This window comes from Chelmon rostratus, chromosome 12, assembly GCF_017976325.1.
Source record: "Chelmon rostratus isolate fCheRos1 chromosome 12, fCheRos1.pri, whole genome shotgun sequence".
Taxonomy (NCBI): domain Eukaryota; kingdom Metazoa; phylum Chordata; class Actinopteri; order Chaetodontiformes; family Chaetodontidae; genus Chelmon; species Chelmon rostratus.
Genome location: NC_055669.1, coordinates 27074782 through 27146870, shown reverse-complemented (window position 1 = coordinate 27146870; position 72089 = coordinate 27074782). Strand labels below are relative to the sequence as shown.

The 72089-nt window shown below is 44.5% G+C and overlaps 2 protein-coding genes and 5 gene segments (V, D, J or C); 5 read left to right on the top strand and 2 right to left on the bottom strand.

Annotated features, from left to right (window-relative positions):
* The window catches only part of LOC121614841 (cytochrome P450 7B1), a 13125-nt gene extending 6448 nt beyond the window's left edge, over positions 1–6677 (bottom strand). The window contains exons 1-3 of one of the 2 annotated variants that reach the window (XM_041948927.1): positions 6575–6677; positions 3400–3536; positions 2337–2948 (exon numbers count right to left, since the gene is read on the bottom strand). In XM_041948927.1, coding sequence (XP_041804861.1) covers positions 2337–2948; positions 3400–3536; positions 6575–6645 — 820 coding nt within the window. In that variant the 5' untranslated portion in view covers positions 6646–6677. Of the gene's footprint in view, positions 1–2336; positions 2949–3399; positions 3537–6416; positions 6434–6574 lie in introns of those variants that run through there. The other variant, XM_041948929.1, reaches the window with a different exon arrangement.
* A 7492-nt stretch (positions 6678–14169) lies between these two features.
* Positions 14170–21226, bottom strand: LOC121614668 (armadillo repeat-containing protein 1-like). The gene is made up of 7 exons (XM_041948658.1): positions 20979–21226; positions 19158–19351; positions 18901–18992; positions 17856–18045; positions 16749–16865; positions 16155–16229; positions 14170–15123 (listed from the first exon to the last, which is right to left on the bottom strand). Exons 2-7 carry the CDS (start codon positions 19317–19319, stop codon positions 14932–14934), a joined length of 828 nt encoding a protein of 275 aa, XP_041804592.1. The 5' UTR covers positions 19320–19351; positions 20979–21226; the 3' UTR covers positions 14170–14931.
* Positions 21227–29889: 8663 nt separating this feature from the next.
* Positions 29890–32231, top strand: LOC121615608. The segment is given in 3 exon segments: positions 29890–30097; positions 30376–30738; positions 32152–32231. Coding segments are annotated over 3 exon segments (486 nt in total).
* Positions 32232–48845: 16614 nt separating this feature from the next.
* LOC121614560 lies at positions 48846–49712 on the top strand (the record flags this gene model as incomplete). The annotated part of the segment is given in 2 exon segments: positions 48846–49087; positions 49366–49712. Coding segments are annotated over 2 exon segments (390 nt in total), but the record flags the coding sequence as incomplete, so codon positions are not given.
* Positions 49713–51309: 1597 nt separating this feature from the next.
* LOC121614559 lies at positions 51310–52505 on the top strand. The segment is given in 2 exon segments: positions 51310–51473; positions 51720–52505. Coding segments are annotated over 2 exon segments (411 nt in total).
* A 14827-nt stretch (positions 52506–67332) lies between these two features.
* The window catches only part of LOC121615607, a gene marked incomplete at its 3' end in the record, with an annotated part of 9463 nt that continues 4706 nt past the window's right edge, over positions 67333–72089 (top strand). Inside the window, 2 exon segments of the V gene segment in view lie at positions 67333–67446; positions 71737–71916. Of these exon segments, the coding sequence occupies positions 71877–71916 (40 nt within the window).
* LOC121615063 lies at positions 67485–68473 on the top strand. The segment is given in 2 exon segments: positions 67485–67626; positions 67873–68473. Coding segments are annotated over 2 exon segments (411 nt in total).

Genomic DNA, 72089 nt, shown 5'->3' with positions numbered 1-72089 from the left:
CAGGAGAACAAAGATACAGCAATGGAGGAAAAACAGCAGGAGCACGCCATGCAGACCATGCTGTAGGCCTGGGGACAAACTGGTAACCTTAGGGCCACGATCAGGTTCCAGAAGGACTTATGTGACTGCGACGTCCTATGCCTGTCAGAGACATTGCTCGCTGGACCACACCGTACAGCTGCCTGGATTCTCCATTCACTGCAAGGGCAGGACGGACGTCTCAGGGAAAACCAGAGGTGGTGGAGTGGGCACTATGGCGAATACTGGGTGGTGCAGTGAGGGCAATGTCACAGGCTGTCGGACTTATGCTCGCCCAGCCAGGAATACCTGGCTCTCGAGTGTAAGACGTTTTATGTTCCAAGAGAATTCAGCTCTTCTATAATTGTCAACGTTTATATCCCACCACAGGCATTTAAAATGACTCATAGTGCCACCTGCTGCTGTGGAGGGTGAACCTCTGAGCATAGTCATGGCGGACAGATTGAGCCAAATGTCACAGATATTTTTTGTCTTTGTAGGACAGATTTTTAGGTCTTGTAAGATGTGCTGTATTTGTTTCTGAAGCATGATTTATTACAAATATGTTGTGTATTTGTTTGATACATTCTGATTTTGCAAACAAAATGCAACAGTTTGTTAATGGTGTGTATTTGCAAACCACTTTGTGTCAGTGAATTGTAGAGTGTTTGTAAAACATCTTTTGCTTATTAAATTTTGGCAGGAAATTAGCTCCATGTTGTTCCCTCTAAGCTCAGTGCAAAGCTCTGGGACCTGGAGCTGCACTCCTCCATCTGCAGCTGGGTTAAAGACCTCCTGACAGGGTGACTTCAGGTGGTGAGAACAGGAAACACGTCAACCTCCTCAAACCTGTGTCCTCAGAACCCTGTTGAACTCTACACCAGTGACTGGGGGGCCACCAGCAGCACCAGCAGGCTGGTGAAGTTTGGCGATAACATGGTGGTGATGGGCCTGATGGGAGGTGGACAGTCTGACCTCATGGTGTCGGGCCAACAACCTCCCACTGAATGCTGGAAAAACAAAAGTGCGGTCCACTGTGCAGGACTGCAAAGCACTGTCCAGGGTGGTGCTGAGGGATCATTACATGCCCTCCACCTGCCCTGCAGGACGTTTACACATGACGATGTAGAACCAGAGCAGGGAGGATCGTTAGGGGCCCTGCAGCCTGAGGACCAACACCGAGAAGCCCAGAAGGAGCTTCTTTCCTCGGGCGGTCTGAACAAGATGCTGCTCAGGGGCTGCAACCCCCCAAACACCCGGTAGACAAACACACTACTGTTCATTCAGCACAAGGTATATTTGGGATGTGTTTATCGTGCTTATTATGTCTGTTATGTTTGTATGCTGTAGATGTACGTTTATCTCACATGTCTCTCTTCATATGTGCCTCTTTGCACAGTGGGAACACATTTCACTGTCTTTGACCTGATAATGTGTATCTGATGAATAAAGGTTGAACTTGAACCGATGACCAGATTACAAACTGTGAAGCTCAACAGAAAAAAATGTCATTTTTATCAAGAGACAACCATTGAGGTGAGAATAAACTTAACTGTAGGCTGTTTTATCAGGTTGCTCTAGAGGTTTTCCTGAGAAACAACCTCATCTGAATATTACAAGTCAGAGCAGTCCGGAGGTATCAGGGCAGATCAGGACAATTTTGAGACAAAGTGAAAGTGAGAACTTTAGTGAGTCCACATCTGGAAAATTCAGCTTTTACAGTCTGCTGTTGTTATTCATTCATTCTGGATGTGCATTAGCTCTAAGAGTTGTTGGAGGCCTCCAAGCCATAAGGCCAGTTAGTGGTCAGTTAACACCTCAGCAGCGCCCGTACTGTGGTCCAAGCTGGACTTGAACCGGCCACCCCAGTTCCCGGCCAGTCAGAGACTAAGCTGCTGTCGCCCAAATGGATGAGTATCAGCTAAAATGAAGCCAATCAAGAATGTTTCCGTAGTTCCAACAAATTCAGCAGAGTGAGACGTCTGTGTAGTGGATTGCGACCCATCTATTACAGGATTGGGATTGAGTCCAAACAAACTGACATCCCTACTCTGAATACTTTGACAATCAGTGTGTTTCTTTTAACCATAAATAACATCCTTCCTGAACCTTAACCAAGTAGTTTTGGTTGCCTTACCTACCAGACCTGCACCACAGAGGAGGCAGATCAGAAACGCTCACCTGAGCTGTTCAGGAGGAATTCACCAAAGATCTACTTCAGTATGCCAACTGTCAGGGAGCAGCACAGTCACCTGCTAACGATTAGCAACCATTAACTGGAAACTCCTGGAGGACAAAATCACACTCGTCTCGTTTACCTGCTTTATCGACGTCCCTCAGTGTGTCGTACTGGTCCAGCAGCTCCAGTCGTCTTTTGATGAACATTGACGTGTTGGACCAACATAACATCCTGTGTGGCAGGAAGTAGTTGATCATCTTGTCACGGCTCGCCTTGGCCTGCCTCAGGAACCGGATGGGGACCTTAGCGATGAGCAGTGGAAACATGGTGTCAAACCTCAGAAAGTCCTCCCTCAGCGTGCCCATGCCGCTGTGGCGGCTGGCCAGCGGCGGCTTGCCGTAGATGGTGAGGAAGGTGGCCTCGAACATGACCGAGCTGCAGAACTCGTACATACCGCCGCTCTTCCAGACGCCCTCCTCCCCCAGCCTCTCACCCATGTGGTCCTGACGAAACACCAGCATGAGGTTACCCATCATGCTCTCTGTCAGGGGCGTGAGGTTGTCTCCCTGGAGTAACTGGAAGGAGCGGATGATCTCATCATGGAGGCCGGGCGAGTTCCGGTTCATGACGGGGGGGTAACCGAAGGCGAGGGGCGCCAACGTGTCTGACAACTTGTGGAAGTCCAGCTGCCGTCCATGTTTGATGATGCTTGGATACATGAAAGGGTCCATGATGAAGGTCATGTATTTACCTTCAGAGGAGAGAAACCTGAGTGAGGATGGCGTCGGACAACAACTGTCACGATTCATTCATGAAGCGTAGAACGAGTGTGAAGCACAGGGGGTCTCCACACCCTGCAAACCCAAACGATTTCAGTGGAGACAACGTGAATGTTCACGGAGCGATGAGCTACTCTCTCTTTATCCCACAGAGAGAAACAACAGCACAAACTGGGAACTGAATGTGTTTTAATTATCTTCTTCTAACCAGGGAATGATTCCAAAAACAGACTTTCAAAGACTTGACTTTCAGAAAACGACTCTGACCTGCACAAACTCAACAAAACACAAAGTAACTGGTACCTTGAGTAGTTGATTGACCAGTACTTTTCTGTTTCTACGTGAGTAAATATTTCCCGTGCCTGCCCACCACTGCCGTTAGGCCACCTCGCCTCTTCATCAGAGAAGGACTGAAATAGCTACCTGCTATGTGAACTGTGAAGATGTCTCCAAACTTCTTCTTCTGCTCTTCAAGAAATGTGTGGGCATCTCGTCCAAACTCCAGAGCCTTTCCAATGAAAGGAATCCAGCCTTTAATCAGCGGGGGCTCGTCGTCTCTTCTGCAGAAGACAGAGAAGATAAATCAGTGTTTCGTTTCAGCCTGTTCGTTTCCTCAAGTCATAACTCTCATATTTAAAAAACGTGGGGGTGACCTCTGTTCCTGCCTGTTCATTTTTTTACCAAACCTTCAACACGTGTTCCGTCGACTGGCTTTAATGAATCACATCGTAAAAGAACGTTAAAGGGCTGACGATGACCTCTGACCCCTCCCACCACTGAACCGACTGACAGTCCAGAGCTTCCAGTGAACCAAACTTTATTTACAGACAGTGTTACAGGGTGTGTGTGTGTGTGTGTGTGTGTGTGTGTGAGTGTGTGTGTGTGTGTGCGAGTGTGTGTGTGCGAGTGTGTATGTGTGTGTGTGTGACTGTGTGTGTGTGTGCGTGCATGTGTGTGAGTGTGTGTGAGTGTGTGTGTGTGTGTGTGTGTGAGTGTGTGTGAGTGTGTGTGTGTGTGGGTGTGAGAGTGTGCGAGTGTGTGTGTGTGTGTGTGAGTGTGTGTGTGTGTGTGTGAGAGTGTGCGAGTGTGTGTGTGTGTGTGTGTGAGTGTGTGTGTGTGCGAGTGTGTGTGTGCGAGTGTGTATGTGTGTGTGTGTGACTGTGTGTGACTGTGTGTGTGTGTGTGCGTGCATGTGTGTAAGTGTGTGCGAGTGTGTGTGTGTGTGTGTGTGAGTGTGTGTGAGTGTGTGTGTGTGTGGGTGGTAGCGGCAGTTCTCAGTACAGGATTCCTTGCTGTGTTCAGCATCAACACAAAGTGGAATCAGGAAACAATGATGTCAGATAAAACATCTAATTTACCAAATGAGGCAACATTCAACCATAAATTCTCTCTGACACAACATGAAATATTTGGCTAATCTAGAGATGCAGCCACAAACAACATGTAATCTGTTCAGATTAACGTAGCACAACAATCATCCGAGTATGAAATGATTGAAAGGGCACACTGACTTTAATTAATTACAGGCCAACATCACAAACACTGAGCTGCCCTTAACTGGACTCAATTATCATAACGAACAGCAGTGAATGAGAAAGGGGGGGGGGTCGTCATCACACAAGAGGAGGGAACCTGGACTCTGTTCATCAACAGTTCAGTGGACGCACACAGAGCAAAGACAAAGGCAGGACACTCCGATTATGACTCGACCAGTTCCTGGACGTGTTCAGTCTTCATGCACTGTATCCTGGAGATGGAACATACCACTCTGGGAGGGGTGGGGAGAATAGTCCGAGTAATACCGGCCTGTTTAACACATCGTGGACTCTGGACTTCAGCTGACCCAGTTCTGTGACCCAAACCCTAACAAACAGGAGTAAAGTTCAGACTCCTCTGCTCTGAGTTACACCCACTCTGCTGCTGCTCAATAGAAACTGAACATGAAACCCTCAGAGGGGGGGGGCAGGAGCTTCGTCTTAGATGTCAGGTTACTGTTCACGCTGACTGATCAGATGGTTTCGAGTCTTTCTGACCTGTCTGTTCTGAAGGAAAGTCTGTATCGGTGCTTTGAGACTCGGTAACTGCGTCACATTCTTCTTCAGCTCTGCGATAAACAAGATGGGACACGACTCGGACGTGTCTCAAGTCGTTCGAAGGCGTTTGTTTCTCTGGATGGAGTTAAAGAAAGATTAAGATGAGTATCAGCTGATATGATGATCAACCCGCCGCTCACTGCAGCTCTGAAGGTGTGATTCACTTTGGACCAGACCATGTGGACTGTCGGGACGATCAGCTGTTTGAAGTTTTTCAACTCGTGTTTCTTTTTAACACTCATTCGTACATTGTTCTTATAAAAATATCTGTGGCAGCTGTTTGACGTTGTCTGTTCTTCCTCTTTCTGTGTGTTCATGTTCATCATCATCATCACTGTGAGTCCAAGAAGAAACTCAGTGAAGTCAAACAGAAACTAAACTGGATGTTTCTGAAAGTTCAGCTCAGACGAACAGCTGGAACACATTAAGAGTGGAAAAACCCACCAGGACACAGGGGGGTTCAGCAGCCCCCCTGAGCCGATGATACACAAACTGCTGAAGAGGAGGAGGAGAAAGTTCTCCTCTGACAGTAACTCACATGTTATCACCGTGGGACAACAGGAAGCAGTCAGACAACACCAGAGGAAGGTTTGTGTTCAGGGTGGATGATGGTAATCAGTGTGTAGGTGTGTGATGATGCTAATAACGGCACACAGAATCCGAGATCAGTCACAGGCAGGGGTGGAAGAAGTACTACTTCAGTGAAGTACTAATACCACACTGTGGAAATAAAACAGCTAGCTGCTAGCTGCTAGCTGCTAACTCCTCTTCCATCACTCAACCTTTCAAACTGATCTGTGGCCTAAAAATGACCTTTGTCTTTCTGATGAGCAGCAGCAGCCGATGCTAAGCTCGCTGACAAACACATCACACTTCCTGTGACCACTTCACAATAAAAGTCATCTTGTGCCTCGCCAGTGAAATGCCTTTAAAGTGAAGGTGCAGCAGCAGGAAATGTTCCGGTTGTATTAGCAGTAACTTTATACAGCATTTTTCCTGGGAATGTGGCCACAGGTACACAGTTCACACTACTGCAAATACAAAAATACTGTAGTACTTCAGCAGTGTGACCTCAGTCAGACAGACATTAATTTAAATGATTAGAAGTTACAGAAGGAGGAGAAATATTTCTGAACGAAATCTTCATCCTGCAGCTCATCACAAACAGTCAACATCAGCGCGTGGAGATACAAGGTTTCCACTGGACAGGAAGAGCATGAAAATCACTGGAACCCGAAAAGTAACTGTGACTGAAGCTGTCCGACAAATGTAGTGGAGTAAAAAGTACAAAGTCTACCTCTGAGGTGTGGTGCAGCAGTACAGGTACACCTGGACCGCAGGACTTACCTTGTAATGCAGTATTTTTACTCTGCTGTACTGCTACTTAAACTTCTCCCACCACAGCTGCAGTGACACATGATGACTGATGCACAGCTGGAGTCGGACAGTTTTCACACTCCTGACACTCGGTCCTGAAGGTGGACTCGGACTCGGACGGAACTTACCTGTTCCGGCCGCGGAGGACGCACAGGAGCAGGGACAGCAGGCCGAGCAGGACCAGCAGTAGCGGGGACATGTTCCTGTTTGAGTCCGGACCCACGGACCTGATCGGACGAGATGCTGCTGTACAGTCAGCCACACGGTGCTTCCGGTCATCTCCTCCAAAATAAAGTGACCCTGGTTTTTCCGTTTCAGGAGGCTCGCGTGGTTTGTCGTCGGTTCGTCCTTGAATGTCTGAATCGTGACATTTTATGATCCTTATTGATGACAAATAACATTAATGGTCTCCTGCAGGAGCTGGTTTATTCATCTTTTACTAACACAGAACCAGAAACCACCCTCATAGAAGCTTGGTCGTCCCGATTTCGATGCTTTTATTGTGAAGGCAAAGCACTTCAGTTCCGTTCATTCCCTCTGCAGACTGCCATAAATCTGATCAATACACGAAACCAGACAGCTGATTGATTTAATTCAGCCCGAGAGAAAAAGCATCAAACTCTTCATGTACAGAAACTGTAATCGATTACATTTTCTGATTTTGGAAAAGTTCTCTATAAATAAATATGATAAAACTTTCTCACTGTTCCCATGAAGTTATGAGAACATTCTTTTAAATGTTCTATTCATGTTTTTAAATTCAGTCTTCAGTTTGAGCTACATGCTAACATCACACTGGTATCATGCTAATGTTTACCAGGTATAATGTTTAGCAGGTGCACTCTCTAAGTTTAGCATGTTAGCACGTTAGTCACTGTTTCACACCTTCATGAGTTCTTTGTGATGTTTTAGTGGGCAACTGGAAAAACCACAACATCACATCATTTTGCAATGCACTGTGGGTAATCAAAGCGGTGCGGTCTGCACTCTGAGTGGACCCCGGAGGTGTGCAGAAAGTCAGCTCAGGGTGCCTTGTTGACTGGATGGATGGTGGGTTTGGATTCAGCCTGAAGTCTGTCTGTGGCATTACTGTCTGACTTGAGACGCACCTGTCCACTGGCTCCACCCACCTCATTTGCATACATCGATCTGATCATAAGTTATTCGTATGAACACGTAATGATACGAGGTGTAAATGCAAAGAGCCGCAGATCAGATGTCATCATCCAGAACACAGCTTAACACCAGAGCCTGCTGACATCACAATGACATCATCAGACCACAGGAGACACCTTTCCCGCTCTCAGCAGAACATCTGTTGCTGAAGGCCGTCAGGACTCGTCAGATCGTTGTGTAACAGAAACATTCCGTGTTTGTCTGAACATGAACGCAGATCCTCCCACGGCTGGAGAACAGAGCATCGTCACGGTTACAGCAAGCAGCAGATCTTTGGGGGGTTCCTGCTGAGACCTGCAGGTCTTCACTCAGCTGCAGATTCATCAGTCAGAAGCTGCTCGCTCACAAAGAACTGCAGACAAAAACCTGTTTCCATGAGTTCAGTTCAGCGTTACAGCTCTCATCACTTTCTCTCATTATTCAGTGTGAAAAGTCACCGACTGGGAACCAGGAGGACTCCGGGGGGGGGGGGGGGGGGGGGGGGGGGGGGGTCCAGGGTCTCTGTCACTGAATCTGTTTCTGTGATGACGCCCTCGAGAAAGATCTGCTGCTTCCACAACAACAAACTGTGATGAATAAAGAGAACTTTCAGTTTCTGAAGAGCAGATCTCTTACTTCAGTAAAAGTCTGTCAGTAAACAGTAAATGTACTTCAAGTATTACAGTAAAAGTATTGAGTGCAGTGACACGTCCCTGTGACTGTTCCCCTGTTCTCTCTGTTCCCCTGTTCTCTCTGTTCTCCTGTTCTACTGTTCTACTGTTCTCCTGTTCCACTGTTCTACTGTTCTCCTGTTCTATCTGTTCTCCTGTTCTCTCTGATCTCATCAGATTACTGTGACTCAGTCGTTCATGTCAAAGCAGGATTTTACTGTTGGAGCTGGTTGAGCTTCATTTGAACTAATGATTCTTTTCATTCTGGATCAATCGGCTGATTATTTCCTCCATTAATCGATCGATCGATCGGTTTGGAAACATTGTGAAAATAGTGAGAAATGTGGTGACGATGAGGCCAAAGTGACGCCTTCACAGTGTTTGTTTAGTCCAAAGCTCCACATTATTACAAACACATTCAGATCATTCAGATCATTGAGAGGAAAAGCAGCAAATCAAACAACTGAAGATCAAACATCAAATGATTTTACAGCTAAAATCACTGAAACTTCATCAATAGATGATCAGTCATTGATTCATGGACTGGTCTGGAGTTTCACGTGTAAGAAAACATCAGATTTTCTGAACGTGATGTGTTTTGCTGTCAGGTAAATGTAGCGGAGCAGAAGCAGAACGCAGCAGGAAACATTAGCAACTGTCTGAGCAGCTGACGTCTCCAGCAGCTACCTGTCAGAGCTACACACACCTGCCGCACACAACAAGAGCTGTGATTGGCCGACGTTTGAGATGTTGGCAGAGACAGAGGAAAGGTTGCAGGTAACATCACCTGCTCTTCAGAAACAAACATCGATCAAAGACTGAAGCGATGTGGACGTGACTGTGGACCGACCACCAGGACGCTGAGCCCGTCGCCTCACAGGACCCGCCCCCTGCTTTCTGGTCTTCCTGTGTGGACTTCACATGTTCTCTGTGCTCATGACTGAGACTCCGGCCTAGAGCTGGAGCTGGTCCCAGTGCACGGAGGCTGCCCACAAACACTTGGATGGGTTCATGCAGAGAATGAATCCCTCAGTCCAGTGTTGTGGTGCAGTGTGGGTGCCTACAGAGGGACTCCTGTTGACCACCAACAGCTGGAGTTCACGGTGACAACCAGGCCTACAAAACTCTGTGCACCATCTGAAGGATGCACCGGACCAGGTCCGATCCATGGAGGTCCCATCTCACAAACCGCAAGGACCCAAAGCATCCACAGCAAACGACAGCCCAGGACCCAGATGACCTGCATCCAGGTCCACAGGTCAGATCTGCCCTGGCGGCACATGGCGCACTGTCCAATCAAAACGTGTTTTCACAGACTGACAGACCAGGTCAGGTCTCTCATGACAAAAGGACTGAAGTGATCATAACTTCAATCTAAAATGAAATCAACAGAGATGTGATTGTGGTCTTTGAAGAGCCTCTTTGTGTGCTGGATGAGGCGTTCACAGCCTCCTCGTTTTCCTGTCGTCTGAATGAACTGCAGTAACCTCTCAGTGACGAGCTGCATTCAAACAACAGGGCAGCTTTTCTCCGTCGAGCTCAACTCTTTCTCTGTGCGAAATAAAACAGCCGGCTCGGCTTTCAGCCCCGAACAAAAACCTCCGTTCAACTTCTGTTTCGTCCGGGAGTCACGGCGGACGCTCGCTGCTCAAAGACCTCATTCACTCCCCCCAACGCTCAGCGCCTGATACCACTGAAGAGCATGGATGCATTTACTGCTCTCATCCTTTCTTTCTGAACTGAATCAGGCTGAATAAGATTCAGCTCCTGCAGATCTGACAGCAGATCAGCCCAAACTGGCTCCTTCTGTCGAGTCTGGCAGGAAACAAACGAACTCTTTTCTGGAACAGACTCAGATATTTCCTAAGAGCCGAGTGAGTAATGAAAGTCAACAGATTTGTGTTATTAACTCACAAAGTTCACAAAGTTCCTGATCTGACTTGTTTTTCTGTTTCACTCTGTTCTGGATGACGTCCCTGCATGGCAGCTTCAGCTTCAGCTTCAGCTGCTGGTTTATTTCCTCACAGTGGTTCTGTTTGGAGTGATGCTCCTCACACACAGTGATTCAGCTGTTTTTGACTCGAATGAATGAATGAATGTATCTGTAAGGGATCCCTTTATATTTATTCTGCTCGTCTTTGTTTCCTTTAAAGGTTATGTCATATTTATCTCCACCTGTATCAGAGGTCAGATTCGTATTGATTGATGTTGTATTGGTGCTGAGCTCCACTCATGTCCTCTTGTGTCTTCACATGTTGTTCCTGCTGTTGGACTCTGTCTGTCCATCCAGATTCAGGTTGCACTACTGTAGTTGCCATAGTGGACTGAGGTCTGTAGAACCGGAAAGAACACGCAGTCCAGCTCAGCCATCAGCTCCTGAACGAACGAACGAATCGCTGGAAATGATCAGTGAGCAGCGACGCCGTCAACATTCATGACAGTTTTTATTCTCTGAACAAACTTTGAGGAATCATCATTACAGAACAGACTGTTTGTACAGCAGCACACTCGTGATGAGGATGAGGATGAAGAACACTCCTGTTGGCAGGTTTCAGGGAAAAACTCCAAAATCAGGATTTCAATACAAATCACATTAATTAAAAAAAAAAAGAAAACAGTAATTTGGAGCTGCTTAATAAAACAGCTGTATTATTCCACTTGAATATAACCTGAGCAGAAGGAAGGAATTCAGTTCATGCAGGTACGAGAGTCACTGAAATGACGGATACCTGCAGAAAACACGCTTCTCATATTAGCACGAACACAAGACGACGGTGGTGAATCTGAGCCGGTTTTATCTTTGGAGACGTTTAAGAACAACTGAGCAGCTGTTCTAGTGTTACATAATGTAGCTGCAGCTCAGACCATGTGAAACACCTGGACACCTGCTGCGTTGGTCTGTCACCTCAAGACATTTGTGCATTATGGGTTGTTTGTAGCTTTATGTTGCTAGGCTAGTTAGTTTCTACCTGCAGTGTGTGTGTCACTTTCAGCTCATCTTCACATTAGCTCTAGGTGGCTAACGTACTCGGTCCAGGTACTGAACGTCCCTCCCTCCCTCAGCACGTGAGTCACCAGCAGGCTGCACGTTGTCAGGATCATTCAGGATTATTTTCTGGCTTATCACTGGTTTTGGTTTAGTTTCTACTGATTGAGCGTATGAGACGTTAAAGACAATCTTTGGAGGTTTGGTTTGGATCTGCTTCATGTTGTCCCACAGACGCACCAGCACAAAGCAGGAAGACTGAAAACAATGCAGAAAGAAAAGAAACATTCAACATGGTAACAAGAAAAATGGCTGAAATCTGCCTTCCTCGTTTTATTCTATAAATCGGCTGTGGGGGGCATGAGCATTGACACTATATTTAAGTCCAAGCGTCATGACAACGAGCTTCTCAGAATGTGATTGGACTGCGTGGGGGGGGGGCAGAGCTATGAAGACAAACAGCATCATATCCGGACAGTATGAATCTGTACAGGGTCATCAAAGGTCATTAAAGGTCATCAAAGGTCATTAAAGGTCATGTCACCCCAGAGGAGAGGGGAGTCACATGACTGAAGAATCGCTGCTGGAATAGAAATAAAATTAAGAAGAAGAATTAGTGAATGAAAGAAGAATCAGTCAGTTTCTTCTCATGGTCAGTTCTGACTCACACTCACTGATTCACGGCGAATCCTGTGAAAATGAGCAGTTTTCTGCTGTGTCCTGTGATTAACACTGAATCAACTGAACTCAACTGAATTTCCAAAGCTTGTTCCCCCAAACAGCTGAGTTCTGTCTGACATGGTCCAATGACTGAAATGCACATTTCTTTCTTAAAACATCCACCTCACATCAAACTGATTCCCTGTCAACCTTCTGATTGTTGGACTTCAAACGAGAAGGAAAACAAACAGAACCTCGGGTAACGTTGCTCCATGAAACACTGTGATGGCTGAAGGTGAAGCAGGAGTTCAGTGTCTGACCTTCAGGAAGACTGAACTAAAAGGCATCATAGCACAAGCAGGAGTTTGTCTTCAGGCTTTCTGTCAGAAAGCTTCTAACACGAGGTTAACGGTGGGAAACGGTCGCAGTTTGGGATGAAAGACTGAGAGTCCTGAAGACCTGTTCGACCCACACACCCACCCTGACAGACATGACTTCCTGAAGGCTTTCTGGCAGAAAGGCCTGAAGACAAACTCTTTGTACCATGTGGGGATGCGGGTGTAAACACAATAACTGGGCCCTGAAACCTCACGACCTCTGACCTCTGGAACAGGAAGTAAAGCACCGTTCACTCGTCGATCAGCCTGTTCTCAGAGTGAAGAGGAATCAAACCTGCGAACTTTCAGTCACGAGTCTCTGACCTCTGATCTGGTCATGGTGCTTTAAAGGTGGGCTGAGTCCTTCTGGATCTGGATCTGGATCTTGATTTCATCATCTCTCGTTCTACACAATGCGATTCCTGTTAGCGTTGCAGATGTACCGCCCCCACCCCTCGTCCTGAGCACGAACGCCGCCTCTCTGATTGGCTGGAACAGCGGCGTTTCTCTGTCCGAGACATTTTGTCTTTCACATTAACAGACCATGAAGAGAAACCAGATATTTTTAGCCCACACTCAGAACGGCCAGCTCGCGGACTGTGAGGACATATTCACAGTATGAACTCTGTCTCCAGAACGACTCACCCCACCTTCAGCTGGCCAACACATCGCCACGGTAACACAGAAGTGCAGTGACGCTAACGCTAACAGCTATTACTGTCAAAAATGATGACAAATACCCATCGCCATATACACACTGTAGCAGGGCGTGGTGTGTTTGGCCTGAAGACATGCAGGTGAGAAGGAGGCTGAATGTGTCCACCTGACAGGTGCAGCAGAGCTAACAGGACGTCTGTCTCCATCTGTTTCATTCACATCTTCAATCTGCTCAAATGTGTATAAGAAGTGTTTCCTGACTGAGCTGTAGACCAGACAGCGAATGAATCATGTGACCAAAACGTCCAGTGAAGAGCTGAGACCATTAGATGTGTGTGGAGTGACGATGAGGAAGCGATAACCTTCCTCATATGAACACATCGGACTGACAGATGTCTCATTCCATCATGTGTTCATCGTTTGCCTGTTCGATGGCAGCGGCTGGAGAATCAGCTCCACCTGCTGTGAGTCCTCACAGCTGCTGCAGCATTCAGTGACGCTTCGTTTTCATGATTTTCTGGAAATTCAGGTGGAGCCTGAACGCTCACGAACAGACATCAGCTGAACAAAGACTAAAACCAAATTTCACAGCGCTTTTAATTTGGAATCCTCACAAATTCACGCTGTTTGTCAACGGCGGGTCAATGAGTTTGCAATCCGACTGTTGGAAAGCTCGTGAGCTCAGAGAACTTCACACTGAATCGAAAGCTTTGGGAGCATTTCGAACCGACGGATTTATTAACTCGTCCTGTGAGTCGTCACGACGTCGCGCTGCTGAAGAGCTCTCATCATCACGATGGGTGAAATCAGTTATCACACACACCTTCAGCTCTTCACTCAGACAGGTGGACACATGCAACCTACAACCCTGATTCCAGAACAGCTGTGACTGTTTAAAAATATCAATCAAACAGGAAGTGATCACCTGCTGATCCTCTCTGACAGAAACTGACCTGAAATCAGCACAAAGTCAATATATTTACTGTCTGAGCTCATCAGCTTCAGTGATTTCTGTAAATATCTGCTGATTCTGGATCTGATGCAGCAACACGTTTCAAACACGTTGAGACAGGAGCAACTAAAGACTGGGAAAGATGTGGAACGCTCCAAAAACACCTGTTTGGATCATTCCACAGGTAAACAGGCTGATTGGTAACAGGTGATAGCATCATGATTGAAAGGCTCAGTGGTTCACAGCGAGGATGAAGCGAGGGTCAACACTTTGTCAACACGTGATTGGATAAAGAGATTAATACCTGGACTCAGGAACACTTCAGGAAACACTGATTGATTGTTAATGATTGATTCTGGACTGTCTGGAATCAGGTTTGTATTTAAACAGTCTGAAGAGCTCGTCAACAGTTTAATTGGAGCTGCTCCAAAACAATTCTTTATGAAAGGCTGAAAGACTTCGAGGTTTTCTTTGATTGATGATACAAAGTCATGAGGCATGATGTTATTTGGACACCCCCCTCTAAAGTGTGTTGGGCATTTGTCACTATTTTTGACATTTAATGGCTGAATCATCGTCAGTAACAGAAGAAGCAGCTCGCCGCAGCCTCGGGTGAAGGTGAAGAAGCAGAACTGAAGGCACGGCTGACCGACCTCTGCTCGTCCTGTAAAACACGTCAAACTGCAGCAAGAAAACTCAAATAAATAATAAAAAGTTAAGAGGAAGAGAGGGACGTCCTGGTCGTTTATTCTGACTCGGTGGTGTTTGCCCATGTTGCTGCCGGCACTTCCTGTCCGTTAAGACAATCTGGTTTGGAACAGATGGACGTCGTCACGCTTCTGTCTCAGAAGTTTCATCGGCTCGTCCTGCCGACGGACGCTGCCTGTTCGTACGCTCACGGTGAGAAGTTCTGTCTCAGTTTTTGTCTCTCCGGCTCAGACAGACAGCTGTGAGATTTGGCAGCCGGTAGGTTTTGGTTCTGAGAGGAGGCGGGAGGTGTAACGGAGGAGGCGGCGGCCCTGCAGGGTCACCAGTAGAAGGAGCGGGACAGGAAGTTGGTGGCGGCACCCAGCCAGCTGGTCCCGTCCTGCCCAGATCCCACCCGGCTCACCGCCTTGTCGGGCTCCTGAGACGGACTCTCATCCTCCGGCAGGTAGTCCGGCAGGTCCACGTTCTGCTCCACCACCACCGAACCGTCCTCCGCCAACGGGATCAAAACCTGGAGACAACAACTGGATTGAAATGATGTCATACTGTGAATGATGGGATTTTTCTGAAAAGGCAAACAGCTGTGCATCAAACCCTCGTGGGAACCGGACACTCAGTGCTTCTGGAGTCCCACAGGGTAGTGTTTCAGGTCCTCTGTGATTTCACTGACCATTTGAAGACCGTCTGCTTTACTCACGTCCTTCACAGTGACATGTTGTCAGTATGTTTGAGTGCAGCACAGCCTTTTCTTTCAACAAGTTTTATTATTATTATCTTACATTTGATATAATCTTATTATTTTCTTTTATCTTGTCTGTCTTTTTGAACATTTTTCCCTTTGAAATGTTTTAATCCTGATTTAATAAGTAAGTTTGGACACCTGAGTTCACAGTTGAAGCTGGAGAATCTTTTCCCACCGTTAACTCCTGCGGGCTGTGAACGTCATGAGCTGATGGTTTTGAAGGTTTATCCAAAAGATAAACGGCCGGCTCAGAAAGCCTCAGTCCTCCTGATCAGTTCTGACTGCAGCTGTGGTCCAGGGTCATGTGGGCTCTGCTGCCCCCTCCTGGTCTCAATGAGCATTTCAGCTCTTTTAAAAATAAAACCAAATGCTCAAACCAGTCGCTACCATGATTACATGTTGAATGAAAGTATTGGAGGAGGTGGAGGACGAAGGTCGACTAACACTCTCCTGATTGGTCGTCTCTAATCAGTAGGTAAAGAGGTCATGACTGATTTACAGCCCTGATCAGAGCGTTTCTGGTCGTATCTGTGAACATGAAGAAGTCCTCCAGCGGACGGACGGCAGGCTGTGCTTTAAGCAGCTGTGATAACATGAATTATGTTTTCATAGAAGAAGACGACATGCTGTGAAGCCGTCCCGTCTGTGAGCCATGAGCTGGATGTCGATCATAAACTGACTGTTAATGATGAACAGGGCGGAGTCAAGTGTTGCTACTTCACTTCGATCAATCACACGTCACCCTTCATCAACATCAGTGACATCACAACCCTCCGGCCTGCCGGCGGACTGACACTGACCTCCTCTCCGTTTTCTGCTTTCACCACCTGCTGAGCCTTCATCACCTGTGTGGACGCGATCGCGGACGCCAGAGCCTGAAAAAGGAAAATGCTTCATGTATTCACAGCATTAATTCATCAATCAATAAATAAGAGCCATGATTACAATTTAAGAGCTACTGAAATGATTAGTCACAGATAAAAATGATGAAAATCTTAAATTCAGATTTCTGATTGTTAAAAAAACTAAACGGACATTTGACTGTGAAAACAGGAGGAAGACTGTGGCGCTGCACTGAGTGAACTGAATAATCCGCCATGTTTAAATCTCTCTGGTCACGGTATCCGATATTCCGTCTCTACAAACTGTTTCCTGGCTGCTTCTCTGACGCTCACCTCTCTCACTCCTGATTGGCTGAATTAAGAGTTCGCTCTGCAAACGTCACGTTGACTGAAAATGAAATGTGGGTCGAACATAATTCAACAACACTGAACAGAACATTATTTTACTTGTTTGTTCTGTAAAGTGTCGGCGTGATTTAAAACAGTAAAGAACGACGTTAAAGTCCTGTTTCAGCAGCTCAGAGTGGAGATGAGGAAGAGGAGAAGAGTCACCTCGGCCTTCAGATCTGATCGGATCCGGACGATGCATCTCTTCAGGGTCATCTGGAAGGTGAAGCTGATGACTCCTCGGATCTTCAGCAGCGCCTCCTCACACAGACTCCTCCGACTCTGAGGAGGGAGGAGGAGACGCATTAGGATCCATTTCTGGTTCACACATTTGAGTCTTCAGGTCACAGTTTGATCCAGTTTCATTTCAACATTCTTTATAAAGCAGATCAATCAGCTGGTAAACTGGAGTTAACACAGCGATGAACTAAGAGTCCTCGTCTGAAGACATTCTTAAAGCCTCACTCAGTGGGATGAACCTTCACGAGACTTTAACTCATGAAGGTTTCAATTTATAATAAAATTTAATAAAATAAAATTTATAATTAATTTCTAATAAAATCAAGCTCCCCGTTCAAGGGGATCTGTGCGTGCAGCGTCAGAGGATATGATCTGATGGATGGATGAAGAACAGCGCTAACAGGAGAGACGAGGAGGCTGCAGCCGAGGACCGGCAACACGACCACCTGCCAGCAGGTGGTGCCGCTGCGCCAGGCTGGCTTACGTAGCCACAGCGTTACCGAGCTAGCCAGTTAGCAGCAGCGGTGCCAATGCTGCCCCACCTTGTTGGTGGGTGGGGAGGAGCGGTCATTATTGTGGGTTACAGTGATTCGCTGGCGGCAGGGCTGTGAGCTGTGGCGTCTGCTCATGTGCTGCGAGAGCTGACCAATCACAGCAGACTGGGCTTTTTGTGAGGGGGGGCTTAAAGAGGCAGAAGCCACAACAGAGCGTTTCAGACAGAGGGTGAACAGAGGCCCTGCAGGGCTGCTGTTTCTTCAACCATTAACGCACATAAACCTGCTGCAGTAGACATCCAAAATAAAAGCATGACTCTGAAAATGAGCAAAACATCGCCCCATGTGGTCGTCACTTATGCTGGGCTAAAAGGTGACAAACATACGAGGTCCAGACACGATGAAAATCACCACCGAAGCAGGTGACAGCCAACACCTACAACCAGAACCCAGTGTGAGTGAGTCCACATTCACGGCACCGTCAGCTGAACCAGCCTGTGACCACTGATCACGTCATCATTCGGAGCTTCCTGCTCACCGAGTCGTCCAGTCCGTCGATGTGGAGGATGACGGTCTTGGCTCTCTTGTTGCTGGAGCCCAGGAAGAACTGGGCTTTGCGACGGCCGCTCACGGCCTCCTCGGCCGGCTCAGACTCGGCGCCGCCGGACGCCTGCAGGAGCTCGTAGATCTCGGACGCCAGCAGCTTCGTCTCTCCGGGAGTGGTCGACCTGGACGACAGAACAGGATGAATCTCAGAACGAAGGCAGAATGTGTAGCCGTCCACAAAGATCACTAAACTACACTTTAGTGTCTGATTTAGAGTTTAAAGCCGCTGATACTTCATCCGATGGATCGAAGAGCAAGAGGATCAGAGGTCAAACATGGAGGAAGTAAAGAGTAACACTTGAAAGTGTTTTTACCTGACGCAGACCTGCTAGCAGCTAACAGAACTGAACACGCTATCCTGCTTCAGCTGGACTATATGACAGGATGTGCACACAACCAACACTTCTACTGCTGGTATGTTTTCTATCATCCATGTGTGCACAGTCTGATCTGCAGCTAAAGGATCTGCAGTAAACGAAAGGAGACACAAACTAAACTAAAACTAAAAAACGACACGAACACGGTTTAACTACGACTCTGGAGACGAACTTCACGTTTTCATGACTGAAAACTTCTTAACTAACGAGCAGAAACGCTTTGCACAGATTTATCACCTTGTTTCCTCCAAGATGTCCCTGGAGACCTGATACCAGTGATCCTGTGACCTTCAGCCGTTTGGTCTATAAAGTGATGATGTCTGAGAACTGATGAGGATGAAGAACCGAGGATCGTTTTGACTCAAAACTTTGATCATTATCAGCTGTCAGTTCACCCACAGTGACGGTTTTCAGACTAACAGGACAGCTGGAGACAAACCACAGAGCCCGATCAATCAAGAATGAAAATAACTTTTTAGCCTGAACACGGTTTCACTGGAAAACTGATTTACAGATGTGAAGACTGTGGAGTAGAAATCAGATGAAGGTCAGATATACAGAAGGAATCAAATCCAGATGAAACTGCTGTTCAGGACTCACTTCTGCACGACGTTCTGGAGGCTCAGCATCATCCCCAGCTCCCCCTTCAGCTTCTCCCTGTTGGCTCGACATTCTGCCAGGTAACGGATCGCCTGGGAAACAACAACCAATCGCGGTCAGCCCGATGACAGCCGGATGAAACCGAGGATGATGGTGCCTACCAGCTGGACCGAATCCAGCAACACTGACACGTCCTGACACTTTCAGGACGTGGATGTCACACAAACATCTGCTCATCTGTCAGCCTGTCAGCTCACCAGGAGGGCGGAGTAGACGACCTGAGGGTTGGGGTGGTCCAGGAACAGGATGAGTCCCGGCAGGCAGCCCTGGTCCTGGACGATGGCCCTGCGGTTCATGGGGTCGGCGGCCAGGTCCCTCAGCTGGTTGACCACGGCCAGGGCGTCCGGCTCCGCACTCATGGCTGACGGTCAGTCACCCATACAAGAAAAAACTGAGGACGGAAGCAACAAACAGTCACTCAAACACAAATACTGATGGACACAGCCGCGAGGCTTTATGGTCGGTTTTACTCTAAATGAGACATAACTGACAAAATGACCATCATCATCAACTGATTGAGACCATGAACAGGTTAGGAAACGGTTAACTGAGGTAACAGATCACGTGAGAAGTGGGCTCATTTTATCATACGCTAACAAACACGAACAACAACAAACTTCTTTCAGCAACCAGTCGCCCCCTTCTGGCCATTAGAAAGAATGCAGTTTCATGACACTGTGCTGGCTTCACCTTTCAGATGTGGATGCTACGCCCCCTTATTACACTGTATAACACAACACATCGGCTGTGACCTTTGTTCACCCCCCCTTCTCTCCATCATCACAGTGTACTGCTTCCACTCAGTGGTTCATTTGTTTATGTGGTTCAGGAGGCGTTCAACAGCTCTGATCATTCAGTAACATCCAGAAATAAGATGATAATCACTGTCAGTAAATGTGTCAACATTAAACATCAACTGCTGCAGTTCTGACTGCTCTCTATGGTACAATAACTCATAATGAACACAAGGGGGGGCTGGAGGGAGACATATGCAGGGAAACATCTCTTAAATTAATATTAATTTAATAATGCATCTTTAAACAGAATCACACATTTTATCTATATTAAACTGTGACATCATACGCAAAATGTCACACGGTGACTTAATTTTCTCTACTGGTGGAGTTATTGTTAGTTATCAATCAGACAGATAGGTGGTTTACGAAAGTACTGAAGTGTTGACAGCCCACTTTACACACTGAATTAATACTGCAGCTCAGCAAGGGAACAAAGTCTGAAAGAAGGAATCTTAAAGCAAAAATGATGATCACTTCATCTTCATCTGAACTCAACAACACAGACCGCGGAGTCCACCCTCCACCTCTCACAGTGTGGTCGTACCAGAAAACAGCAGGAAGGCCAACAACTCTTCACATGATCAACATGAGCATATGGACATGTGTGCATTGTCTTGTGTTCCCTGTTCAGCACTTCCACACTCTGACATGTTTCCAGGTGATCACACAGGATCCACCTGACTGCGCGTCTCCTCCCACATTCATCACATGACCCATCGCCCACGCTGAACTCAGACCAGCAATCTGTCAAAGGAGCGACGTTTGGACGATGTGACGGAGGACAGGTGAGGTTTTCAACGGTCAGAAACATCCCAGAATCAACTCTGCACGCATCCATTTCAAATCATCACACTTGAGCCTCACGCGGACCAGCCCGCCGTCTCCACAGTCAGTCAACTAAACCACACAAATCCGGCAGAGAGAGCGTCCTACACAGCTTTACTGCTGATGAAACAAGCTCAGTGCACCATCAGGGACTCAGTCATGTCTCTAAGGCGTGTGTTAGCGTCCTGGTAAACAGAAGCACATCAAACCGACGGATTGTAGCATCGTGTTCGGTGTGTCCTCCGACAGACAACGAACACGGTCACGTGCTAACTGACGCGGGCGTTGTCAGCCTGTTAGACCGGCTCTCAGACGATGTATTTCGTGTCAGAACTACTGTGTAAGCCGATAGTTCCGCGGGCTCTCTGTACGAATGCTAATGCTAACACCGCTCACCTCTGACTGTCACCGGCACCGAGCAGCGGGCTAACGGCTAACGCTAGCGGCTAGCTGTCCGGTTAGCTTCTCCTCCGTGTGTCTCACGCCGCTCCCGGAGCAGACATGAACCGCCGGTGACACTTTAGCTGCTGGAGGCAGAAAGCGCTGATTCACGCATCCAGTTTGTCTCGAATTAAAAATACGCTTATAATGCTGTTTACAGTGACAGTAAATAAACCGTGTCGATTCTTCCGGCTGAAAAGCAACCAGGGCGGCGACATAACATCAAGGCCTGTGATTGGATGGCTAGTGGCCACGTGATGCTGGTGGCCAATGAGCTGCATTGTTCCAAGACTTAAAGGTCCCACGCCCTGTAGGTGCCAGCAAACTGATACAGGATCAGATGTAGTGGCTCATCCACTGACGTGAATTTTACTTTTACAAATCAAATCACATCACAGAAAAGAATGCAAATAGATGCATTACACTTTGATGTCCAGCAGGGGGCAGCACATATCTGATAATACTGATCACAAAGCACTGTGGTGAGTTTTCATGAGTGTAGCTGGGACGAGCAGTGAGCCATGAAATGCGTTCTTTAACTGTCAGGAACGACTGCCCACTGCAGTTAAAGGGGCCACGAGTCCAGAAAGCTGACATCTGGATTCAGACACCCCTTTTAGTGTAAGCTGTGAGGACGACAGCACCGTCCAGGAACAACCTGTGGTAAACTGGATGAAGGGGTGCAGATCTGCAGTGACTGAGGGGGGGCCCACAGTGACAACAAAGCCGCAGTCTCTGTACAAGAACCTGGCTGCTCCTTCAGCTCAGAGATGTCTGAGGAAGTGAAGGCAGCATTGACTGCAAAGAGCAAACTCCCACTCTTCTGAATAAAATAAGATGCTAATGTATAGCTACCATGTGCAATAACTTATAACAACCTTGCAAATTTCTCTTTGGAGATGAATAAAGTATCTATCTATCTATCTATCTGTTCTACATAAAATAACTGCTTAAAGGTTGTCCTTTCTCTCCACTGCAGTTCTGTTCTGAAGACATTAATAAATATTAATATTGTAAAAGTTTTGACAACAAGGTCATAATTTAGCATCTGTCACATGTAAGAGAGTCACTCTGGAGAGTAAACATTTTGTTAAGAGAGCAAACTAAAATCTTATGGAAACATTCAGCTGTAAAATTCTAAAATGGACAATGAAAAAAAAATAAGATAAGACAAGACAGACTTTATTAATCCTCAGTCAGGGAAATCTGGGCATGACAGCAGCAGGTAAGAGCAGTTGGAAAAAAATACCAACAGAAATAGAAAATACAAAATAAAAGCTGACTTAATATATGTACATTTTATACAAAGGACTACATAAGAGAAAAAATATATAAAAAATATATACTGCCACAAAGAAGTATAAAAATACACTGCCAAGAATTCTGTAGAATTTCACAGACTAATCACAGATCGCTCATTGAATGGATAAAGTGACTGCAGCATTAATGATGTTGCACAGAAATAATCAAAATCAACATTTAAATGATTGTTTTTGTGAAGCAGGCTCTCGTGTTTTCATAAGGCATCAAAATGCTGCTCTGACATGAAACACTGTTAACGTGGTGATCAGCTCCAAACGCACAGATGTTTACAGATTTATCGGGAAGCTCAAGCGTCAATGAGTGGACCTGATTAGACCTGAGCTTCACTTCATCTGACAGTTAAATCATTCAAAGCTGAGGTCACGACGGCAGTTCAGACACAACTTAGTGAGCAAACTCTCACAGGAAATCACTTCAAAATGATGAAGAAGCTGCATCGTCCAGACACTGAGCCAGCTGTTACCTGATGAAATCATGTAAAGCTCGATGTGGATGAGGAGGAGCAACACAAACTGCTTCAGTCTTCAGGATGGAGTCACTGCACCTGTTTTCACTGATGATTCTGATCACACTAACAGGTCGGTGATATAATCGACGAGGAAAAATATGAAATATAAATCACTGAATGTACTAATACAGACTTATTTTTTCCTTTAGGTGTCAGCTGTGAAGACCTCAGTCCAGTCAACAATGAAGAGTCCAGTTTAGAAGACAGCACTGTTACTCTGTCCTACAAATACTCCAGAGCTGCTACTAACAATGATTATTTCTTCTGGTATCGACAATATCCAGGAGAACCACCAGAGTTCCTCATCTCTCACTTGGGAACACAAAATGCAACAAACTCCAGACTGACTGTGAAAGTGAGTGAGGATCAAACCCAAATGGATCTGCAGATCTCCTCTGCTGCAGTGACTGACTCTGCTCTGTACTACTGTGCTGTGAGGCCCACAGTGACAGCAAACCCACAGTCTCTGTACAAAAACACAAGCTGACACACTGACGAGCTGCTGGAAGCCTTTTTTCCACACTGTTCCACTCAACTTTTTACCTCCACTAGAGGGCCACATTATCAAGCAGGCGCTGCACTACTTCTGCACTGTGTTCAACCATCTGTCAATAATAACTGCTGCTGTGAAGAGAACCATTCTCACTCTGAATGCTGAACATCAGCTACTTTCTCCTCTTCATTTCAGCCTTGTTGTACACATGGAACATTGGCTGTGGATTATTCTTGCTGCTCTTTGCTTTGGTGAGAAATAAAACACATCATGTTTCCTTTGAAAACTCTTCAACATATTTCTGAGCTGCACATTCACACATTTTAATGTTCATTGTAGAAAAAGCAGAACAGATTGTTTCTGTCAGCACTTGTTACCTTGTAGAAATCACTGAAATGGTTCAATCTGATCATGGTCAGTGAACGTCACAACTATTCTACATGTCTGTGTGTCTGACTCTGACCAGGTAACTTTAATCAATCATCTTCATTGATTCATGTCTTCCTCTGCATGTTCTCTTCTTCCTCAGAGTGTAAAGGAGAAGACAGAGTGATCCAGCCAACTGCAGATGTCATTGCTACTGAAGGAGGCACAGTTACGCTGGACTGTACATTTGAGACCAGTGACCCAGGTCCATCTTTGTTCTGGTCTCTCAATGCAATTGACCATATTTTCTCCACAATGAAAGTGGGTGAAGGAGAACCCGCCTGTCCTGACGGAACGTTCGCAGCCGGCTACACGTTGGACTCCTGGGAGAGGTGGAGGATCGTGTGTCTGTCGGTTCTTTCCGTTGAGGATGTTGAAGACACGTACATAATTGGATCTATGATCTCAGGCTTTCTGCTGTTTGGCTTTGGCGGCTTCCTGATTTACTGCTTAATGAGGAAGACGCTGGTGGAAATTGAAAAGCTGCTCGCCTTGACAGAGGGAATGTGCAGCGCTGCCGGCACTCAGACTCGAGCCATTTGTGAGCTCAATCACAAACTGGATGCGATTCCTGAGCTCCTTCGCCGGAAGGATACCAACTTGGAGAAGCTGTCGGCTCGGCTCGGCTGAATCTGGCCACTAACTCGGACATATTGAAGCAAACCACCACCGGGACACCCAGAGAGACTCAAGGGCAGACAGAGAAATTCCAGGTCGGCCCCTCCCAAAACAATCTGTTATCTCCATTGGCTCCCAGACATAAACAACCTTCTCAAGGACGCTTATCTCTCCACTCTCCTGGATGTTTCTGCAGACAAGATGCTCTGACCCCACCTCCTTCTGGGACATTCACCCTTACCCTCAATTCAAAGCCTTCTTTGGCCCCTCACTCCCTCCTTCCCCCGTGCGGCGTAGTAGGCGAAGGGTTGAGGGCAGCGCTCTGTGCAGGAGCTGCAGCCCTCCCCCGGACGACTGCGCTGTGACTTATTTGTACTGTCTCTTGTGCCTTTGTGTCCTCTGGGACGGGTCGTAACCAAACGTGATTTCGTTGCACTTGTGTAATGACAATAAACGCTTCTGATTCTGATTCTGATTCTCACACCAATATTCACCTTTACTGGTACAGACATCATTCTGACCTTCAGGCGCCTCAGTTTATTCTCTGGAAAGGTGCAAGATCATGGAGTGATAGGAAATATATTCCTGATGATCGATATGACAGTCAAACATCAACAGACTCAACTGAACTGACCATAAGAAAGCTAACCCTGGCAGACACAGCTCTCTACTACTGTGCTCTGGAAACACAGTGATACAAAGTGTAGAAGAGACATGATGCATTTCAACATTTTGCTAAATTAGCAGGTTTGACACCTAAATGATGGATGTAAAGTGTATTTAACATCTCCTCCCAGAGTCTTTGGACAAATCCAGGTTACAGAAAGAAGCGAACAGCCCCCCATCATTGTGGAGGCCTCCCACATTTAAACCTGCACATTAACACTGATGTATGAAAAAGCTTGAGCTCGGGGGAGGGAAGCTCAGGTGAGGGGAAAGCTGGGGGAGAGGTCACTGCAGGACAGGAGGGAGTGGCAGTGACAGGAGAGTTATTGATAAGGCAGCTAAACACAGAGCCAGCAACATGAAAGATAAATCAGACAGTTAGATGATCACCAGAACTCTACTCTGGTGAAGCTGCTCCAACAAGAAACTTTGAAAAAACAAAACCAAATCCACTGGCCTCTGCTCCACGAAACCAATTTCACTCCAACTCATCTCCATTAAATCCTTACATCTTTAGTTTGAGCAGCGTGCTGACACTGTGCCGACCACAGACCACTGTCTGCCTGGCTGCAGTGCTGAAGAGAAACCTGGGATTGTTCTGATTTTCCTCTGTTAGTGAAGAGTAATAGGCTGCCCGGGCACTGCAGAGGGCTCTCCTGTATGTTTTTAGACGGTCTTGCCTGGCAAAATGAAATTCTTCCAAACGAGAACGCCATGTCCTTCAACTTATTGGTGAGGTTTGCCTGAATTTGCGGGTTTGGGGGGTTTACCGAGGAGCAAACCTCTTCTGTTTTGTCATCATCTTTTTCAGAGGGCAATAGAGTCAAGAGTCACACACAATGAACCTGCAGCACTATCAACCAGATGATCAATCTGGGAGGGACAAAAGCTCAAGTTTCCAGCGATGACCACATACAAGACAAGTTCTGCCAGGAGAGAATGTCAGGAAGATGTGTTGAGTGGAAACTTGTCAGTAGGGGAATAACACAGGGCTGTGAATGAGGCCTGACTCCTCCTTCTAATCCACCAACTGAAGGTTGATGAAGACTAAACAGAGAGATCACAGCCTTCCTCAGACCTGCTGCAGCTCACAGTGACTCAACACTGCACACATGACGCCTCTGTTCATCTCAGTGTTGCTGGCTGCGACGTGCCTTGGTATGAACACAGCTCTGTTTCTGTGATATCAATCCAACATCGACATGATTCTTTCACAGCACGCTGATACTGTTTGTTGCTGTTTTCCAGAATGCAGAGCACAAAAAGACAACGTGATGCAACCAAAAGGAGAAGAGACTGCCACTGAAGGAGAGGCAGCAACACTTGGCTGTCAATTTAACAGCAGTTCATCCAATTATTATCTCTTCTGGTACAAACAGGATGGAAACAACAGCCCCAAATTCATACTGAGCCACTTGAAGGCCGGCCCGGGAAATACAGAGGAAGAGTACAAGGAGAGATTTTCTTCCACACTGAATTCCACCTTAAAATCAGTTCCTCTGAAGATCCAGAAGCTTCAGCTGTCTGACTCTGCTGTGTACTACTGTGCTGTGAGGCCCACAGTGACAGGAAACAGCAAAACTCTGCACAAAAACCTCTGCAGCAAACACAACACAATACTCCACAACGTCCACTAGAGGGAGTCACACTAGCAGAAACTGATGAAATCAAGTGTTGTTGGATGGTAACTGTGTCGATGAGGTGTTTCCATCCATGAGACAGAATCACACAGCAAATCCTCTGACAACTGAGCTAAAAGCTGACAAGCATCCACCAAGAGAGTCCTTTCTCTCCACAGCTGTTTGCTCCTTCATGAATATTAAAACATCCATGAAAATCATCATGTCAAGGTTCTCACTTAGCATCTGAGAAATTAATCAATCAATCATAAGTCACACACTGTTCAACTTCAATGGGATGTGATGGTCGTGTAGATTCTTGCCAGTGGTGATAAAAACAACACAAAATGAAGCACTGAAGTTAAAACACACAGGGCCAGACTGACTAAGAAAATGTCTTTGCACAAATGTGCTGCTGTTTTCATTGAGTTTGCAGTCGTAATCTGTGTTTATTCAGCACCTCAGTTACTAAGGCAGCAACTCATTATGCAGTCAGGTCCTGGACTGAGCCTCGGACAACCCTTCAGGGCGCACACTGCCAGTCAAGGAGAGCTCATACACACAGTTCATTGCTTCTATATGATTATTCAGCTCAGAAAAGAAAGAATGATGTCATGATTTCAGAGTGCAGCAGGCGGAGGAGGAGGTGGTGTTGATATCGATGTTATTACTGAGGTAAATGCAGCCACACGTACACTTCAATGTCTAAACAAAGGAAAGTTTCATTATAGCCTGTCGTGTTTTTACACTTAATTGATGCTCAAGTTCAAATTCAGCTTTGATGAACACAAACTCCAACTCCGGTCCACCATCAGAGAGACAGTAATCAGACACTGTGTTCATTAATAAAAGCCAAATGGCTTCATCTTTAATTTCCGACCGTCCCATTCTCATCAACACCATAACTCAGGAACACCTTGAGGGAATACGTCCACTTGGACTCAAGGAAGAACTCATTGGGCCATCGAAGGTCAAAGGTCAAAGTCACCATCCATCCATCCATCTTCTTCCGCTTATCCGGGGCCGGGTCGCGGGGGCAGCAGTCTAAGCAGGGAAGCCCAGACTTCCCTCTCCCCAGACACGTCCTCCAGCTCTTCCGGGAGGACCCCGAGGCGTTCCCAGGCCAGCCGAGTGACATAGTCCCTCCAGCGTGTCCTGGGTCTTCCCCGGGCCTCTTCCCGGTGGGACATGCCCGAAACACCCTCCCAGGAAGGCGTCCAGGAGGCATCCGATAAAGATGCCCGAGCCACCTCAGCTGGCTCCTCTCGACGTGGAGGAGCAGGGGCCCTACTCTGAGCTCCTCCCGAGTGACAGAGCTCCTCACCCTATCTCTAAGGGAGCTCCCCGCCCCCCTGCGGAGGAAACTCATTTCAGCCGCTTGTATCCGAGATCTTGTTCTTTTGGTCATGACCCAAAGTTCATGACCATAGGTGAGGGTGGGAACGTAGACTGACTGGTAAATCGAGAGCTTTGCCTTTCGGCTCAGATCCTTCTTCACCACGACGGACCGGTACAACGACCGCATTACTGCTGCCGCCGCACCGATCCACCTGTCAGTCTCACGCTCCATCCTTCCCTCACTCGTGAACAAGACCCCAAGATACTTGAAATCCTCCACTTGAGGCAGGAGCTCTCCTCCAACCCGGAGGGGGAAAGCCACCCTTTTCCAGTCGAGAACCATGGCCTCGGACTTGGAGGTGCTGATTCTCATCCCAGCCGCTTCGCACTCGGCTGCAAACCGCCCCAACACATGCTGGAGGTCCTGGTTCGAAGAAGCCAACAGGATAACGTCATCTGCAAAAAGCAGAGATGAGATCTTGTGGTCCCCAAACCAGACTCCCTCCGGCCCTTGGCTGCGCCTAGAAATTCTTCAGAGATCATATTTCTCTCATATCAGCCTCTCTGCACTGGCTCCCTGAAAAATCCAGAAGAGAATTTAAAATCAAAATCAAAAAGCTCAAAATGGTCAGGCACCATCTCATCTTAAAGAACTCATCATTCCTTATGGTCCCACTGAAACACTGTGTCTAGGAATGCAGGATTAGTGATGGTTCCTCAAACCTCCAAAAGCTGAACTGGAGCCAGAGCCTTGAGCTATCTAGCTCCTCTCCTGTGGAACCATCTTCCAGTCTCGGTCCACGAGGCAGACACTCTCTCTGTATTGAAGAGTGTCTTAAAACTTTCCTCTTTGATAAAGCTGACAGTTAGGGCTGGCTCAGGCTTGCCTTGGACCGTCCCCTGTTAATGCTGCTATAGGCTTTGATCACAAGACAACCTCATGAGTCACAAACTGCAGCAACAACAAGCGTGTCCAAGTCGTGTTCAGCACTTTCAGAGTCCTCTGGAAACACTTCTGCTGTCATTTTGTGGATCTGCAGCATGTTTTCTAAATGCTGCAAATGTGTTTCAAATCAATGATGTTTTCTTGATTTGAATGAGTTTTCTGAGGTTGCAGCACGTTGAGCTCTCTCAGCCACCGTACTTCTTCCCTGATGGAAATGATGTGATTTAGTGAATAACAGCACCACAGCACTGACAAACACACCATTTGTCAGAGTTGTGAGAGGAAGGAGGGAGGGATTCAGGGAGGAGCAAAACTGGGACTCAACAACAGAAGAGACACAAACTTTCACAGTGGTGTTTCATACAAAACACAGACAGATTCTCTTTATCTTTAAGATGCTGTCAGTCAACTTCAGTCTGTTTGTCACTTTGTTTCTGCTCACAATAAGAGGTAGGTGACATGATTAACATTAAAAGAGCTTCACTCATTCAAACCTTCACATCATAAAGTTACAGACTTATTTTTTCCTTTAGGTGTCAGCTGTGAAGACCTCAGTCCAGTCAACAATGAAGAGTCCAGTTTAGAAGACAGCACTGTTACTCTGTCCTACAAATACTCCAAACAAGCAACTGGTAGTGATTATTTCTTCTGGTATCGACAATATCCAGGAAAACCACCAGAGTTCCTCATCTCTCACTCAGGAACAGGAACAGTAATATCTAATCCAGTCTCCAGACTAACTGTGAAAGTGAGTGAGGATCAAACCCAAATGGATCTGCAGATCTCCTCTGCTGCAGTGACTGACTCTGCTCTGTACTACTGTGCTGTGAGGCCCACAGTGACAGCAAACCCACAGTCTCTGTACAAAAACACAAGCTGACACACTGACGAGCTGCTGGAAGCCTTTTTTCCACACTGTTCCGCTCAACTTTTTACCTCCACTAGAGGGCCACATTATCAAGCAGGCGCTGCACTACTTCTGCACTGTGTTCAACCATCTGTCAATAATAACTGCTGCTGTGAAGAGAACCATTCTCACTCTGAATGCTGAACATCAGCTACTTTCTCCTCTTCATTTCAGCCTCGTTGTACACATGGAACATTGGCTGTGGATTATTCTTGCTGCTCTTTGCTTTGGTGAGAAATAAAACACATCATGTTTCCTTTGAAAACTCTTCAACATATTTCTGAGCTGCACATTCACACATTTTAATGTTCATTGTAGAAAAAGCAGAACAGATTGTTTCTGTCAGCACTTGTTACCTTGTAGAAATAACTGAAATGGTTCAATCTGATCACGGTCAGTGAACGTCACAACTATTCTACATGTCTGTGTGTCTGACTCTGACCAGGTAACTTTAATCAATCATCTTGATTGATTCATGTCTTCCTCTGCATGTTCTCTTCTTCCTCAGAGTGTAAAGGAGAAGACAGAGTGATCCAGCCAACAGCAGATGTCATTGCTACTGAAGGAGACACAGTTACACTGGACTGTACATTTGAGACCAGTGACTCAGGTCCCTATCTGTTCTGGTACAAACAGGATGGAAACAACAGCCCCAAATTCATACTGAGTCGCGTTAAACGGGATCAAGGGAACACACCAGACGAGTCCAAGGAGAGATTTTCTTCCACACTGAATTCCACCTTAAAATCAGTTCCTCTGAAGATCCAGAGGCTTCAGCTGTCTGACTCTGCTGTGTACTACTGTGCTGTGAGGCCCACAGTGACAGGAAACAGCAAAACTCTGCACAAAAACCTCTGCAGCAAACACAACACAATACTCCACAACGTCCACTAGAGGGAGTCACACACTGTTCAACGTCAATTGGATGTGATGGTCGTGTTGATTCTTGCCAGTGGTGATAAAAACAACACAAAATGAAGCACTAAAGTTAAAACACACAGGGCCAGACTGACTAAGAAAATGTCTTTGCACAAATGTGCTGCTGTTTTCATTGAGTTTGCAGTCGTAATCTGTGTTTATTCAGCACCTCAGTTACTAAGGCAGCAACTCATTATGCAGTCAGGTCCTGGACTGAGCCTCGGACAACCCTCCAATTATGACTAAATTTCCAAAGAATGTCTCAGAGGATAAAATGATGAAGTGTTGATAGTTTATACCAAAAAGGTCAAAGGTCAACTTCACTGTGACATCACTATGTTCCACAAAAACACTTTTCTGGACATTACTCAACACCGTAACTCAGGAACAGAAGGGGAGATTGTGACCATATTTCACATTTGGTCAGATACTGAAATGGTGACACTCATCTTGGCTTTCCACCTTAAAACTGTGCTGATTGTATCGGTGATGGCAGTTGTGGTTCTTTGAAGGAAGCTGGATCTTCTGACCCTGTTTGATGAACCCAAACCATTAACCTGTCTCTCAGACACCATCCCAACTAGGCTGCTCAAAGACATTTTTGTCTTCCTTGGCACTTCTTTACTTGATATGATCAACCTGTTGTTGTCAACAGGCTACGGACCACAGTCCTTTAAAGTAGCTTTAATTACAAATGACCTCCTAATTACATCAGACGAAGGACTTGTCTTGGTCCAGCTTCGTTCTGCATTCCACACCACTGACCATCACATCTTATTACAGAGACTGGGACACTCGATTCCAGTTTGTACATGTTAGCCATGATTCCTCTGTGCATGCTAACGTTAGTCACAGAGATCCTCAAGGTTCTGTGCTTGGACTGATTCTATTCACCCAATATAAGCTTCCTTGAGGCAATATTATCAGGAAACACTCCAGAAACCTTCATTGCTATGCAGATGACACCCACATATATTTATCAATGAAGCCAGATGAAGCCAAGCACTGAACGAAACTTCAAGCTTGTCTTATGGACACAAAGACCTGGATGACCGTTAACTTTGTGCTACTCTAGATGGCATTGCTGACTGGCCTCCAGGCCCACTGTAAGATCAGAATATGTCCTTTAATTCCCACAGAAAACACATTTCAAGGCCTTGTTTCACCGACGCAACATTGTAAAAATCAGTGTTAGGGTTAGGGTCAGACCCCATTGTATCTCAAAGAGCTCACAATACCCTATTACCCCACAACAACACCGTGTCCCAGAATGCAGGCTGACGAACTGTTTCTCAAACCTCCAAAAGCAGAACTGGAGCCAGAGCCTTCAGCTATCTAGCTCCTCTCCTGTGGAACCATCTTCCAGTCTCGGTCCACGAGGCAGACACTCTGTCTGTGTTGAAGAGTCGGCTTAAAACGTTCCTCTTTGATAAAGCTGACAGTTAGGGCTGGCTCAGGCTTGCCTTGGACCGTCCCCTATTAAAGCTGCTATAGGCTTAGATCACAAGACAACCACATGAGTCACAAACTGCAGCAACAACAAGCGTGTCCAAGCCGTGTTCAGCACTTTCAGAGTCCTCTGGAAACTCTTCTGCTGTCATTTTGTGGATCTGCAGCATGTTTTCTAAATGCTGCAAATGTGTTTCAAATCAATGATGTTTTCTTGATTTGAATGAGTTTTCTGAGGTTGCAGCACGTTGAGCTCTCTCAGACACCGTACTTCTTCCCTGATGGAAATGATGTGATTTAGTGAATAACAGCACCACAGCAGTGACAAACACACCATTTGTCAGAGTTGTGAGAGGAAGGAGGGAGGGATTCAGGGAGGAGCAAAACTGGGACTCAACAACAGAAGAGACACAAACTTTCACAGTGGTGTTTCATACAAAACACAGACAGATTCTCTTTATCTTTAAGATGCTGTCAGTCAACTTCAGTCTGTTTGTCACTTTGTTTCTGCTCACAATAAGAGGTAGGTGACATGATTAACATTAAAAGAGCTTCACTGATTCAAACCTTCACATCATAAAGTTACAGACTTATTTTTTCCTTTAGGTGTCAGCTGTGAAGACCTCAGTCCAGTCAACAATGAAGAGTCCAGTTTAGAAGACAGCACTGTTACTCTGTCCTACAAATACTCCAAACAAGCAACTAGTAGTGATTCTTTCTTCTGGTATCGACAATATCCAGGAAAACCACCAGAGTTCCTCATCTTTCACTTGGGAAAACAACGTGCAACAAACTCCAGACTGACTGTGAAAGTGAGTGGGGATCAAACCCAAATGGATCTGCAGATCTCCTCTGCTGCAGTGACTGACTCTGCTCTGTACTACTGTGCTGTGAGGCCCACAGTGACAGGAAACAGCAAAACTCTGCACAAAAACCTCTGCAGCAAACACAACACAATACTCCACAACGTCCACTAGAGGGAGTCACACACAATGAAGCCTTTTCGGTCTGAGCCAGTGTCACTGCACTGATGACAAATCCAACAAAGAAAAAAGAAGCAATACAGATTAGAGACAGAGCTACTGTGAACAGAGGAACAATTTATTGGTTGAGCTGAACTGAGAAAATAACATCAAGAGGTGACTGGCCCCGCCCACTGAGCTTCAACTCAACCAATCACATGATTTCTTATTAATTCTTATTATTATTATTAATTATTATTATTCTTCTCATTCTCCTGCAGTGGAAGAACATTGCTGCTCTGCTGTCTGTTGGACTTTGACGACTCCAAAGACATGTTGCTTCACCTCTTTTTCCTCTTCTGTCACTTTATAGGTGAGTGTTACAACAGAACAGCAGCTGAAGTTTGCTTTCACCTGCTGCATTAACCACATACACACAACCTGTATTTCACAACGTTTCTCATTTCTTTGCTGGGACACAATGCACCTCACCTTTTCATCATCTTGGAACAATGAATGTTCATGGAACTGTCGCGTTTGTCTTTTACTGTCAGTGTCCATACAATCACACTGTACACTTGACATTTTCCACTGTCTTCTCCTCTCAGCCTCATGAACAATGTTCGTCTAATGGCTTCATTTTCTCCACTTTTTCCAGGACCAACAGCTGGAGACAAAATCTCTCCTGAACAAGATGAAGTCAGTGGAAGAGAAGGAGAATCTGTCACACTCACATGTCAATATGAGACAACTGAGACCATTATTGACCTTAACTGGTACAGACATCATTCTGACCTCCAGGCGCCTCAGTTTATACTCTGGAAAGGTGCAAGATCAAGGAGTGATAGGAAATATATTCCTGATGATCGATATGACAGTCAAACATCAACAGACTCAACTGAACTGACCATAAGAAAGCTAACCCTGGCAGACACAGCTCTCTACTACTGTGCTCTGGAAACACAGTGATACAAAGTGTAGAAGAGGCTGCACAAAAAGCTGAACACACATATCTGACGACTCTTCAAAGAGGAGGGAAGTGGGATTCAAACCACAGCTTCAAATCAGATGGATTCTGCTAATTCCTGTTTGATCAGAGTCACTGTGGTTACAGCTGCTCATCAAACACTGTGGGAGGATTCACATGAGCAGCAAATCAATGACAAACCAGCTGGATGATGCTTCAAACTCAAGACCATTTTAAGACCACTGGACCATAAAGAGTTTTGTGAGTCTTGTTGTTGTTCCAGAGACATGATGTGTCTCTTCAACTTTTTCTCCCTTGATCACTCAGTTGTCTCTTTCTGTCTGCTCCAGCGCCGGCTCGAACCATTCTGGTGTCACAGGGGAGATTAGCTTTGATTTGAATTGAGAGTCAGAGAATGGTCAACAATATACCTCTTCTTTTTCCACCTACTGGTTTTTATATAATGAAATAATAAAAATGTTTATGTCATCGTCTTCATTCAGGTTTGTGAGCAGTTCAAATATATATCTTTCTAAACAAAACTGACAGCATCAGGTCAAAGAGCAGTGGCCTAAAGCTATTGAGTCTTGAGGACCCTCCTGCTTCCAACAATGTCCACCCAGTCACAGGCATGAAGCCCACTCACAGTCAGCTTGATATCATTTCAACAGAGCTCCTAAAACAGTGATCTGAAGCAGTTGTCCCAGCACACTGATGACTGTAAACAGTTCTCTCACCACATGTTCAGTCCTGTTTTAAGGATGCCATAGCTCAGCCACTCCTCAAGAAGTCTGATCTTGACCCAACTAGTCCACATGATCACAGGCCAATCTTGAAATTCTCCATCTTATCGAAGGTTTTATAAAAGGCTCCTTTTAATCAGACTCTGTCTTTGTTAAACCAACACAATATTCTTGAGAAATTCCGGTCAGGGTTCCATGAACGCCACAGCACAGAAGCAGCTCTCCTCAGAGTCATAAATGACCTCCTCTGTGCTGTGGATGCCAGTACATCTCAATTCTTCCAGATCTCAGTGCAGCTTCTGACACTGTCGACCACACGATTCTCCTTGATGGCTTGATGCCCCAGGTCAGCATTTCTGGGTCCGCCCTTGATTGGTTCCATTCTTCCATTTCAAACAGAGGTGTCACTGTTTGCATTGGCAGCTCGTCCTCCACACCTGCAAAGAGTTCATGTGGGGTTCTGTAGGGTTCAGATCTAGGTCCACTTCTTCACTGTCTTTATATGCTCCCATGCAGAAGAATCATCCAAACTCATGACACAACACTCTTCAATGTGATGCAGATGATAGTCAGATCAACCAGCCCCTCAATCCCCAAAACCAGGCAAAATATGTAAGACTGGTTGGTTCAGAATTTCCTCCAGTTAAATGAGGACTGCACAAAACCTCACTCACCTTTCTGCCTACATCAGACCAAATGTAAAGAACCTGGGAGTTATATTTAATGTCAAGTAAGTTTGAACAGGCAGACAAATTCTATTGTCAGGTCCAGTTTCATCAAACTCAGAACCATCTCCAGAATCAGGCATTTCCTGCCCCTTGTTGGTTTAGAAAGAATCACTCATGCACTATTATCATCCAGACTGGATGATTGTAACTTCCCACATCTTTCAAGCAACCAGTTCCTGTTGACAACTAATCTAAAACGCTGCTGGACGGTTATTAACAAGATCCAAGAAACAAGACCACATCACCCCATCCTTGCATCTTTGTGGTGGCTCCCCGTTCATTTCAGGGTAAACTTCAAAATCCTAACAGCAGGATCCGTCCCTCCGTGGTCTTGCCCTGACATATATCTCAGAACTTCTCAGCCTTTAACAGCACAACCGGACCCCTTAGATCCTCCTTTAGTGCCATGCTGGCTGTGCAGAGGCCGGGACAGGGTTTTTCTTCTAGCGAGTCCTCAGCACGGGAGCAGCCTGCCGGAGGCCATTAGACAAGCTGAACCTGACGACCCAGTTTGATTCTCAGGCTTTTCATTGCGTTTAACCTGCTGTCCCCAACTGCCACGCGATGTTGCAGAGGCGTGTCAACCAAGATAGCCCAACAGCATACAGGGACTTGAGGCACTCAGGGCGGATCTCATCCACCCCCGGTGCCTTGCCACCGAGGAGCTTCCAAACTACCTCGGTGACATTAGCCTGAATGATGGATGAGCCAACCTCTGAGTCTCCAGCCCCTGCTTCCTCTATGGAAGGCGTGGCAATGGGATTGAGGAGCTCCTCAAAGTATTCTTTCCACCGTCAGACAATATCCCTAGTCGAAGTCAACAGCTCCCCACCTCCACTGTAAACAGTGTTGGAAGGGTACTGCCTCCCCCTTCTGAGGTGCCGGACGGTTTGCCAGAATCTCTTTGTAGCCGACTGATAATCCTCCTCCATGGCCTCCCCGAGCTTTTCCCATACCTTAGTTTTTGCTTCCACAACCATCCGTGCCGCAGCATGCCTGGCCTGCCGGTACCCGTCAGCTGCCTCAGGAGTCCCACGAACCAACCACGCTCGATAGGACTCTTTTTCCAGCTTGACGGCATCCCTTACTTCTGGTGTCCACCACCGGGTTCGGGGATTGCCGCCACAACAGGCACCAGAGACCTTACGGCCACAGCTCCGAACAGCTGCGTCAAAAATGGAGGTGGAGAACATGTTGAGTTGAAAACCCCTCTGACAGAGGGTTCCGCCAGACGTTCCCAACAGACCCTCACCACCCATTTGGGCCTGCCAAGTCTGTCCAGCTTTCTCCTCCGCCAGCGGATCCAACTCACTACCAGGTGGTGATCAGTTGACAGCTCAGCCCCTCTCTTCACCCGAGTGTCCAAGACATACGGCCGAAGGTCAGATGACACAACCACGAAGTCCATCATTGACCTCCCGCCTAGAGTGTCCTGGTGCCACGTGCACTGATGGACACTCTTATGCTTGAACATGGTGGTCGTTATGGACAAACTGTGACTGGCACAAAAGCCCAATAACAGAACACCGCTCAGGTTCAGATCGGGGAGGCCGTTCTTCCCAATCACGCCCCTGCAGGTAACACTGTCGCTGCCCACGTGAGCGTTGAAGTACCCCAGTAGAACGACAGAGTCCCCAGTCGAAACACTTTCCAGCGCCCCTCCCACGGACTCCAAGAAGGGTGGGTACTCTACACTGTTGTTCGGCCCGTAGGCCTTGTTTGAACTTGTTTCTATTTTAATCTTGTTTTACATCCACAACTTCTGTGATGCACATACGCTACGTGTCCTGCTGCCTGTATACATATCTTTCATTGTGAAGCACTTTGGTGCAAAAAACATGTTTGCTTTGTAAAGTGCGACGTAAATGAAAAAAAAAATGAAACTTTAAACTTGTTGCTCTTGTTTTTAGCTGCAGGTTATTTCAGATGAAACTGTGGGTAACAACAAGACAAATTTTAAAATTAAAAAAACAACTGACAGTCTCTATAATATGACACTGAGACCATATTTAAAATCACAACAACTCATGATTGAGTACAAAGACAGAGTGGAGGCTTTTCTGGTGAGTTACATTGAAACCAAGATTAAGATCAGGAGGTGTAAATGTAACAATGATCACAGAAATATCAAAAGTTCGGACAGGATTCTTTGTTAAAATATTCACACACAAGACAATACTCCACAACGTCCACTAGAGGGAGTCACACACTGTTCAACTTCAATGGGATGTGATGATGCAGTCTGGAATCACTGAAAGATGAAGAAATTAAACCACTGACAACTCATTCACTCACAATTACATTTCACCAAGGTAACCATGGCAACATGTGACAAATTATTTATATTAATTAATTAATATCTTCTTGAGATGAAACATTTTCATCAGACCTGAAACAGGACACATTGAGGAAGGATTTTAACTTTAGATATAATAAAGCACAATGTTCTTTTGACCAAAATTCAGTTGTTCATGGAATTTATCTTTTGGAATGAAGATTAATTCACGTACTGACAGAATAACTGAAATAAAATATGAAAGAGGTGTCAGTTATCAGGAATCAATGGACAACACAGAGGACGGACGTGTCCATTAACTCCTGATGAAGGATTATCCTGCTTTTACCATGGTCACCTGCCCCAAAAAATAAGACAAGAAGACCATTAATTTAGATTTTCATGAGTTCTCAATCCAAAATCTTAAGTTTTTCACAAGCCATAATTTAGTTTCCATGGTTTCCATTTCCATCTTTGTGATCCCGTAATGTTCTTACACAATGGAAACAGAGACATTTGTCGTCCAATCAAGTATTCACCCATGTCCATGAACTGGTTGCATCTCAGACTCTGGCTTTGACTGATTTTGTTCTTTTCTGTATAAAAGAAGTTTCTCTTGCCGGTGATTTTTTGTGGTGAACCACAGGGTTCAATCCTGGGTCCTCTCATGTTCAAATTACTTGTTTCTTTCATCATTTTCAAACACATCAGTTTCACTTGTTTTGCAGACAATATGTGATCATATGTTACACTGAAATTGTGTCAGTTAGTTTATTATATGTGAAGTGTTGCTGTTCCAGACCTTCCTACAGCTGACTGAATCTACAACTAAGATAATTTAAATTCAGTCAACCGGCCCAAATTAAATCTTGCTCAATTGTTTGCTAAATGTTTAGCGTGCTGCTCATGATGTGGAATAATATTTGACGCTGATCTTTTCTTTCATTATCAGCAGACTTCAGTTGTAGAGTGATGAAATAATGTTGTCTTCACTTTAAGAATAGAAAACAAGTCCATCTTTTCTTTGCCCTGAACCCTGAAAAAGTGATCCATCCTGTAAATCAATGCAGCTTCCTTTCTGTGACTCCTGTTATAAAGAAACCACACAAACAAAGAAAAACCTTCCCAACTCCAGCTGGTACAAAGTGCTGCTAGCAGTCTGTTAACCAGGAGGAAGAGTCACAGAGAGAAGTGAAAATACAGATCGAAGAGGAGACGGAGAGATTGAGGGAGGAGCTGAGCTGTTTCTCAACTATAGAAGAGAGAGAAACTTCCATATTCAGCAGAGTTCAACACACAGACCACAAACATTACCTTTATTCAACATGCTGTCACTGCATCACTGTGTGTTTTCTCTACTGTTTCTTTCCATTCTAACAGGTATGTTAGATCACGCAGCATGAAAAAGCTTCAGTCACATGTTTGTTGGATGTGATTCATTCAGTCACACTTTGACAACATGGTATAACAGAGTTATCTCTTTGTTTAGGTGTCAGCTGTGAAGACCTCAGTCCAGTCAACAATGAAGAGTCCAGTTTAGAAGACAGCACTGGTACTCTGTCCTACAAATACTCCAAACAAGCAACTGGTAGTGATCAGTTTTACTGGTATCGACAATATCCGGGAAAACCACCAGAGTTCCTCATCTCTCACTTTGGAACAGGAACAGTAATATCTAATCCAGTCTCCAGACTGACTGTGAAAGTGAGTGAGGATCAAACCCAAATGGATCTGCAGATCTCCTCTGCTGCAGTGACTGACTCTGCTCTGTACTACTGTGCTGTGAGGCCCACAGTGACAGCAAACCCACAGTCTCTGTACAAAAACACAAGCTGACACACTGACGAGCTGCTGGAAGCCTTTTTTCCACACTGTTCCGCTCAACTTTTTACCTCCACTAGAGGGCCACATTATCAAGCAGGCGCTGCACTACTTCTGCACTGTGTTCAACCATCTGTCAATAATAACTGCTGCTGTGAAGAGAACCATTCTCACTCTGAATGCTGAACATCAGCTACTTTCTCCTCTTCATTTCAGCCTCGTTGTACACATGGAACATTGGCTGTGGATTATTCTTGCTGCTCTTTGCTTTGGTGAGAAATAAAACACATCATGTTTCCTTTGAAAACTCTTCAACATATTTCTGAGCTGCACATTCACACATTTTAATGTTCATTGTAGAAAAAGCAGAACAGATTGTTTCTGTCAGCACTTGTTACCTTGTAGAAATAACTGAAATGGTTCAATCTGATCACGGTCAGTGAACGTCACAACTATTCTACATGTCTGTGTGTCTGACTCTGACCAGGTAACTTTAATCAATCATCTTCATTGATTCATGTCTTCCTCTGCATGTTCTCTTCTTCCTCAGAGTGTAAAGGAGAAGACAGAGTGATCCAGCCAACAGCAGATGTCATTGCTACTGAAGGAGACACAGTTACACTGGACTGTACATTTGAGACCAGTTCAAGTCCCTATCTGTTCTGGTACAAACAGGATGGAAACAACAGCCCCAAATTCATACTGAGTCGCTTTCAACGGGATCAAGGGAACACACCAGACGAGTCCAAGGAGAGATTTTCATCCACAGTGAATTCCACCTTAAAATCAGTTCCTCTGAAGATCCAGAAGCTTCAGCTGTCTGACTCTGCTGTGTACTACTGTGCTCTGCAGCCCACAGTGACAGGAAACAGCAAAACTCTGCACAAAAACCTCTGCAGCAAACACAACACAATATTTCACAACGTCCACTAGAGGGAGTCACACACTGTTCAACTTCAATGGGATGTGATGGTCGTGTAGATTCTTGCCAGTGGTGATAAAAACAACACAAAATGAAGCACTGAAGTTAAAACACACAGGGCCAGACTGACTAAGAAAATGTCTTTGCACAAATGTGCTGCTGTTTTCATTGAGTTTGCAGTCGTAATCTGTGTTTATTCAGCACCTCAGTTACTAAGGCAGCAACTCATTATGCAGTCAGGTCCTGGACTGAGCCTCAGACAACCCTCCTATTATGACTAAATCCGACAAATGTCTCAGAGGATAAAATGATGAAGTGTTGATAGTTTATATCCAAAAGGTCAAAGGTCAACTTCACTGTGACATCATAATATTCTGCAAAAACACTTTTCTGACCATTACTCAACACCGAAGCCAGATGAAGCCAATCAGTTAATGAAATAGTGTTGTGACGTTCACGAACGAACTGGTTCTTTTGAACGGCTCGTTTACATGAACGATGGGAACCGAGTCGCAGATGGGAACCGTTCTTTTTTTTTTGGGTTACATGGGGAGGAGCGCTGCCCAACTGCGCGCTGCTCATTGGAATTGCAAATACCATCACGCCACATTGTGCACGCTGCCTTCACGTGAGTGCGCCAGTAACAAAAAAAAGCAAAGCACTGTCAAAGCAGAGTGATATGGCCCCACCCTGTGGAATATTGACAATGAATCCAGGTCAGACTTTAAAATCTAATCCACACATGTCAAACGTTATAATCAATATTTCAGAATAATTTAAACTCATATTGGTGGGATATATAAATTCATTCCTCCCAGTGGTTATTTCCAAGATAAAACGAGTTAAGGCCAGACTGCCTTCTCAAAACTTATTAAATATAAAAATGAGCCAAATGAGACAGTTTTTTGAACGGCTCTTTGAAAGGAACGGCTCACCAAGATCCGGCTCCTCTCAAAGAGCCATAAATCCCATCTCTATAATGAAACCTCATGCATGTCTTCAGGACACAAAGAACTGGCTGACCAATAACTTTCTGCTAATATGGATGGCATTGCTGACTGTCCTACAGGCCCACTGCCAGGAATCTGTAAGTTATCTTTGATCGGGATATGTTCTTTAACTCCCACAGAAAACACATTTCAAGGACTGCCTTTTTTCACCTACGTAACGTCAGACACATCCTGTCTATAAATTATGAAGAAAAACTAGTCCAAACATTTGTTTCTTTCATGCTGGATTATTGCAAGTTGTTATTATCAAGCTGCCTCAATAAGTCACTAAAAAAAAAAAAAGATGTTAAGATGTTTATCCTGGATAGCCTAATTCTTTATTTTTATTTCACGATTTTTTGTTATATTGTTATTTTGTACTTTGTATTGTATTTTTACCTCTTACTTGAAATTGTTCATTACTTGAAAGTAGTTCTTGTTCTTATTTTGCATGCCCTTGTGTGTCTACCTTTTGAGCTGCTGGAACTGCAAATTTCTCTTTGGAGATGAATAAAGTATCTATCTATCGATCTATCGATCTAAAGACTCTCCATCTGATCCTGACCACTGCAGCATGTGTTGTGACAAAAAAAAGGAACAGAGATCATATTTCTCTCATATCAGCCTCTCTGCACTGGCCCCCTGAAAAATCCAGAATAGAATTTAAAATCAAAATTCAAAAAGCTCGAAATGGTCAGGCACCAGCTGATCTTAAAGAACTCAGCATTGCTTATGGTCCCAGTGAAGAACCGTGTCCCAGAATGCAGGCTTACTGATGGTTCCTCAAACCTCCAAAAGCTCAACTGGAGCCAAAACCTTCAGCTATCAAGCTCCTCTCCAGTGGAACCATCTTCCAGTCTCAGTCCACGAGGCAGACACTCTCTCTGTGTTGAAGAGTCGGCTTAAAACTTTCCTCTTTGATAAAGCTGACAGTTAGGGCTGGCTCAGGCTTGCCTTGGACCGCCCCCTGTTAATGCTGCTATAGGCTTTGATCACAAGACAACCACATGAGTCACAAACTGCAGCAACAACAAGCGTGTCCAAGCCGTGTTCAGCACTTTCAGAGTCCTCTGGAAACTCTTCTGCTGTCATTTTGTGGATCTGCAGCATGTTTTCTAAATGCTGCAAATGTGTTTCAAATCAATGATGTTTTCTTGATTTGAATGAGTTTTCTGAGGTTGCAGCACGTTGAGCTCTCTCAGCCACTGTACTTCTTCCCTGATGGAAATGATGTGATTTAGTGAATAACAGCACCACAGCACTGACAAACACACCATTTGTCAGAGTTGTGAGAGGAAGGAGGGAGGGATTCAGGGAGGAGCAAAACTGGGACTCAACAACAGAAGAGACACAAACTTTCACAGTGGTGTTTCATACAAAACACAGACAGATTCTCTTTATCTTTAAGATGCTGTCAGTCAACTTCAGTCTGTTTGTCACTTTGTTTCTGCTCACAATAAGAGGTAGGTGACATGATTAACATTAAAAGAGCTTCACTCATTCAAACCTTCACATCATAAAGTTACAGACTTATTTTTTCCTTTAGGTGTCAGCTGTGAAGACCTCAGTCCAGTCAACAATGAAGAGTCCAGTTTAGAAGACAGCACTGTTACTCTGTCCTACAAATACTCCAAACAAGCAACTGGTAGTGATGAGTTTTACTGGTATCGACAATATCCAGGAAAACCACCAGAGTTCCTCATCTTTCACTTGGGAACACAACGTGCAACAAACTCCAGACTGACTGTGAAAGTGAGTGAGGATCAAACCCAAATGGATCTGCAGATCTCCTCTGCTGCAGTGACTGACTCTGCTCTGTACTACTGTGCTGTGAGGCCCACAGTGACAGGAAACAGCAAAACTCTGCACAAAAACCTCTGCAGCAAACACAACACAATACTCCATAATGTCCACTAGAGGGAGTCACACACCATGAAGCCTATTTCAGTCTGAGCCAGCGTCACTGCACTGATGACAAATCCAACAAAGAAAAAAGAAGCAATACAGATCAGAGACAGAGCTACTGTGAACAGAGGAACAATTTATTGGTTGAGCTGAACTGACAAAATAACATCAAGAGGTGACTGGCCCCGCCCACTGAGCTTCAACTCAACCAATCACATGATTTCTTACTCATTCTCCTGCAGTGGAAGAACATTGCTGCTCTGCTGTCTGTTGGACTTTGACCACTCCAAAGACATGTTGCTTCACCTCTTTTTCCTCTTCTGTCACTTTATAGGTGAGTGTTACAACAGAACAGCAGCTGAAGTTTGCTTTCACCTGCTGCATTAACCACATACACACAACCTGTATTTCACAACGTTTCTCATTTCTTTGCTGGGACACAATGCACCTCACCTTTTCATCATCTTGGAACAATGAATGTTCATGGAACTGTAGCGTTTGTCTTTTACTGTCAGTGTCCATACAATCACACTGTACACTTGACATTTTCCACTGTCTTCTCCTCTCAGCCTCATGAACAATGTTCGTCTAATGGCTTCATTTTCTCCACTTTTTCCAGGACCAACAGCTGGAGACAAAATCTCTCCTGAACGAGATGAAGTCAGTGGAAGAGAAGGAGAATCTGTCACACTCACATGTCGATATGAGACAACTTACACCAATATTTACCTTCACTGGTACAGACATCATTCTGACCTTCAGGCGCCTCAGTTTATACTCTGGAAAGGTGCAAGATCAAGGAGTGACAGGAAATATATTCCTGATGATCGATATGACAGTCAAACATCAACAGCATCAACTGAACTGACCATAAGAAAGCTAACCCTGGCAGACACAGCTCTCTACTACTGTGCTCTGGAAACACAGTGATACAAAGTGTAGAAGAGGCTGCACAAAAAGCTGAACACACATATCTGACGACTCTTCAAAGAGGAGGGAAGTGGGATTCAAACCACAGCTTCAAATCAGATGGATTCTGCTAATTCCTGTTTGATCAGAGTCACTGTGGTTACAGCTGCTCATCAAACACTGTGGGAGGATTCACATGAGCAGCAAATCAATGACAAACCAGCTGGATGATGCTTCAAACTCAAGACCATTTTAAGACGACTGGACCATAAAGAGTTTTGTGAGTCTTGTTGTTGTTCCAGAGACATGATGTGTCTCTTCAACTTTTTCTCCCTTGATCACTCAGTTGTCTCTTTCTGTCTGCTCCAGCGCCGGCTCGAACCATTCTGGTGTCACAGGGGAGATTAGCTTTGATTTGAATTGAGAGTCAGAGAATGGTCAACAATATACCTCTTCTTTTTCCACCAACTGGTTTTTATATAATAAAATAATAAAAATGTTTATGTCATCGTCTTCGTTCAGGTTTGTGAGCAGTTCAAATATATATCTTTCTAAACAAAACTGACAGCATCAGGTCAAAGAGCAGTGGCCTAAAGCTATTGAGTCTTGAGGTCCCTCCTGCCTCCAACAATGTCCACCCAGTCACAGGCATGAAGCCCACTCACAGTCAGCTTGATATCATTTCAACAGAGCTCCTAAAACAGTGATCTGAAGCAGTTGTCCCAGCACACTGATGACTGTAAACAGTTCTCTCACCACAGGTACAGTCCTATTTTAAGCATGCCATAGCTCAGCCACTCCTCAAGAAGTCTGATCTTGACCCAACTAGTCCACATGAGTACAGGCCAATCTTGAAATTCTCCATCTTATCGAAGGTTTTATAAAAGGCTCCTTTTAATCAGATTCTGTCTTTGTTAAACCAACACAATATTCTTGAGAAATTCCGGTCAGGGTTCCATGAACGCCACAGCACAGAAGCAGCTCTCCTCAGAGTCATAAATGACCTCCTCTGTGCTGTGGATGCCAGTACACCTCAATTCTTCCAGATCTCAGTGCAGCTTCTGACACTGTCGACCACACGATTCTCCTCGATGGCTTGACGCCCCAGGTCGGCATCCCTTGATTGGTTCCATTCTTCCATTTCAAACAGAGGTGTCACTGTTTGCATTGGCAGCTCGTCCTCCACGCCTGCAAAGAGTTCATGTGGGGTTCTGTAGGGTTCAGTTCTAGGTACAATTCTTCAATGTCTTTATATGCTCCCATGCAGAAGAATCATCCAAACTCATGACACAACACTCTTCAATGTGATGCAGATGATAGTCAGATCAACCAGCCCCTCAATCCCCAAAACCAGGCAAAATACTAAAGACTGGTTGGTTCAGAATTTCCTCCAGTTAAATGAGGACTGCACAAAACCTCAATCACCTTTCAAATCTGAAACTGTGGTATGGAGAAGATCCCGCCTGTTCCCTGTGTTGAGCATCAGCATCCCTTGAGCACATCCTGCCAGGATGCACTACAAGTCTTACCCAAGGGCGCTATACTTGGAGACATAACCAAGAAGTCAGAGAAATGGCATCTACACTGGAACAGAAGCGAATCACCACAAATCAGCTTCCACAAACAGCAAAGGGAAAGGTCCACTTCCTACAGTTTGTACCACCAGGCCAAACTCTAGAGCACCAAACAACACCAAAGGAGCCAGCATCCTGCAGTGCCTGGGACGCTGGGTACATCGTTGAGCCCTCTGGAGACGTTGTGGGTTTCAATCAACGAAACGTCGATGAAGCAGGGTACCCACCTGTTGACCCCAATGAAATACATACCCTCCCTTTCACCACTTCACACCGACTGCTATGTTCAAGAGTTACCTACTGACCAAGGGATTAAAACATCTAGTCCTATTAGCTTTACTGCCTACATCAGACTAAATGTAAAGAACCAGGAAGCTATATTTGATGCCGGCTGAACCTGAAGACCCAGTTTGATTCTCAAGTTTTTCATTGTGTTTAATCTGTTTTTATTCACATTTGATTGCTTGAGTTTTAAATTATGTTTGAACTTGTTTCTATTTTAATCGTGTTTTACGTCCACAACTTCTGTGATGCACATACACTACACTTGTTGCTCTTGTTTTTAGCTGCAGGTTATTTCAGATGAAACTGTGGGTAACAATGAGACAAATTTTAAAATGGAGTCAAACTCGCTGTATGTGATTACATACTTGGTCCATAAAGCTGACTCAGTTCAGTTCAGATCTTTATTGTCCCACAAGAACAAAGGATGTGACTGCTGCATTGTGGGAGTGTTTGCTGTATCATGGAACACTGACGCCTCAACACTCACGGTGGTAAACTGGTGCTATCCTTGCTAACGACGAGCTCTCAATAGAATATCCCATTTGGAGCCATCGACATGTCCAAGCAGGTTGTGAATAGGCTTCATATTGCACCCCATTATCTGCAGAAGCTCTGGACAGGCGGACCAACTGACAGTCTCTATAATATGACACTGACACCATATTAAACAACACAACAACTCATTGTTGAGTCCAACGACAGAGTGGAGGTTTTTCTGGTGAGTTACATTGAAACCAAGATGAAGTTACAAAAAATCAGGAGGTGTAAATGTAACAATGATCACAGAAATATCAAAAGTTAGGACAGGATTCTTTGTTAAAATATTCACACGACACAATACTCCACATCGTCCACTAGAGGGAGTCACACACTGTTCAACTTCAATGGGATGTGATGATGCCGTCTGGAACCACTGAAAGATGAAGAAATTAAACCACTGACAACTCATTCACTCACAATTACATTTAACAAGGTAACCATGGCAACATGCGACAAATTATTTTTTCAAATCTTATTGATATGAAACATTTTCATCAGACCTGAAACAGGAAACATTGAGGAAGGATTTTAACTTTTACATATAATAAAGCACAATGTTCTTTTGACCAAAATTCAGTTGTTCATGGAATTTATCTTTTGGAATGAAGATTAATTCACGTACTGACAGAATAACTGAAATAGAATATGAAAGAGGTGTCAGTTAGCAGGAATCAATGGACAACACAGAGGACGGACGAGTCCATTAACTCCTGATGAAGGATTATCCTGCTTTTACCATGGTCACCTGCCCCTCAAAAATAAAACAAGAAGACCATTAATTTAGATTTTCATGAGTTCTCAAATCAAAATCTTAAGTTTTTCACAAGCCATAATTTAGTTTCCATGGTATCCATTTCCATCATTGTGATCCCATAATGTTGTGTATGGAAACAGAGACATTTGTAGTCCAATCAAGTATTCACCCATGTCCATGAACTGGTTGCATCTCAGACTCAGGCTTTGATTGATTTTGTTCTTTTCTGTATAAAAGAAGTTTCTCTGTAGTTTTCTCAGCCTGTGATGTTTTGTGGTGAACCACAGGGTTCAATCCTGGGTCCTCTCATGTTCAAATTACTTTTCTTTCATTATCAGCAGACTTCAGTTGTAGAGTGATGAAATAATGTTGTCTTCACTTTAGGAATAGAAAACAAGTCCATCTTGTCTTTGCCCTGAACCCTGAAAAAGTGATCCATCCTGTAAATCAATGCAGCTTCCTTTCTGTGACTCCTGTTATAAAGAAACCACACAAACAAAGAAAAACCTTCCCACCTCCAGCTGGTACAAAGTGCTGCTAGCAGTCTGTTAACCAGGAGGAAGAGTCACAGAGAGAAGTGAAAATCCAGATCGAAGAGGAGACGGAGAGATTGAGGGAGGAGCTGAGCTGTTTCTCAACTATAGAAGAGAGAGAAACTTCCATATTCAGCAGAGTTCAACACACAGACCACAAACATTACCTTTATTCAACATGCTGTCACTGCATCACTGTGTGTTTTCTCTACTGTTTCTTTCCATTCTAACAGGTATGTTAGATCACGCAGCATGAAAAAGCTTCAGTCACATGTTTGTTGGATGTGATTCATTCAGTCACACTTTGACAACATGGTATAACAGAGTTATCTTGTTGTTTAGGTGTCAGCTGTGAAGACCTCAGTCCAGTCAACAATGAAGAGTCCAGTTTAGAAGACAGCACTGTTACTCTGTCCTACAAATACTCCAAACAAGCAACTGGTAGTGATGAGTTTTACTGGTATCGACAATATCCAGGAAAACCACCAGAGTTCCTCATCTCTCACTTTGGAACAGGAACAGTAATATCTAATCCAGTCTCCAGACTGACTGTGAAAGTGAGTGAGGATCAAACCCAAATAGATCTGCAGATCTCCTCTGCTGCAGTGACTGACTCTGCTCTGTACTACTGTGCTGTGAGGCCCACAGTGACAGCAAACCCACAGTCTCTGTACAAAAACACAAGCTGACACACTGACGAGCTGCTGGAAGCCTTTTTTCCACACTGTTCCACTCAACTTTTTACCTCCACTAGAGGGCCACATTATCAAGCAGGCGCTGCACTACTTCTGCACTGTGTTCAACCATCTGTCAATAATAACTGCTGCTGTGAAGAGAACCATTCTCACTCTGAATGCTGAACATCAGCTACTTTCTCCTCTTCATTTCAGCCTCGTTGTACACATGGAACATTGGCTGTGGATTATTCTTGCTGCTCTTTGCTTTGGTGAGAAATAAAACACATCATGTTTCCTTTGAAAACTCTTCAACATATTTCTGAGCTGCACATTCACACATTTTAATGTTCATTGTAGAAAAAGCAGAACAGATTGTTTCTGTCAGCACTTGTTACCTTGTAGAAATAACTGAAATGGTTCAATCTGATCACGGTCAGTGAACGTCACAACTATTCTACATGTCTGTGTGTCTGACTCTGACCAGGTAACTTTAATCAATCATCTTCATTGATTCATGTCTTCCTCTGCATGTTCTCTTCTTCCTCAGAGTGTAAAGGAGAAGACAGAGTGATCCAGCCAACAGCAGATGTCATTGCTACTGAAGGAGACACAGTTACACTGGACTGTACATTTGAGACCAGTGACCGAAGTCCATCTTTGTTCTGGTACAAACAGGATGGAAACAACAGCCCCAAATTCATACTGAGTCGCTTTCAACGGGATCAAGGGAACACACCAGACGAGTCCAAGGAGAGATTTTCTTCCACACTGAATTCCACCTTAAAATCAGTTCCTCTGAAGATCCAGAAGCTTCAGCTGTCTGACTCTGCTGTGTACTACTGTGCTCTGCAGCCCACAGTGACAGGAAACAGCAAAACTCTGCACAAAAACCTCTGCAGCAAACACAACACAATACTCCACAACGTCCACTAGAGGGAGTCACACACTGCTCAACTTCAATGAGATGTGATGATACAGTGTTGAATCTTTTCACTCATGAGACACAGCTGTGATGATGAGCTTCACAAATGAAGACCAGTCCCCTCCTACTGACTGCAGAAGTGTTTCATGAGAACTGTTTGTTTCCAGCTGTGAACATCAGACCAACAACTCACAGAACTCATTCATACTGAACGTTCACTGACAACTTTTCACCTCTGCAAAGATGGAAACACTCACTGCAATTTTGTTCTTCTCAACTCTCATAGGTTTGTATGTTTTTGACTAGAAAACCAGAAATATAAAGATATTTTAAAGCAATAAAGATCCTGAATGAATAAGTTCACAATTTAACAATTAGAATTCCAGATGTGACGACTTCATCACTAATAACTGATCACTAAACTGTTCACAGCTTCATTTGTTTTCATTGATCAACGTTGATGTGTGATGTTTTTCAAATGATGGATTTCTCACTTTGGAACAGAACTCTCAATATAACATGTCGTTTCCCTCAGTAGGTTCCACCATGGAAGATGACATCACTGCCAGCAGAGCTGAAGAGTTTTCATCAGAGGGCCGGAGTGTTACTCTGTCCTGTAACTATTCAATTAAAGGTGAAAATCTCCAGTGGTATCGACAACATCCTGGATCAGCTCCTCAGTTCCTTCTCCTGATCACTGATACAAAAGAGCCGTCAGTGGTGAAAGCAACACCTCCAAACCCTCGACTGACTGCTCAACTGAATGAGGAGAGAAATCGAGTCGATCTGCAGATCTCCTCTGCTGCAGTGACTGACTCTGCTGTGTACTACTGTGCTCTGCAGCCCACAGTGACAGGAAACAGCAAAACTCTGCACAAAAACCTCTGCAGCAAACACAACACAATACTCCACAACGTCCACTAGAGGGAGTCACACTAGCAGAAACTGATGAAATCAAGTGTTGTTGGATGGTAACTGTGTTGATGAGGTGTTTCCATCAATGAGACAGAATCACACAGCAAATCCTCTGACAACTGAGCTAAAAGCTGACAAGCATCCACCAAGGGAGTCCTTTCTCTCCACAGCTGTTTGCTCCTTCATGAATATTAAAACATCCATGAAAATCATCATGTCAAGGTTCTCACTGAGCATCTGAGAAATTAATGTCATCCAGGCTGCAAATGAACAATCTGAAACCAACAAATTCAATATTTGACTGAAGAAATAACTTCATGGACGACCAAATACTGATGAACCAAGACATTCAAGTGGGGAGAACTTTGAGGCTGATGGACTTTAGTCAGGTCCTCTCCTGCTTTACTAAGTCCTCAAATGTGACACAAATGGACAAATGGAAGAAGAACGGTGTGAAGGACCGAACCTGGACATCCAGAAAACATTTCTCTGAAGCAGAGCTGCTCTGGATCAACCAATCATCTCACTGCTTGAACTGAACTTTGGTCGGCAGAGAGGCTCGAAAAAGCTGCTCTCTGGCCCCGCCCACTGACATTCAACTCAACCAATGAGATGATTTCTGTCTACAGAGCAGAAAGGTTTGAGGAACTAAAAGCACAGTCAGCTTGATGTTGAGGAGAAGGGCTGTGCAGCAGAGAGGCGCTTTAGTTTTTCATTCTCCTGCAGTGGAAGAACATTGCTGCTCTGCTGTCTCTTTGACTTTAACAACTCCAAAGACATGTTGCTTCACCTCTTTTTACTTTGCTCTCACTTTATAGGTGAGTGTTACAACACAGATCAAAGTCTCATTTAACCTGCTGTATTAACCAGATATTTGCTCTACATTTCACAACTACAGCTTTATCTGTGCCAGATAACAATTTCCATGATAGAAAAGACTTTTGCTTCATTGAATGCATCTGAAAAAGGTCAAAGATGACAGAAAAAGTCCAGAACCTCCTCTGAGTCTCTTCATGTGAGAATCTCTTGCAGACTAACTGACATGAATAAAACTCATTTTGCAGCCCTGAGTTCCATGAACAGCATAAAGCCAGAAAGGACTGAAGAACATGTTGCAGAGGGAAGAAACATCAACCTGGCCTGTAAATACGAGGGTGCTATCTACAATATCCAGTGGTACCGACAATACCAGAGATCCAGACCAGAGTTCCTGCTCTCCATCACAGAGGGAGGATCGATCCATCCAACTGGTTCTGCTTTCTCAGCTCACATCAACAAAACAGAGAAACGTGTAGATGTGGAGATCATCTCAGCTAAAGTGACTGACTCTGCTGTGTACTACTGTGCTCTGCAGCCCACAGTGACAGGAAACAGCAAAACTCTGCACAAAAACCTCTGCAGCAAACACAACACAATACTCCACAACGTCCACTAGAGGGAGTCACACACTGTTCAACTTCAATGGGATGTGACGGTCGTGTCGATTCTTGCCAGTGAAGATAAAAACAACACAAAATGAAGCACTAAAGTTAAAACACACAGGGCCAGACTGACTAAGAAAATGTCTTTGCACAAATGTGCTGCTGTTTTCATTGAGTTTGCAGTCGTAATCTGTGTTTATTCAGCACCTCAGTTACTAAGGCAGCAACTCATTATGCAGTCAGGTCCTGGACTGAGCCTCAGACAACCCTCCAATTACGATAAATTTCCGACAAATGTCTCAGAGGATAAAATGATGAAGTGTTGATAGTTTAAATCCAAAAGGTCAAAGGTCAACTTCACTGCAGCACAATAATGTTCTGCAAAAACACTGTTTTGACCATTACTCAACTAAAACTGTGCTCATTGTATCGGTGATGGCAGTTGTGGTTCTAGAAAGGGAGCTGGATCTTCTGACCCTGTTTGATGAACCCAAACCATTAACCTGTCTCTCAGACACCATCCCAACTAGGCTTTTCAAAGACGTTTTTGTCTTCTTTGGCACTTCTTTACTTGATATGATCAACCTGTTGTTGTCAACAGGCTACGGACCACAGTCCTTTAAAGTAGCTTTAATTACAAATGACCTCATAATTACATTAGACGAAGGACTTGTCTTGTTCCAGCTTCGTTCTGCATTCCACACCACTGACCATCACATCTTATTACAGAGACTGGGACACTCGATTCCAGTTTGTACATGTTAGCCATGATTCCTCTGTGCATGCTAACGTTAGTCACAGAGTTCCTCAAGGTTCTGTGCTTGGACTGACTCTATTCACCCAATATAAGCTTCCTTGAGGCAATATTATCAGGAAACACTCCAGAAACCTTCATTGCTATGCAGATGACACCCACATATATTTATCAATGAAGCCAGATGAAGCCAAGCACTTAAGGAAACTTCAAGCTTGTCTTATGGACACAAACACCTGGATGACCGTTAACTTTGTGCTACTCTAGATGGCATTGCTGACTGGCCTCCAGGCCCACTATAAGGAATCTGGGAGTTAAGTTTGATCAGAATATGTCCTTTAATTCCCACAGAAAAAACACATTTCAAGGACTGCCTTGTTTCACCGACGCAACGTTGTAAAAATCAGAGTTAGGGTTAGGGTCAGACACCATCGTATCTCAAAGAGCTCATAACACCCTATTACCCCACAACAACACCGTGTCCCAGAATACAGGCTTATGAACTGTTCCTCAAACCTCCAAAAGCAGAACTTGAGCCAGATCCTTCAGCTATCTCTCTCGTCTCCTGTGGAACCATCTTCCAGTCTCGGTCCACGAGGCAGACACTCTCTCTGTGTTGAAGAGTCGGCTTAAAACTTTCCTCTTTGATAAAGCTGACAGTTAGGGCTGGCTCAGGCTTGCCTTGGACCGTCCCCTGTTAATGCTGCTGTCGTCTTAGATCACAAGACAACCACATGAGTCACAAGCTGCAGCAACACACCATTTGTCAGAGTTGTGAGAGGAAGGAGGGAGGGATTCAGGGAGGAGCAAAACTGGGACTCAACAACAGAAGAGACACAAACTTTCACAGTGGTGTTTCATACAAAACACAGACAGATTCTCTTTATCTTTAAGATGCTGTCAGTCAACTTCAGTCTGTTTGTCACTTTGTTTCTGCTCACAATAAGAGGTAGGTGACATGATTAACATTAAAAGAGCTTCACTCATTCAAACCTTCACATCATAAAGTTACAGACTTATTTTTTCCTTTAGGTGTCAGCTGTGAAGACCTCAGTCCAGTCAACAATGAAGAGTCCAGTTTAGAAGACAGCACTGTTACTCTGTCCTACAAATACTCCAAACAAGCAACTGGTCGTGATGAGTTTTACTGGTATCGACAATATCCAGGGAAACCACCAGAGTTCCTCATCTCTCACTTGGGAACACAACGTGCAACAAACTCCAGACTGACTGTGAAAGTGAGTGGGGATCAAACCCAAATGGATCTGCAGATCTCCTCCGCTGCAGTGACTGACTCTGCTGTGTACTACTGTGCTGTGAGGCCCACAGTGACAGGAAACACCAAAACTCTGCACAAAAACCTCTGCAGCAAACACAACACAATACTCCACAACGTCCACTAGAGGGAGTCACACAACATGAAGCCTTTTCGGTCTGAGCCAGCGTCACTGCACTGATGACAAATCCAACAAGGAAAAAAGAAGCAATACAGATTAGAGACAGAGCTACTATGAACAGAGGAACAATTTATTGGTTGAGCTGAACTGACAAAATATCATCAAGAGGTGACTGGCCCCGCCCACTGAGCTTTAACTCAACCAATCACATGATTTCTTACTCATTCTCCTGCAGTGGAAGAACATTGCTGCTCTGCTGTCTGTTGGACTTTGACCACTCCAAAGACATGTTGCTTCACCTCTTTTTCCTCTTCTGTCACTTTATAGGTGAGTGTTACAACAGAACAGCAGCTGAAGTTTGCTTTCACCTGCTGCATTAACCACATACACACAACCTGTATTTCACAACGTTTCTCATTTCTTTGCTGGGACACAATGCACCTCACCTTTTCATCATCTTGGAACAATGAATGTTCATGGAACTGTAGCGTTTGTCTTTTACTGTCAGTGTCCATACAATCACACTGTACACTTGACATTTTCCACTGTCTTCTCCTCTCAGCCTCATGAACAATGTTCGTCTAATGGCTTCATTTTCTCCACTTTTTCCAGGACCAACAGCTGGAGACAAAATCTCTCCTGAACGAGATGAAGTCAGTGGAAGAGAAGGAGAATCTGTCACACTCAAATGTCAATATGAGACAACATCAGAGTATCCTTCTCTTCACTGGTACAGACATCATTCTGACCTTCAGGCGCCTCAGTTTATACTCTGGAAAGGTGCAAGATCAGGGAGTGATGAGGAATATATTCCTGATGATCGATATGACAGTCAAACATCAAGAGCATCAACTGAACTGACCATAAGAAAGCTAACCCTGGCAGACACAGCTCTCTACTACTGTGCTCTGGAAACACAGTGATACAAAGTGTAGAAGAGGCTGCACAAAAAGCTGAACACACATATCTGACGACTCTTCAAAGAGGAGGGAAGTGGGATTCAAACCACAGCTTCAAATCAGATGGATTCTGCCAATTCCTGTTTGATCAGAGTCACTGTGGTTACAGCTGCTCATCAAACACTGTGGGAGGATTCACATGAGCAGCAAATCAATGACAAACCAGCTGGATGATGCTTCAAACTCAAGACCACTTTAAGACGACTGGACCATAAAGAGTTTTGTGAGTCTTGTTGTTGTTCCAGAGACATGATGTGTCTCTTTGTTGCAACTTTTCCTCCCTTGATCACTCAGTTGTCTCTTTCTGTCTGCTCCAGCGCCGGCTCGAACCATTCTGGTGTCACAGGGGGGATTAGCTTTGATTTGAATTGAGAGTCAGAGAATGGTCAACAATATACCTCTTCTTTTTCCACCTACTGGTTTTTATATAATAAAATAATAAAAATGTTCATGTCATCGTCTTCGTTCAGGTTTGTGAGCAGTTCAAATATATATCTTTCTAAACAAAACTGACAGCATCAGGTCAAAGAGCAGTGGCCTAAAGCTATGGAGTCTTGAGGTCCCTCCTGCTTCCAACAATGTCCACCCAGTCACAGGCATGAAGCCCACTCACGGTCAGCTTGATATCATTTCAACAGAGCTCCTAAAACAGTGATCTGAAGCAGTTGTCCCAGCACACTGATGACTGTAAACAGGTCTCTCACCACAGGTACAGTCCTGTTTTAAGCATGCCATAGCTCAGCCACTCCTCAAGAAGTCTGATCTTGACCCAACTAGTCCACATGATTACAGGCCAATCTTGAAATTCTCCATCTTATCGAAGGTTTAATAAAAGGCTCCTTTTAATCAGATTCTGTCTTTGTTAAACCAACACAATATTCTTGAGGAATTCTGGTCAGGGTTCCATGAACGCCACAGCACAGAAGCAGCTCTCCTCAGAGTCATAAATGACCTCCTCTGTGCTGTGGATGCCAGTACATCTCAATTCTTCCAGATCTCAGTGCAGCTTCTGACACTGTCGACCACACGATTCTCCTTGATGGCTTGACACCTCAGGTCGGCAGTTCTGGGTCCGCCCTTGATTGGTTCCATTCTTCCATTTCAAACAGAGGTGTCACTGTTTGCATTGGCAGCTCGTCCTCCACGCCTGCAAAGAGTTCATGTGGGGTTCTGTAGGGTTCAGTTCCAGGTACAATTCTTCAATGTCTTTATATGCTCCCATGCAGAAGAATCATCCAAACTCATGACACAACACTCTTTTCAATGTGATGCAGATGATTAGTCAGATCAACCAGCCCCTCAATCCCCAAAACCAGGCAAAATACTAAAGACTGGTTGGTTCAGAATTTCCTCCAGTTAAATGAGGACTGCACAAAACCTCACTCACCTTTCAAATCTGAAACTGTGGTATGGAGAAGATCCTGCCTGTTCCCTGTGTCGAGCATCAGCATCCCTTGAGCACATCCTGCCAGGATGCACTACAAGTCTTACCCAAGGGCGCTATACTTGAAGACATAACCAAGAAGTCAGAGAAATGGCATGGACACTGGAACAGAAGCGAATCACCACAAATCAGCTTCCACAAACAGCAAAGGGAAAGGTCCACTTCCTACAGTTTGTACCACCAGGCCAAACTCAAGAGCACCAAACAACACCAAAGGAGCCAGCATCCTGCAGTGCCTGGGACGCTGGGTACATCGTTGAGCCCTCTGGAGACGTTGTGGGCTTCAATCAACGAAACGTCGATGAAGCAGGGTACCCACCTGATGACCCCAATGAAATACATACCCTCCCTTTCACCACTTCACACCGACTGCTATGTTCAAGAGTTACCTACTGACCAAGGGATTAAAACATCTAGTCCTATTAGCTTTACTGCCTACATCAGACTAAATGTAAAGAACCAGGAAGCTATATTTGATGCCGGCTGAACCTGAAGACCCAGTTTGATTCTCAAGTTTTTCATTGTGTTTAATCTGTTTTTATTCACATTTGATTTCGTGAGTTTTAAATTATGTTTGAACTTGTTTCTATCTTAATCGTGTTTTACGTCCACAACTTCTGTGATGCACATACACTACACTTGTTGCTCTTGTTTTTAGCTGCAGGTTATTTCAGATGAAACTGTGGGTAACAATGAGACAAATTTTAAAATGGAGTCGAACTCGCTGTATGTGATTACATACTTGGTCCATAAAGCTGACTCAGTTCAGTTCAGATCTTTATTGTCCCACAAGAACAAAGGATGTGACTGCTGCATTGTGGGAGTGTTTGCTGTATCATGGAACACTGACGGTGGTAAACTGGTGCTATCCCTGCTAACGACGAGCTCTCAATAGAATATCCCATTTGGAGCCATCGACATGTCCAAGCAGGTTGTGAATAGGCTTCATATTGTACCTCATTATCTGCAGAAGCTCTGGACAGGCGGACCAACTGACAGTCTCTATAATATGACACTGACACCATATTAAACAACACAACAACTCATTGTTGAGTCCAACGACAGAGTGGAGGTTTTTCTGGTGAGTTACATTGAAACCAAGATGAAGTTACAAAAAATCAGGAGGTGTAAATGTAACAATGATCACAGAAATATCAAAAGTTAGGACAGGATTCTTTGTTAAAATATTCACACACGACACAATACTCCACATCGTCCACTAGAGGGAGTCACACACTGTTCAACTTCAATGGGATGTGATGATGCCGTCTGGAACCACTGAAAGATGAAGAAATTAAACCACTGACAACTCATTCGCTCACAATTACATTTAACAAGGTAACCATGGCAACATGCGACAAATTATTTTTTCAAATCTTATTGATATGAAACATTTTCATCAGACCTGAAACAGGACACATTGAGGAAGGATTTTAACTTTTACATATAATAAAGCACAATGTTCTTTTGACCAAAATTCAGTTGTTCATGGAATTTATCTTTTGGAATGAAGATTAATTCACGTACTGACAGAATAACTGAAATAAAATATGAAAGAGGTGTCAGTTATCAGGAATCAATGGACAACACAGAGGACGGACGAGTCCATTAACTCCTGATGAAGGATTATCCTGCTTTTACCATGGTCACCTGCCCCTCAAAAATAAAACAAGAAGACCATTAATTTAGATTTTCATGAGTTCTCAAATCAAAATCTGAAAAAAGTTTTTCACAAGCCATAATTCAGTTTCCATGGTTTTCCATTTCCATCATTGTGATCCCATAATGGAACACAATGGAAACAGAGATATTTGTAGTCCAATCAAGTATTCACCCATGTCCATGAACTGGTTGCATCTCAGACTCAGGCTTTGATTGATTTTGTTCTTTTCTGTATAAAAGAAGTTTCTCTGTAGTTTTCTCAGCCTGTGCGGTTTTGTGGTGAACCACAGCACACAACAGCACACCTGCACAAAAATCCCCATCCCCTCCCGGCGAACAGGTCCTGTCGCTGTCCCCTGACAGTGTGAGGAGGACACTCAGCAGGATCAACGCTCGCAAAGCTTCTGGTCCTGACAACATTCCTGGTCGCGTGCTGAGGGACTGTGGCGGAGAGCTCACGGATGTCTTCACAGACATCTTCAACATCTCGCTGAGCCAAGCTGTTGTCCCCACATGCTTCAAAACCACCACCATCATCCCTGTCCCGAAGAAGTCGTCGCCCTCCTGTTTCAACGACTACCGTCCGGTAGCACTCACCCCCATCCTCATGAAGTGCTTCGAACGGCTAGTGTTGAAACACATCAAGACTGTCCTCCCACCCTCCCTGGACCCCTTACAGTTTGCTTATCGGCCCAACCGCTCGACCGATGACGCCATCTCCACTGCCCTCCACTCAGCCCTCACACATCTGGACAAAAAAGACTCTTACGTCAGAATGCTGTTCATAGACTTCAGCTCAGCATTCAACACAATCATCCCACAACAGCTCATCACAAAACTGGACCAGCTGGGACTAAACACCTCCCTGTGCAACTGGCTGCTGGACTTCCTGACTGGGAGACCTCAGGCAGTTCGGGTCGGCAGGAACACATCCAGCACCACCACACTGAACACGGGGCCCCCCAAGGATGTGTGCTGAGCCCCCTCCTCTTCACCCTGCTGACCCACGACTGCACACCGTCCCACAGCTCCAACCTCCTCGTCAAGTTCGCCGATGACACAACTGTGGTGGGTCTCATCAGCAATGACGACGAGGTGGACAACAGGAGCGAGGTGAGCCGCCTGGCCTCGTGGTGTGAACACAACAATCTCTCTCTGAATGTGGAGAAGACGAAGGAGATTGTTGTGGACTTCAGGAGAAGACGCCCCCAGTATGCCCCCCTTACCATCAATGGTGCTACGGTGGAGAGGGTAAGCAGCACCAAATTCCTGGGTGTGCACGTCACTGAGGACTTCTCCTGGACCACCAACACCACATCGCTGGCCAAGAAAGCGAACCAGCGCCTCTACTTCCTCCGCAAACTGAGGAAAGCTAGAGCCCCGGCCCCCATCATGCACACCTTCTACAGAGGCACCATCGAGAGCGTCCTGACCAGCAGCATCACCGTGTGGTATGGCGCCTGCTCCACGTCCTGCAGGAAGGACCTCCAGCGCATCGTGAGAGCAGCTGAGAAGATCGTCGGTGCTTCTCTCCCCTCCCTCCACGACCTCTACACCTCCCGCCTCACTCGCAAAGCCCTCTGCATTGCGAGAGACCCCACCCACCCGTCACACAGCCTCTTCAGCCTGCTGCCATCAGGGAGGAGACTGCAGAGTCTGCGGGCCAAGACCAGCAGACTGCGGGACAGCTTCGTCCACCAGGCTGTCAGGATGCTGAACTCTCTCCCTGCCCTCCCCCTCCTCCACACAAACACTCAACCTGGACTATAACTCCCCCCCCCAACACACACACACACACACACACTCCCTGGCTGGACACTGAAATACACCCCGCTGCCGCCCCGCCCCCCACCACCACCACCACCACCACCACACTCACACACACCCTGGACTCTGACATGCCCCCACCACACACACTCTCACAAACACACACACACACACACACACACACGTATACACCCTGGACTCTACAAACTCTCACTGATGTGAACCCCTCCCCTCAGGAAAACAACACACTGTCACTTTATTCACCACCAGTTGTTAAGCTAATTGTTTTTGCACTACCGTTTACATTTGCACTATTACATTCTCAATGTTTCATTGTTTAGTTTGTACAATTTTTTTACTTAGTTTGTACAGTTTTTATTTAGATTGTACAGTTTTTTTATTTATCTCTTTTCTAATATATGTCCTGTCACAAAGGGTTGAAGAGTAACGCAATTTCGATTCTCTGTTTGTCCTGTACATACTGCAGAATTGACAATAAAGCTGACTTTGACTTTGACTTTGAGGGTTCAATCCTGGGTCCTCTCATGTTCAAATTACTTTTCTTTCATTATCAGCAGACTTCAGTTGTAGAGTGATGAAATAATGTTGTCTTCACTTTAGGAATAGAAAACAAGTCCATCTTTTCTTTGCCCTGAACCCTGAAAAAGTGATCCATCCTGTAAATCAATGCAGCTTCCTTTCTGTGACTCCTGTTATAAAGAAACCACACAAACAAAGAAAAACCTTCCCACCTCCAGCTGGTACAAAGTGCTGCTAGCAGTCTGTTAACCAGGAGGAAGAGTCACAGAGAGAAGTGAAAATACAGATCGAAGAGGAGACGGAGAGATTGAGGGAGGAGCTGAGCTGTTTCTCAACTATAGAAGAGAGAGAAACTTCCATATTCAGCAGAGTTCAACACACAGACCACAAACATTACCTTTATTCAACATGCTGTCACTGCATCACTGTGTGTTTTCTCTACTGTTTCTTTCCATTCTAACAGGTATGTTAGATCACGCAGCATGAAAAAGCTTCAGTCACATGTTTGTTGGAAGTGATTCATTCAGTCACACTTTGACAACATGGTATAACAGAGTTATCTCTTTGTTTAGGTGTCAGCTGTGAAGACCTCAGTCCAGTCAACAATGAAGAGTCCAGTTTAGAAGACAGCACTGGTACTCTGTCCTACAAATACTCCAAACAAGCAACTAGTGGTGATTCTTTCTACTGGTATCGACAATATCCAGGAAAACCACCAGAGTTCCTCATCTCTCACTCAGGAACAGGAACAGTAATATCTAATCCAGTCTCCAGACTGACTGTGAAAGTGAGTGAGGATCAAACCCAAATGGATCTGCAGATCTCCTCTGCTGCAGTGACTGACTCTGCTCTGTACTACTGTGCTGTGAGGCCCACAGTGACAGCAAACCCACAGTCTCTGTACAAAAACACAAGCTGACACACTGACGAGCTGCTGGAAGCCTTTTTTCCACACTGTTCCACTCAACTTTTTACCTCCACTAGAGGGCCACATTATCAAGCAGGCGCTGCACTACTTCTGCACTGTGTTCAACCATCTGTCAATAATAACTGCTGCTGTGAAGAGAACCATTCTCACTCTGAATGCTGAACATCAGCTACTTTCTCCTCTTCATTTCAGCCTCGTTGTACACATGGAACATTGGCTGTGGATTATTCTTGCTGCTCTTTGCTTTGGTGAGAAATAAAACACATCATGTTTCCTTTGGAAACTCTTCAACATATTTCTGAGCTGCACATTCACACATTTTAATGTTCATTGTAGAAAAAGCAGAACAGATTGTTTCTGTCAGCACTTGTTACCTTGTAGAAATAACTGAAATGGTTCAATCTGATCACGGTCAGTGAACGTCACAACTATTCTACATGTCTGTGTGTCTGACTCTGACCAGGTAACTTTAATCAATCATCTTCATTGATTCATGTCTTCCTCTGCATGTTCTCTTCTTCCTCAGAGTGTAAAGGAGAAGACAGAGTGATCCAGCCAACAGCAGATGTCATTGCTACTGAAGGAGACACAGTTACACTGGACTGTACATTTGAGACCAGTGACCCAAGCCCAACTTTGTTTTGGTACAAACAAGAAGAAAATGGTTTCCCAAAGTACATGTTGAAACGTTTCTCAACAACAGCAGAAAATGCTGCAGAGTTCCAGAAAGACAGATTTAATGCTGCAATCAAGAATAAGTCAGTTCCTCTGAAGATCCAGAAGCTTCAGCTGTCTGACTCTGCTGTGTACTACTGTGCTCTGCAGCCCACAGTGACAGGAAACAGCAAAACTCTGCACAAAAACCTCTGCAGCAAACACAACACAATACTCCACAACGTCCACTAGAGGGAGTCACACACTGTTCAACTTCAATGGGATGTGATGGTCGTGGCCAGTGGTGATAAAAACAACACAAAATGAAGCACTAAAGTTAAAACACACAGGGCCAGACTGACAAAGAAAATGTCTTTGCTGCCATCAGATGAAGGACTTGTCTTGTTCCAGCTTCGTTCTGCATTCCACACCACTCACCATCACATCTTATTACAGAGACTGGGACACTCGATTCCAGTTTGTACATGTTAGCCATGATTCCTCTGTGCATGCTAACGTTAGTCACAGAGTTCCTCAAAGTTCTGTGCTTGGACTGACTCTATTCACCCAATATAAGCTTCCTTGAGGCAATACTATCAGGAAACACTCCAGAAACCTTCATTGCTATGCAGATGACACCCACATATATTTATCAATGAAGCCAGATGAAGCCAAGCACTGAACGAAACTTCAAGCTTGTCTGATGGACACAAAGACCTGGATGACCGTTAACTTTGTGCTACTGTAGATGGCATTGCTGACTGGCCTCCAGGCCCACTATAAGGAATCTGGGAGTTAAGTTTGATCAGAATATGTCCTTTAATTCCCACAGAAAACACATTTCAAGGACTGCCTTGTTTCACCTACGCAACATTGTAAAAATCAGTGTTAGGGTTAGGGTCAGACACCATCGTATCTCAAAGAGCTCATAACACCCTATTACTCCACAACAACACTGTGTCCCAGAATGCAGGCTTATGAACTGTTCCTCAAACCTCCAAAAGCAGAACTGGAGCCAGAGCCTTGAGCTATCTAGCTCCTCTCCTGTGGAACCATCTTCCAGTCTCGGTCCATGAGGCAGACACTCTCTCTGTGTTGAAGAGTCGGCTTAAAACTTTCCTCTTTGATAAAGCTGACAGTTAGGGCTGGCTCAGGCTTGCCTTGGACCGTCCCCTGTTAATGCTGCTATAGGCTTTGATCACAAGACAACCACATGAGTCACAAACTGCAGCAACAACAAGCGTGTCCAAGCCGTGTTCAGCCCTTTCAGAGTCCTCTGGAAACACTTCTGCTGTCATTTTGTGGATCTGCAGCATGTTTTCTAAATGCTGCAAATGTGTTTCAGATCAATGATGTTTTCTTGATTTGAATGAGTTTTCTGAGGTTGCAGCACGTTGAGCTCTCTCAGCCACCGTACTTCTTCCCTGATGGAAATGATGTGATTTAGTGAATAACAGCACCACAGCAGTGACAAACACACCATTTGTCAGAGTTGTGAGAGGAAGGAGGGAGGGATTCAGGGAGGAGCAAAACTGGGACTCAACAACAGAAGAGACACAAACTTTCACAGTGGTGTTTCATACAAAACACAGACAGATTCTCTTTATCTTTAAGATGCTGTCAGTCAACTTCAGTCTGTTTGTCACTTTGTTTCTGCTCACAATAAGAGGTAGGTGACATGATTAACATTAAAAGAGCTTCACTGATTCAAACCTTCACATCATAAAGTTACAGACTTATTTTTTCCTTTAGGTGTCAGCTGTGAAGACCTCAGTCCAGTCAACAATGAAGAGTCCAGTTTAGAAGACAGCACTGTTACTCTGTCCTACAAATACTCCAAACAAGCAACTGGTGGTGATTATTTCTACTGGTATCGACAATATCCAGGAAAACCACCAGAGTTCCTCATATCTCACTCGGCAACAGGAAAAGTATCTAATCCAGTCTCCAGACTGACTGTGAAAGTGAGTGAGGATCAAACCCAAATGGATCTGCAGATCTCCTCTGCTGCAGTGACTGACTCTGCTCTGTACTACTGTGCTCTGCAGCCCACAGTGACAGGAAACAGCAAAACTCTGCACAAAAACCTCTGCAGCAATCACAACACAATACTCCACATCGTCCACTAGAGGGAGTCACACACTGTTCAACTTCAATGGGATGTGATGATGCAGTCTGGAACCATTGAAAGATGAAGAAATTAAACCACTGACAACTCATTCACTCACAATTACATTTCACCAAGGTAACCATGGCAACATGTGACAAATTATTTTTTCAAATCTTATTGATATGAAACATTTTCATCAGACCTGAAACAGGACACATTGAGGGATTTTAACTTTTAGATATAATAAAGCACAATGTTCTTTTGACCAAAATTCAGTTGTTCATGGAATTTATCTTTTGGAATGAAGATTAATTCACGTACTGACAGAATAACTGAAATAGAATATGAAAGAGGTGTCAGTTATCAGGAACTAATGGACAACACAGAGGACGGACGAGTCCATTAACTCCTGATGAAGGACACGTGGTTGGGCATTATCCTGCTTTTCCTCACCCGCCCCTCAAAAATAAGATAAGAAGACCATTAATTTTGACTTTCATGAGTTATCAAATCAAAATCTTCAGTTTTTCACAAGCTAAAACTCACTTTCCATGGTTTCCATTTCCATCTTTGTGATCCCATAATGTTCTTACACAATGGAAACAGAGATATTTGTAGTCCAATCAAGCATTCGCCCATGTCCATGAACTGGTTGCGTCTCAGACTCAGGCTTTGACTGATTTTGTTCTTTTCTGTATAAAAGAAGTTTCTCTGTAGTTTTCTCAGCCTGTGATGTTTTGTGGTGAACCACAGGGTTCAATCCTGGGTCCTCTCATGTTCTTTTTTTTTTTAAATATTTTTATTAGGAGGAAGGCACATTAGAGCAGAAACCAATGTCATAATTACATTGAATATCACATCAGGCCTGCATCACAGTTTAAAATGTTGATACAAGAGAAACACTGTGCATCAAGAGGAATGAAAAGCAAGGCACAGAGTCCACCTCCTAGAAAGTTTTCTTTTGTTGTATTTGCGGCCTAACAGGAACATGGGGCAGCAAACAAAAAATGTACAAGTAAAAATAATGATAGTGATAAAAAAATACAATAATAAAATAAAAACAACAAAAAACAAATAAATAATAATAATGATTAAGATAAGAAGAAAAGGAAGCAAAGGAGGTTGGGGTCCATCAATCAGGAGGCATAGACTGCAGAGAGTGAAAGAATGTTAAAAAGGGAAGCCACTTGTTATAAAATTTATCAGAATTCCCTTTCAAGGAATATCTGATCTTCTCCAGCTTTAGAAAAGACATGATGTCATTGAAGCACTGAGTGCTGGAGGGAGCTTTGATTGACTTCCAGTGAAGAAGAAGATGGTGCCAGTAAGGAGGTAAAGGCTAAAATATCTAATTGGTTAGAGGTAAACCGGTTGTGGTCTTCAGGGAACCCGAATATAGCGACATGGGGGGAGACTGTTATGGTCATTGAAAATATTTTTGACATGGTATCAAAATAATTCTGCCAGAAACGAGAGAGTAATGAACAAGAATAAAACATATGAGTTAAGTTACAAGGTGAAGCGTGGCATTTGTCACAATTATCTGCGATGCTGGGATAGATTTGTGAAAATCTAGTTTTGGAATAATGGACTCTAAACAATACTTTAAACTGTATAAGTGTGAGACGAGCACAGGCTGAGCTAGTGTGAATTTTCTTAAGAGCAGTGTCCCACCAGTCATCTCCCAAATGTAGACCCAGTTCTTGTTCCCAAGCAATCTTGACTTTGGTAATTGGTGAACAATCAAAAAACAGGATTTCATTATAAACTTTGGAGATGAGTGACTTCTGAAGTGGATCGCGAGTTAGAAGTTCCTCCCACTGTAAATTTGGAGGTAGAGATGGAAAAGCTGGAAACAAAGCATTGGCACAGTGTCTAATTTTAAAGTAACGGAAGAGATGGGAGGGTGGGAGATGAAATTTTCTTGAGAGATCTGTAAAGCTGCAAAAACTGCCATCCTTGTAAAAGTCTTTAAAACATTTCAGGCCCTTATTATGCCATGCAAAAAAGGTTGAATCTGTAAATGCAGGTTGAAATAAATGATTCCTCAATAAAGGAGCTAATGTAGATGCTGACTTAAATTTGAAGTGCTTCCTAAATTGATACCAAATTTTAAGCGTGGAATGAACCACTTGGTTATTTGTAAAGCCAGAGAGGTTGGATGGAATAGAAGAGGTAAGCAAAGCAGTTAGGGAGGATGAATCACATGACTGCGACTCTAAATCACACCATGGCAGATCAACTGATTTGAACCAAAATGAAATCTTGTGAATATGTGCTGCCCAGTAATACAGTTGAAAATTTGGAAGTGACAATCCACCATTAAATTTACATCTCTGAAGTGTGGATTTGCAGATCCTGGGTGCCTTTCCACACCATAGGAAGTGAGAAGTAGTCTGATCAATTGTTTTAAAGAACTGCTTTGGGAGGAAAAGTGGGAGACAGTGGAACAAAAATAGAAATCTAGGCAAAATATTCATTTTGATTGCATTAATTCTTCCAATTAATGGGAGAGGTAAGCTTCCCCATCTTTGGAGGTCAGATTTAATATTAGACATTAAAGGCAGGAAATTAGCAGAAAAAAGAGAGTTTAGCGTTCTGGTTACGTTGATCCCTAGATACCTAAAGCCAGACAGACTAAATTTAAAAGGGATGTCAGATTGTTTGAGTAGTAATGCTGAAGCATTGACAGGGTAGCATTCAGTTTTAGAGATGTTTACTTTGTAGCCTGAGAATGATCCAAATCTCTGAAAAGTAGATAAAATTATTGTTTGTTTTCAGAGGCTAAATCTTTGAATCTCTTAGGGAGAGATGAAAGGACAGAATTGTATGTGGGAGAAAGGTGGTGTCTCAGACCTTCCCCTCTGTTCAGAGATGTTTTTTTTTTTTTTTTTTTAAACATCTCTGAAAGTCAGGTCCTCTCCTGCTTTACTCAATCCTCAAATGTGAAACAAATGGATGAATGGAAGAAGAACCGTGTGGAGGACTGATCCAGAAAACATTTCTCTGAAGCAGAGCTGCTCTGGATCAACCAATCATCTCACTGGTTGAACTGAACTTTGGTCAGCAGAGAGGCTCGAAAAAGCTGCTCTCTGGCCCCGCCCACTGACATTCAACTCAACCAATGAGATGATTTCTGTCTCCAGAGCAGAAAGGTTTGAGGAACTAAAAGCACAGTCAGCTTGATGTTGAGGAGAAGGGCTGTGCAGCAGAGAGGCGCTTTCGTTTTTCATTCTCCTGCAGTGGAAGAACATTGCTGCTCTGCTGTCTCTTTGACTTTAACAACTCCAAAGACATGTTGCTTCACCTCTTTTTACTTTGCTCTCACTTTATAGGTGAGTGTTACAACACAGATCAAAGTCTCATTTAACCTGCTGTATTAACCAGATATTTGCTCTACATTTCACAACTACAGCTTTATCTGTGCAAGATAACAATTTCCATGATAGAAAAGACTTTTGCTTCATTGAATGCATCTGAAAAAGGTCAAAGATGACAGAAAAAGTCCAGAACCTCCTCTGAGTCTCTTCATGTGAGAATCTCTTGCAGACTAACTGACATGAATAAAACTCATTTTGCAGCTCTGAGTTCCATGAACAGCATAAAGCCAGAAAGGACTGAAGAACATGTTGCAGAGGGAAGAAACATCAACCTGGCCTGTAAATACGAGGGTGCTATCAACAGTATCCAGTGGTACCGACAACACCAGAGATCCAGACCAGAGTTCCTGCTCTACATCACAGAGGGAGGATTAATCCATCCAACTGGTTCTGGTTTCTCAGCTCACATCAACAAAACAGAGAAACGTGTAGATGTGGAGATCATCTCAGCTAAAGTGACTGACTCTGCTGTGTACTACTGTGCTCTGCAGCCCACAGTGACAGGAAACAGCAAAACTCTGCACAAAAACCTCTGCAGCAAACACAACACAATACTCCACAACGTCCACTAGAGGGAGTCACACACTGTTCAACGTCAATGGGATGTGATGATCCAGTGTTGAATGTTTTCACTCATGAGACACAGCTGTGATGATGAGCTTCACAAATGAAGACCAGTCTCCTCCTACTGACTGCAGAAGTGTTTCATGAGAACTGTTTGTTTCCAGCTGTGAACATCAGACCAACAACTCACAGAACTCATTCATACTGAACGTTCACTGACAACTTTTCACCTCTGCAAAGATGGAAACACTCACTGCAATTTTGTTCTTCTCAACTCTCATAGGTTTGTATGTTTTTGACTAAAAACCAGAAATATAAAGATATTTTAAAGCAATAAAGATCCCGAATGAATAAGTTCACAATTTAACAATTAGAATTCCAGATGTGACGACTTCATCACTAATAACTGATAACTAAACTGTTCACAGCATCATTTGTTTTCACTGAACAACGTTGATGTGTGATGTTTTTCAAATGATGGATTTCTCACTTTGGAACAGAATTCTCAATATAACATGTTGTTTCCCTCAGTAGGTTCCACCATGGAAGATGACATCACTGCCAGCAGAGCTGAAGAGTTTTCATCAGAGGGCCGGAGTGTTACTCTGTCCTGTAACTATTCAATTAAAGGTGAAAATCTCCAGTGGTATCGACAACATCCTGGATCAGCTCCTCAGTTCCTTCTCCTGATCACTGATACAAAAGAGCCGTCAGTGGTGAAAGCAACACCTCCAAACCCTCAACTGACTGCTCAACTGAATGAGGAGAGAAATCGAGTCGATCTGCAGATCTCCTCTGCTGCAGTGACTGACTCTGCTGTGTACTACTGTGCTCTGCAGCCCACAGTGACAGGAAACAGCAAAACTCTGCACAAAAACCTCTGCAGCAAACACAACACAATACTCCACAACGTCCTCTAGAGGGAGCCACACACTGTTCAACTTCAATGGGATGTGATGGTCGTGTAGATTCTTGCCAGTGGTGATAAAAACAACACAAAATGAAGCACTAAAGTTAAAACACACAGGGCCAGACTGACTAAGAAAATGTCTTTGCACAAATGTGCTGCTGTTTTCATTGAGTTTGCAGTCGTAATCTGTGTTTATTCAGCACCTCAGTTTCTAAGGCAGCAACTCATTATGCAGTCAGGTCCTGGACTGAGCCTCAGACAACCCTCCAGGACGCACACTGCCAGTCAAGGAGAGCTCATCCACGCAGTTCATTGCTTTTATATGATCATTCAGCTCGGAAAAGAAACAATGATGTCATGATATCAGAGTGCAGCAGGTGGAGGAGGAGGTGGTGTTGATGTTGATGTCATTACTGAGGTAAATCAAAGGTTTTTTCCAAAGGGCAACTGAACTTGTTTGAGGTTCTAGAAGACGTTTCGCCTCTCATCCAAAAGGCTTCTTTAGTTCTAACTGACTGGTGGGAAGTCTCAGGTATTATCTCTTACAGAGTCATGAACACGTCTGGCTATCATGTGAGTCATTAAGGTCACATGGGCCAGGATGTCAATGGGTCAGAAAGACTAACAACGGGTGGGTCCTGTTGTGACGGGGTGGGGTTTTCCCGCCCGACCATCACGTGAGTCATCAAAGTCACCTGGCTCTTGGTGTGAATGGCTGTTGAACTGCCTGGGGAGGGTTCTGAGTACAGCATTGCAATTGGCTGATGGGTGATGTCTTAGGCCACCCCCTCAGTTCAGTGATGATTTTTCCAGTTTGACATGGATGGCTTCTTTCACTTCTCTTTCAAACAATCTGTCTTCCGTGGCCAGAATACATTCATTATTGTCCTCTAAAGAGTGTCCCCAGTCTCTGCCTCAGGTTGTTATTGGGCTCGAAATGCACAGGGATGTGGTGTTTGTTGAAGATCCTCCTGAGTTGTACAATACTGTTCCGTTTGCGGTCCTTTTCGACTGTTTCCGTTCTGTGTCTTTTTGCGCTCTTGATGAAGGCCCAGTTAGGGTATCCACATGTTCTGAGTGCTTGCCTGATGTGTTCTTGTTCGTTTTCTTGCCTTCTGTCCTTGTGTTCTGAGTCCAGGGTTCTGATAACCCCCAGCTTATGTTCCAGTGCATGGTGAGAATCAAAGAGCAAGAGCACCCTGGCCCATGTGACCTTAATGACTCACATGATAGCCAGACGGGTTCACGACTCTGCAAGACAAATACCTGAGACTTTGCACCAGTCAGTTAGAACTGAAGAAACCTTTTGGATGAGAGGTGAAACGTCTTCTAGAACTGCAAACAAGTCCAGTTGCCTTTGGAGAAACCTTGAGACAGAAATGACCTCTTAATTACATCAGACGAGGTCTTGTTCCAGCTTCGTGCTGCATTCCACACCACTGACCATCATATTTTATTACAGAGATTGGAACACTTTAACCCTTTGAAGCTTGAATTTATTTAAAATTATATTACAAAATTAATTCTTTGTGTTTTTGCTTTCAAATTGATCCTAAATTAAGAGGAGTTTGTTAATTTAATTTTTCTGTAGCACATACAATAGATATAAATTTAGGTATGACGCAAATTAGCGACAACAGGCGTTAATGCTTAAATGCAATAAAAATACTTTTTTTCAAAATTCATCAATGTGCATCATAAAAGCCATTCAAAATTCATTTATTTCATCAAAACAGCCACAACATTGGCTTACAACCATTACATTGTAACACCAACACAACGGATGTAGTTTTCACTTTGACCGATCCGACGAGAAACCAGTGCTCGCAAAAGGTTCTTAGGTGTGTGTTGAATATGCACAAACCAGCATCAGAGAAATGCATGCACGATTCGGCTGCAATGTGGATTACAGCGGTATGTTGGGAATTCACGACAATCGGTGTTAAGGGGTTAAAGGAACTGCAATGAGATGGTTGAAGTCCAACTCTTCAAATCGATTCCAGTTTGTACATGTTAATGATGATTTCTCTGTGCACACAATCGTTTGTCACAGAGTTCCTCAAGGTTCTGTGCTTCTGTCCCTTACTTATGGTTCCTCAAACCTCCAAAAGCAGAACTGGAGCGAGAACAAGCTATCAAGCTCCTCTCCTGTGGAATCATCTTCCAGTCTTGGTCCACGGGGCAGACACTCTCTCTGTGTTGAAGAGTTGGCTTAAAACTTTCCTCTTTGATAAAGCTGACAGTGAGGGCTGGCTCAGGCTTGCCCAGGCTTGCCTTGGACCGTCCCCTATTTATGCTGCTATAGGCTTAGATCACAAGACAACCACATGAGTCACAAACTGTCTGTGACTCTCTGGCCAGGAAACTCTTTCTTTGTGTCTTCCATTAAACTCTTATTTTGAAATTTAACAACATCCATGTCCAAAATGTCATTCCGCTCTTTTTCTGAAAAAAACACCCGGAAACTGCATACTGACGTCAGTCAACGCTGCAATACGTGCAGACTTTACTATTGTTGACATCAGATTTAACCCCGCCCACTGACATTCAACCCAACCAATGAGATGATTTCTGTCTCCAGAGCAGAAAAGGTTTGAGGAACTAAAAGCACAGTCAGCTTGATGTTGAGGAGAAGGGCTGTGCAGCAGAGAGGCGCTTTAGTTTTTCATTCTCCTGCAGTGGAAGAACATTGCTGCTCTGCTGTCTCTTTGACTTTAACAACTCCAAAGACATGTTGCTTCACCTCTTTTTACTTTGCTCTCACTTTATAGGTGAGTGTTACAACACAGATCAAAGTCTTATTTAACCTGCTGTATGTGTATTTGCTCTACATTTCATAACTACAGCTTTATCTGTGCAAGATAACAATTTCCATGATAGAAAAGACTTTTGCTTCATTGAATGCATCTGAAAAAGGTCAAAGATGGCAGAAAAAGTCCAGAAC

Excerpts from the sequence above, each read along its gene's own strand:
- LOC121614668 (XM_041948658.1), bottom strand. The coding sequence starts at position 19,319 with ATGAGTGCGGAGCCGGACGCCCTGGCCGTGGTCAACCAGCTGAGGGAC. Across the intron at positions 18,993-19,157 it reads TCGTCTACTCCGCCCTCCTG|GCGATCCGTTACCTGGCAGA; the intron begins GTGAGCTGACAG and ends GTTGTTTCCCAG. Across the intron at positions 16,230-16,748 it reads GATCAGATCTGAAGGCCGAG|GCTCTGGCGTCCGCGATCGC; the intron begins GTGACTCTTCTC and ends TTCCTTTTTCAG.